The sequence below is a fragment of the Ranitomeya variabilis genome, chromosome 2 (assembly GCF_051348905.1).
Source record: "Ranitomeya variabilis isolate aRanVar5 chromosome 2, aRanVar5.hap1, whole genome shotgun sequence".
In the NCBI taxonomy this organism is placed as follows: Eukaryota; Metazoa; Chordata; class Amphibia; order Anura; family Dendrobatidae; genus Ranitomeya; species Ranitomeya variabilis.
In genome coordinates, this window is record NC_135233.1 from 740,719,581 (window position 1) to 740,791,669 (window position 72,089).

The following is a 72,089-nucleotide window of genomic DNA, read 5'->3' on the forward strand; positions in this document are numbered from 1 at the left end:
TGTGACAAAGACCGCAAGGTCGAAACGCGTAGCTCTCTTCACATGTGCTATGGCATTGTCCCAGGAGTGTGTCCTTTTCTATTTTAATATGTTGGATTAAAGTATCAAATTTTATAAAGAAGCTGGAACAATTTTTCTTTGTTGTAGGGAAACTGAAACTGGGACCATGGAATTACCAGAGCGTCGTGGCCGACGGCAAGAGGATCCCGGGACCTAGCGACAAACTGAGGGACCTTGTGGTTCATCCGGGACGCCATAAGATCGACGTCTGGCGTACCCCAGCGGAGGCAAATTTGATTGAAGACTGCGGGGTGGAGAGACCATTCGCCCGCTGCCAGGCCCTGGCGACTGAGAAAGTTGGCTGCCCAGTTTCCGACCCCGGGGATATGAACGGCTGATATGGCCGGAACGTGGCGTTCCGCCCACCGAAGAATCTTTGCCACTTCTGCCATTACTTGGCCGCTGCGAGTCCCACCCTGATGATTTAAGTACGCCACGGCCGTGGACGGGAAGATTCGGCAGAAGAGACTGCCAGCGGATTAACGCAAGGAAGATTGATCTCCAGAAGGTTGATGGGAAGGAGAGCTTCCTGGGTGGTCCAACAGCCCTGAGCCATGTGTTGTCGGAAGACTGCTCCCCACCCGAGAAGGCTGGCATCGGTGGTGATGACCTGCCACTGAAGGGGAAGAAATGATCTTCCTCTCAGGAGAGAGGACAGCGTCCACCAGGTTAGGGGCTGACGGACCTGGAGAGGAAGGTGGTCGGGACGTCCAGGGATTCCAAGGACCTGTTCCAGGTGGATGGGAGGAATAGTTGGAGGGGGCGGGTGTGGAACTGGGCGAAAGGAACAGCCTCCATGGAGGCCACCATCTTTCCCAGGACTCCCATGCAGAAACGAAGTGACTGAGGATCTGGGCGTTTAAGAAGGCGGAACGCTTTGAGGAGTACTGAGAACTTGTCCTCTGGGAGGAAGACCCGAGCTAAGTTCGTGTCGAACAACATGCCCAGGAAGGACAGTCGTTGGGACGGAATCAGAGAGGACTTGGTCCGGTTGATAATCCAGCCGAGATGGGTCAGTGTGTCCAGGGAGACCTGGAGACTGTGGGCACAGTCTAGACGAGAGGCCCCTTTGATCAACAGATCGTCCAGGTAGGGGATAACGAGGATCCTCCTGGAACGAAGGAGGGCCATGACCGCAGCCATGATTTTGGTGAAGACCCTGGGGGCAGACGCTAAACCAAAGGGGAGAGCCGTGAATTGGTAGTGATTGTCCCTGATAGCAAACCAAAGGAATCTCTGATGCCGTACGCAGATGGGGACATGAAGGTACGCATCTTGGATGTCGACCGAGCAGAGGAACTCCCCGGGTTCAATGGCAGCGATCACTGACCACAGGGATTCCATTCTGAAGTGGCGAGGTCGGACGTGGCGGTTGAGAAGCTTCAAATCTAGGATAGGGCGAAGAGGCCCGTCCTTCTTTGAGACTACAAAAAGGTTCGAGTAGAACCCGGAAAAACATTCTTCGGAAGGAACGGGAACTTCGACTCCGGCGGCGACCAGAGACGTTACGGCTTGAAGCAAGCCGGGTAAATGGGACGGTTGCTTTGGGGGACGAGAGAGAAAGAAGCGATTTTCCGGGAGGGTAGAAAATTCGATCTTGTACCCGGAGGTAATAAGCTCTCTGACCCAGGCATCGCTGATCATTGACAGCCAGGTGTCTTTGAAGAGAAGAAGCCTGCCTCCCACCCTGGAAAGTCTCCCAGGTGGGGGCGACCCGTCACTTGGAACGGTATCTGTTGGAACGAGGTCCGGAAGACCGGGAAGGCTGCAAACGGACGAAAGGGGCGAAATGTTCGAGGACCTTTTTGGGTTAAATAAGCGCTTTGGCTTGGACTGGGAAGAGAGGTACTCTAGCCCCCAGTCGCGTCTGAGATCATTTGATCCAGACGAGCACCAAAAAGCCTGGAACCTTGAAATGCCAAGTTAGTGAGAGACTTTTTGGAAATAGCATCTGCATTCTATGCTTTGAGCCAAAGAAAGCGGCGAATAGCGACAATGTTGCTGCTTGCTCTGGCTGAACAGGCTGCTGCATCTAGAGAGGCAGTGAGAAGGTATTTCCCTGCGTGGTTAATCTGGTCTGAGAGGTCAGCCAGCTCGGTAGGGGAGGCTGAAGCCAAAATGCCCCGATGGAGGATCTTGGCACAGGCAGAGATGGCCTTAGCTACCCAGGTGGAAGCAAAACTGGGGCAGAGGGAAGCACCCGTTGCTTCGAAAGCTGACTTGGCCAGAGCCTCAATTTGTCTGTCCGATGCGTCCTTAAGCGACGCGCCGTCCGGTAAGGAGAGAACCGTCTTGGAGGAAAGACGGGAGATCGGAGGATCGACATTGGGAGACTCAGCCCACTTGGAGAGAAGATCGGCGCTAAAGGGATAGAGCACGTCCAGTTGTTTTCTACCCGAAAAACGTTTTTCAGGATGTTCCCAGTGTTTAGACAGGGTAGACTCAAACTCATCATGGGTAGGAAAGGAGCGAGAGGAACGTTTCACCCGCTTAAAGGAGACAGAGGAATCCTGGGAGGAAACCTCATCTTGTTTTAGTTTGAGGGTTTGCGAGATAGCCGAAATAAGACTATCTACGACAGCCTGCATGCTAGAAGTCTGGTCTGAATCGGAGTCAGGACCGGACTGGGAATCCACATCAGACCCAATGTCCTCCTCCTAGGAGGGGAATTGGGAGGAGGAGAGCAGCTTGAGCGCTGCGGAGGGACCTGGAGAACCAGACGAAGAGCCAGACAGAGTCCTCTTTCTAGAGCGACTGGTAGATTTGTCTCCCTGTGGTTCAGGGTCAGGTGCGGCCGACTCGCCATGGAAGACGGTCGGAGCGCTGGTGGCTGAAGGCTGTGGAAGACGTTCAAGTGCCTGGACCAGGGACTGAGACACCTTAGTCAAATCAGAGACTGACTGCGAGATAGCAACGGCCCACTCAGGGGGAGGGGGAGCACCCCCATCCCGAGAGTCAGAAGCTTCCTGCGGGGCAGACATTCTGTGAAGCACTTGTTTGGTCAAAGTGCTCACCACACATCTAGATAAGATCCTTAGGGGGTCTACTTTCCAAAATGGTGTCACTTGTGGGGGGTTTCAATGTTTAGGCACATCTGGGGCTCTCCAAATGCAACATGGCGTCCCATCTCAATTCCAGTCAATTTTGCATTGAAAAGTCAAATGGCGCTCCTTTCCTTCCGAGCTCTGCCATGCGCCCAAACAGTGGTTTACCCCCACATATGGGGTATCAGCGTACTCAGGACAAATTGTACAACAAATTTTGGGGTCCATTTTTTCCTGTTACCCTTGGTAAAATAAAACAAATTGGAGCTGAAATAAATTTTGTGTGAAAAAAAAGTTAAATGTTTATTTTTATTTAAACATTCCAAAAATTCCTGTGAAACACCTGAAGGGTTAATAAACTTCTTGAAAGTGGTTTTGAGTACCTTGAGGGGTGCAGTTTTTAGAATGGTGTCACACTTGGGTATTTTCTATCATATAGACCCCCCAAAATGACTTCAAATGAGATGTGGTCCCTAAAAAAAAATGATGTTGTAAAAATGAGAAATTGCTGGTCAACTTTTAACCCTTATAACTCCGTCACAAAAAAAAATTTTGGTTCCAAAATTGTGCTGATGTAAAGTAGACATGTGGGAAATGTTACTTATTAAGTATTTTGCGTGACATATGTCTGTGATTTAAGGGCATAAAAATTCAAAGTTGGAAAATTGCGAAATTTTCAAAATTTTCGCCAAATATTCATTTTTTTCACAAATAAACGCAAGTTATATCGAAGAAATTTTACCACTATCATGAAGTACAATATGTCGCGAGAAAACAGTGTCAGAATCGCCAAGATCTGTTGAAGCGTTCCAGAGTTATAACCTCATAAAGGGACAGTGGTCAGAATTGTAAAAATTGGCCCGGTCATTAACGTGCAAACCACCCTTGGGGGTGAAGGGGTTAAACAATTCCACGATTGTGATGGTAGTTTATTAAAGGTAATGGGAATTGATAAAGTACATATAGATCAGAGAGGTGGAAATTGGAGGAGGAATCTAGCTCAGTTAGAGGCTCAGTGGATGTCCAAGATTAGTTCTGTCCAACCTAGAGGATTGAATGAGGTTCTAAGTTTTGCCCCCTTTCTTTAAAGGGAAGGTGCCACCAGTTTTCTTGTAGTTTGTTTTTTTTGTGAAATTAAGCTTAAAATAGTAAATAAAATGTATTAATGCAATGTTTGCACTGTTTGCAAACATTTCTATATGAATAATATTATATATTTTCTTACAAATATATATATTGAACACTAGGGGGAGCATTTTCCGTTTTAGACCCCAAGCAGCTATAGTGAGACTTACCAGCTTTACTGTTAGCTGGAAAATCTGGGCAGTAACTGCTGACATCAGCATTTCCCTCCCCTTTTGGGTGGTCTAATATCCCTGGGGCAGAATGAAGAGCAGCATCACAGGGCAGAGCCATTTTGTGTGTGACTGCCCTGTGATCTGCTATCACCAGCAGTTAGTGCATCAGAAGCACAGTTGCATAGTTTATGTGGTGTGTATGGAGCAGCATTGTCTGTGCAGAGCTGTCTGTGACTCATCCCTCAGTAAGATAAGAAGGAGCTCCAGGTCTGCAGTGAATGGCCAGGCATTGTGGAGGGAGGGGAGAGATACATTGTATGGCTGAGAGAGGTGTCAGGTGTCACCTCTCTCTGCAGGCTGGGAATGGAGCTCCTGTGATAGAGAGTAAGTGGAGCTGGGCAGAGAGCACTGGGCTATAATAAAATGGCTGCTAGTCACACCTACAGCAGTGAGTTGTGCAGCCCACAGAGGCGTGCCCAGCTCACTGCTAACGGCTCTCCAATGTTAGAGATAGGGTCCGCGCCGGTCTATTAGCTCCTATGTCCATGGGGTGCTGTAAAATGACACTGTTAGTGCCCTGCTACTGCTGCAAAACCAAGATGTCAGCCCCCAGTTCCTTCTTTAAACACATATAACACACGAAATCTGTTTCACATGCATTTAAAACTTGGTTATAGCAGCATGTTATGCTACATTACAGTGATTTATTAATAATCTACAAACGCGGTACCTTACCTTTAATATGGTTCTAGTGATCATTGTTTTTTTGGTTTTATTGTGTTTTAATATTGTATGTTTTATTTATTCTTCATTATTCATTTTTTCAGTCTACACTTTTTTAATTGTGCCTTATCCTTCCTTCTGGTGGTTCAAGTGGTCTCAACACTACGGATGAGAGAACCAAGAATGAAAACCCAGTGGCCCAGCTGTGGAATTACATCATATTTTTGGACTGTATTCTCCTGGGATGCCACCATCTTAAGAATTAGTGACACCTTTTAACTCAATCTATTATGTATTTGATATGTCAGTTGTTGGTGAATTATTATTGAAAGTATATAATAGGGCCAGATATAGTCTTGGCCCTGGCTTATTGTGATGTTTTTGGAATTCTGAAAGGGTTATAACTAGATCTCTATGTTCCAACATATGGGTATAATGTTTATCTTTTCCGTATTATGCCTTATTACTGATGTTTAGTTATTGGATTGCACTATGGCACTTTAAGTATTTATTTATATGATGGCACTTTAATAGCACTCAATAAATTCACCTTTTTAGGGCATTAGGGCATTATGTATGATTGATTTTCTTAGTTAAAATGAATTAGTCATTTAAAGATGCGCATTTGTAGAGCCACACACTTTCATCACTTTTTGCACCAGCACTTTATATGTATTTTTCTGGGGACTTTTTTAGATAATAATAATGGATTAAGTAATTTTAGCTTAAATCATACTCTTTTGGAGTACATTATGTACCCCGAGTCATGCACGCACAATACATCCACACACATAGGAACCCTCCCAGGAAGATGCTGCATTCGAAATGCGCATCAGGGATCTACACTGAGTGACTAGGTCGTACACCCTTCATTTATTTAAGTTATCTTTATTGATCTCCTGTTTGTACCCATGGTTATTGAATTTACTGCTGTATTAGAGGCGTTAGCCCTATTTTGTGAAATATGCCTGAAACACTCTTATTATTGTATGTAGAAAAGCCGCGGAGACACCATCACGTGTTTCTCAACGCAAGCAATAATTAGTCAGGTCTTTCACTGGGAAGGAACAACCACGGGAAGGGCAGCATCCAATAAAGGAAAACCACCTATGCCAAAACATGGTATCCATCCACAGACAGCTGTTTCGGGTTATTTGCCCCTCATCAGTGTGGAGTAGGAAACTGGCTATTAGGAGCAGTGCCTAATGAAAAGTCTATAAACATAAGGATGAATGACCTCGGGGAGATCAAAACATCCAACACCGCAGAGACACCATCACGTGTTTCTCAACGCAGTGATCCAGAACACTGCCCCCATCCCTAAAGGGAAATATGCAAATGCATGTAGAAGAGCCGCGGAGACACCATCACGTGTTTCTCAACGCAAGCAATGAATAGCCAGGTCTTTCACCGGGAAGGAACAACCACGGGAAGGGCAGCATCCAATAAAGGAAAACCACCTATGCCAAAACATGGTATCTATCCACAGACAGCTGTTTCGGGGTATTTGCCCCTCATCAGTGTGGAGTAGGAAACTGGCTATTAGGAGCAGTGCCTGGTGAAAAGGCTTATTATTGTGGCAGTCCTTAGACTAGCACTATGCATTTTATTTGACTGACACATTTTTTGACCACATTTATTTGCATATTTAACAAACAGATTTCCTACAAAGCCATGACCAGTGGTATAGAGAAATTCTTTGCATTAAGAAAACATATATAGCCACCTATGTGCATTATGATGACCTCATATTGCTGCAGCCCTTACTGACATTTGAGATATCAGCACAGCATATTTTAGTGACCTTATGGATGTATGTACACTTATACCATTATATTGTTTATGGGGATGTTGTAGGCTATAATTTGGCTGCTTTGAGTAAAAGGTTTACATTATTTATCTCCAAGTACTAGGGTTACCTTAGGCATTAGTGGCATTTTTCTATCTGTTATTCAGAGTCACGGGATTGGTTATGTATAGAGACGCTGATTTAATATACAGGGGTATGCTACCCAGTTAGGCGGTTGAATTCGGAAACTGTATCTCCATTTATTATCATTTTTTATTTTTAAACTTGTTGATAATAAAGTGATTGAATTTTACTCTTGGCATTTGCTTCCTTGTTCAGTTTGGATTTTATAATAAAGTTACAGTTTAGATTGTTGCACATAGTGAGATCAATTATCTATATGTTTATTACTTTTGCACAATAAAATCTTATATATATATATATATATATATATATATATATATATATATATATATATATATTTAGTGTTACATTGAGTCATATATCTTTTATTTTTTGGTGGATATATGAAGACTAGTTTTATGAAGAACAAGCTGTAGTTTTTATTGGTACCATTCTGAGATACCTGTGTCTCTTTGATCACTTTTTAAACCATTTTTATTGGGGACATTTGTCTTTTTTTATCTTTACAAAGTTTACCAGGCAGGTTATCTGTGACATGATAATTTCATACTCTTTGTTATAAAGATCTTTAGAAATCCCAACTATAATGTTTCATTCGATTCTGACTGCAGATAACTAAAAGTACTAGAGACAAAATCCGTGTGTCTAACTACATGAAATGTCATTACACAAGACATTCTTACAGGAAACCACAAGAGGGCGCTGTTACAGTGGGTTGGAATGGTGATAATAGGAGCTGGTGCAGATTCCTGCAGGCTCCATTCACATATTCAGGTTTAATTTTTTTTGTTACAGTAGTACATCCTAGTTATTCACTTTCTTTCCCCTTGTAGATCAATATGGATAATTTTACAGAAAGAGGTAAGATATGCAGATGCTTGAAGCCAGGATGCTGTAACATTTTTGTCATCTGATGCACTGCTTAAATTGGGGGCCACTCTGTTTCCTGTATTTTTAACTGCAAGCTAAGTGTTACATCATGGGCTGTGAGCACTAGTTAGGGATACAAAATCCATTTTTTATTTTAAAGGTGTATGAGTCGCCATATTGTAAGGGTGACACTTTGGTTTTTTTTAAGGCCATCCCTTTTGCAGAAGTGTTTTTTGTCTTTCTTCAGTATGTTAGGTATTTATTATGTAAACTAGGGGGCAGGTCAGTGAGGGATCAGTGACCTATCAGCAGTCTGCATTATGAATATATAGTCAGAGCACCACATACACCGACCCTGCCTTAGGGCACGAGCATATCATTAACACAAAACTAAAAATAAAGATTAAAGAACAACCACAAGACGGATTTCATCAACCAAGGTATCATTGTAATCAGTATAACGGTGCCGACCTGACACTGTGTGTAGGTTACTGTGCACAGTCCTGCTGACAGGTTCCCTTTAAACTGTCTGATTACTGGTATGATACACTGCAATACTTTTGAATTACAGATGTGCATCACAACTGTCATGTTCCTCCTTGTGGAGAGAAACACGTCAACACTGACATGCTGAGGTGAGGAGACTTTTAAACTGCAATATGCCTCTTAGAAATATTCAAATTGTCTCTTCAGAGAGGAATAGGACTAGAACTCTAGTGTCAATATCAACTCTCTAACGAGCCTTGTCACATGACTTAGGATAAAAGCAAAAAACAAAATCTCAATATGCAGACACTGTGTTTCGGAGTACTGCCCCTCGTCATTGCAAAGTGGGAGGTCTGGTTTGGCTGTGTGAAAGTCGATATTGACTGTTAGGATTGCTACTTCCTACAGGTGGCACTAGAGTTCTAGTCTTCTTCCTCTCTGAAGAGACAATTTGCATATTTCCCACAGGAGCATTGCAGCTTAACCCCTTCATGACCCAGCCTATTTTGGCCTTAATGAGCTGGCCGTTTTTTGCAATTCTGACCAGTGTCCCTTTATGAGGTAATAACTCAGGAACGCTTCAACGGATCCTAGCGATTCTGAGACTGTTTTTTCGTGACATATTGGGCTTCATGTTAGTGGTAAATTTAGGTCGATAATTTCTGAGTTTATATGTGAAAAAAACGGAAATTTGGCGAAAATTTTGAAAATTTCGCAATTTTCACATTTTGAATTTTTATTCTATTAAACCAGAGAGTTATGTGACACAAAATAGTTAATAAATAACATTTCCCACATGTCTACTTTACATCAGCACAATTTTGGAAACAATTTTTTTTTTTGCTAGGAAGTTATAAGGGTTAAAATTTGACCAGTGATTTCTCATTTTTACAACAAAATTTACAAAACCATTTTTTTTAGGGACCACCTCACATTTGATGTAATTTTGAGGGTTCTATATAGCTGAAAATATCCAAAAGTGACACCATTCTAAAAACTGCACCCCTCAAGGTGCTCAAAACCACATTCAAGAAGTTTATTAACCCTTCAGGTGTTTCACAGCAGCAGAAGCAACATGGAAGTAAAAAATGAACATTTAACTTTTTAGTCACAAAAATGATATTTTAGCAACAATTTTTTTATTTTCCCAAGGGTAAAAGGAGAAACTGGACCACGAACATTGTTGTCCAATTTGTCCTGAGTACGCTGATACCTCATACGTGGAGGTAAACCACTGTTTGGGCGCACGTCAGGGCTCGGAAGGGAAGGAGCGCCATTTGACTTTTTGAATGAAAAATTGGCTCCAATCTTTAGCGGACACCATGTCGCATTTGGAGAGCCCCCGTGTGCCTAAACATTGGAGCTCCCCCACAAATGACCCCATTTTGGAAACTAGACCCCCCAAGGAACTTATCTAGATGCATAGTGAGCACTTAAAACCCCAAGGTGCTTCACAGAAGTTTATAACGCAGAGCCGTGAAAATAAAAAATAATTTTTCGTTCCTCAAAAATGATTTTTAGCCCGGAATTTTTTATTTTCCCAAGGGTAATAGGAGAAATTGGACCCCAAATATTGTTGTCCAGTTTGTCCTGAGTACGATGATACCCCAAATGTGGGGGTAAACCACTGTTTGGGTGCACGGCAGGGCTCGGAAGGGAAGGCACGCCATTTGACCTTTTTTAATGGAAAATTGGCTCCAATCTTTAGCGGACACCATGTCGCATTTGGAGAGCCCCTGTGTGCCTAAAAAGTGGAAACCCCCACAATTGACCCCATTTTGGAAACTAGACCTCCCAAGGAACTAATCTAGATGTGTGGTGAGCACTTTGAACTCCCAAGTGCTTCACATAAGTTTATAACGCAGAGCCATGAAAATAAAAAATAATTTTTCTTTTCTCAAAAATGATATTTAGCCCACAATTTTTTATTTTCCCAAGGGTAACAGGAGAAATTGGACCCCAAAAGTTGTTGACCAGTTGCTCCTGAGTACGCTGATACCCCATATGTGGGGGTAAACCACTGTTTTGGCACACGTCGGGGTTCGGAAGGGAAGTAGTGACGTTTTGAAATGCAGACTTTGATGGAATGCTCTGCGGGTGTCAGGTTGCATTTGCAGAGCCCCTGATGTGCCTAAACAGTAGGAACTCCCCACAAGTGACCCCATTTTGGAAACTAGACCCCCAAGGGAACTTATATAGATGTGTGGTGAGCACTTTGAACCCCCAAGTGCTTCACAGAAGTTTATAACGCAGAGCCGTGAAAATAATAAATGTGTTTCCTTTCCTCAAAAATATTTTTTTAGCCCAGAATTTTTTAATTTTCCCAAGGGGAACAGGAGAAATTTGACCCCAAAAGTTGTTGTCCAGTTTCTCCTGAGTACGCTGATACCCCATATGTGGGGGTCAACCACTGTTTGGGCACATGCCGTGGCTCGGGAGTGAAGTAGTGACGTTTTGGAATGCAGACTTTGATGGAATGGTCTGCGGGCATCATGTTACGTTTGCAGGGCCCCTGATATGCCTAAACAGTAGAAACCCCCAACAAGTGACCCCATTTTGGAAACTAGACCCCCCAAGGAACTTATCTAGATGTGTGGTGAGCATGTTCAACCCCCAAGTGCTTCACAGAAGTTTACAACGCAGAGCCGTGAAAATAAAAAATCATTTTTCTTTCCTCAAAAAAGATGTTTTAGCAAGCAATTTTTTATTTTCACAAGGGTAACAGGAGAAATTGGACCCCAATATTTGTTGCCCAGTTTGTTGTGAGTATGCTGGTACCCCATATGTGGGGGTAAACCACTGTTTGGGCGCACGTCAGGGCTCAGAAGGGAAGTAGTGACATTTGAAATGCAGACTTTGATGGAATGGTCTGCGGGCATCACGTTGCATTTGCAGAGCTCCTGATGTGCCTAAACAGTAGAAACACCCCACAAGTGACCCCATTTTGGAAACTAGACCCCCCAAGGAACTTATCTAGATGTGTGGTGAGCACTTTCAACCCCCAAGTGCTTCACAGAAGTTTATAACGCAGAGCCGTGAAAATAAAAAATAATTGTTCTTTCCTCAAAAATTATGTTTTAGCAAGTAATTTTTTATTTTTGCAAGGGTAACAGGAGAAATTGGACCCCAACAGTTGTTGCCCAGTTTGTCCTGAGTACGCTGGTACCCCATATGTGGGGGTAAACCACTGTTTGGGCGCACGTCGGGGCTTGGAAGGGAGGGAGCACCATTTGACTTTTTGAACGCAAGATTGGCTGGAATCAATGGTGACGCCATGTTGCGTTTGGAGACCCCTGATGTGCCTAAACAGTGGAAACCCCTCAATTCTAACTTCAACACTAACCCCAACACACCCCTAACCCTAATCCCAACTGTAGCCATAACCCTAATAACAACCCTAACCCCAACACACCCCTAACCAGAACCCTAACCCCAACACACCCGTAACCCTAATCCCAACCCTAACCCTAATCCTAACCCTAATCCCAACCCTAACCCTAATCCCAACCCTAACCACAACTGTAACCCCAACACACCCCTAACCCTATCCGTAACCCTAACCACAAGCCTAATCTCTACCCTATTTCCAACCCTAGCCCTAATTCCAACCCTAACTCTAAGGCTATGTGCCCACGTTGCGGATTCGTGTGAGATTTTTCCGCACGATTTTTGAAAAATCTGCAGGTAAAAGGCACTGCGTTTTACCTGCGGATTTACAGCGGATTTCCAGTGTTTTTTTGTGCGGATTTCACCTGCGGATTCCTATTGAGGAACAGGTGTAAAACGCTGCGGAATCTGCACAAAGAATTGACATGCTGCGGAAAAAACAATGCAGCGTTTCTGCACGGAATTTTCCGCACCATGGGCACAGCGGATTTGGTTTTCCATAGGTGTACATGGTACTGTAAACCTGATGGAAAACTGCTACGAATTCGCAGCGGCCAATCTGCTGCGGATCCGCGGCCAATCTGCTGCGGATCCGCGGCCAATCCGCTGCGGATCCGCAGCCAAATCCGCACTGTGTGCACATGCCCTAACCCTAGCCCTACCCCTAACCCTACCCCTAACCCTACCCCTACCCCTAGTTCTAACCCTAGTTCTAACCCTAGTTCTAACCCTAATTCTAGTGGAAAAAGAAAAAAATATATTTTCTTTTTTTTATTATTGTCCCTATCTATGGGGGTGAAAAAGGAGGGGGGGTCATTTACTATTTTTTTTATTTTGATCACTGTGATAGGTTATATCACAGTGATCAAACTATACTGCGCATGCGCCCGCCATTTTGGAAGATGGCGGCGCCCAGGGAGAGGACGGACGGACGGACACCGGGAGGCCCGGTAAGTATGAGGGGGGGGATTTGAGCATGGGGGGTGGATCGGAGGATGGGGGGTGGCATCGAAGCACGGGGGAGCGGGCAGGAGGATGGGGGAGCAGACAGGACGACGGAGGGGAGCGGAGCACCGGACGGAGGACCGGGGAGGAGATCGGCGGTGGTGGTGGGGGGTACATAAGTGTTTCCAGCCATGGCCGATGATATTGCAGCATCGGCCATGGCTGGATTGTAATATTTCACCAGTTTTTTAGGTGAAATATTACAAATCGCTCTGATTGGCAGTTTCACTTTCAACAGCCAATCAGAGCGATCGTAGCCATGGGGGGGGTGAAGCCACCCCCCCTGGGCTGAAGTACCACTCCCCCTGTCCCTGCAGATCGGGTGAAATTGGAGTTAACCCTTTCACCCGATCTGCAGGGACGCGATCATTCCATGACGCCACATAGGCGTCACAGGTCGGATTGGCACCGACTTTCATGACGCCTACGAGGCGTCAAAGGTCGGGAAGGGGTTAAAAGTCTCCTCACCTCAGCATGTCAGTCTTGACGTGCCGCTCTCCGCAACATTAACCCCTTTCCGACGTTGGGTGTAAATTTACGCCAACGTCAGACTGCCTCCCTTTGATGTGGGCTCCGGCGGTGAGCCCACATCTTTCCCAGGACATGTCAGCTGTTTTGAACAGCTGACATGTGCCCGGAATAGCCAAGGGGGGAATCACGATCCACACGTTAAATGCTGTCAAATGAGGACAGTGGCATTTAACTTGAGCTTCTTGCCATTGGGCGGAAATCTGCCCACCGTTGATCGTGGGTCACCGGTTCGTTTGCATGACAACCTGAGGTCTCCTGGAGACCTCTATGGTTGTCACTGCCGGATTGCTGTGGACTTGCTAATTTAAATGGAAAATGTAATAATCTCTGATGATTGGCTATGTTCTGGGCCATATGAATATATGAGGGCCTGGCTGACTTTCAGAAGTTCTCCTGACTTAGAGACTTGGTTAAACTCACCTTATTGATTTAGATATGCCACAAACTTATTAATGTCATGACTGTTCATCTATCTTTTCCCATTGTGATTTCTCTTATGTTCTTCCTTTGATGTGATAAGTTTCCCTTCCTTCCTACTCATTCCCTTTTGTGTGGTACTGTTTAAGGTATGTTCCTTTTATACATCTCATATTCATTAAGACTGTAATCTGAATTGATTTATTAAGCATTTTCTTATTAACATGTACCAGTATCCAGATTAATTTGCCGCTAACTTCCTATATCTATATGTCTATTAAAGCTTGCTTTCTGAAAACAATAAAAAATGTTATTGAACCATAATAATGGCTAACCTAAAAATCAATTTTGATGGTTACTAAGAGGATTAGTAATGGCCAACTTAACAAGTGGCAATTGAATTTATTCAAGTCTATGGTGTCATGGTTTACTGAGTTCTCGGATCAGGTAGTTGCACGGTTAACTCGGATGGCCTCTTTCTGGGTCCTGGGAGGCTTTTTATAGCCTCACTGTGAGGGCAATCCTTATCATTTATACCCTGACCCTTGGCTCAGTGTGTCTGACCCTGGTGTGCCTCTGCTTTGTGCATGTACGTTTGTCTGTTTGGTTTCTGATCTAGTTCCGTCCCTGTTGTGCTTCTTGCCTGCCGTTTCTGTACCGTCTATTGCCCGTTCTGGTTTACTGATCTCTTGCTACGTCCTGACTATTCTTCTGAATGCCCCTGTGTACTGCGCTGACCACTCCGTGTTTGACTTTAGCTTTCGTAACTACATTTTTCCTTGTCACCCCTTTTTACATCCCTTGGGTCTCCTCTCCCTTTTGCACTTCCCCTTGGAGCCGCTGCAGCCCCGCGCTGTAGGCTCATACATCGGCGCTGGGCTCTCCCACCCCCTCTGACTCATTGTCACGTGACCGCAGGTCCTGTTTGCCTTCTCTGGAGAGTGGCCAGCTCCTACAAGCGCCACTGGTACCGCTCTCACAGCTCCCCGCTGTCCCCAGCACCAGACATCCAGGCTAACCACCCGCACAGCCGCCGGTGAGTGCCCATCGGGGAGCTGGTCCTGACATATGGGTGCTTGTTTACTCGACTGTACCCAAGCAGGAGAGCAATTTTGGGGACAAAAGGATCACTAAAATGATCATTCAATACCCAGATGTAGTAATATCGGTTTCACATCCCTCATTTATATGGGAAGATGTGCTGCCCATACTGATTATTTTTATAAACCACACAAAAGTCCCACATCAAAAACTGGGCACGTCAATTTATAATATAAACCAATATTCCATATTATTCCATGAATAATGGAAATAAGAAGAGATCCCACAATAGAAATAAAAATTAACTTTTATTGCCAATTACATAAAAACAGAAGAATAAAAAAGCAATTGTACTGTTAATGGACTCCGAACACCTGAACACATAGATGGTGTGAAAACACAGGAATATATTAAAAAAAATGCATCCAGATTAATCAGAATACCAGTCTATACGGCCTCCAGTAGTGCCATCTGAGGCTAATAATGTAGTCAATATCCTTATTTCACAATGAGAAAAAAGCCGTACTAAGTATAATACCACTCGATAAACTAGTCAAATCTGAATCCCCATATCTTAAGGAATAATCCCAGAGACATTAAAGAAGGTATGCATATGAATTATCCATGCCAGAAAATGCTATGTGCTCACCAAATTCCGCACACGTGTACCCGTTTGGCGTCCACTCACCCCGACGTACGTTTCACCGCCAGCTTCTTCAGGGGGCGTTATTATGGAATAATATGGAATATTGCTTTATATTATGAATTGAAGTGCCCAGTTTTGATGTGAGACATTTGTGTGGTTTATAAGTACAGTTATATGAAAAAGTTTCGGCACCCCTATTAATCTTAATGTTTTATAAAAATTGTTTTTTTTGCAACAACTATTTCAGTTTCATATATCTAATAACTGTTGGACAAAGTAATGTTTCTGCCTTGAAATGAGGTTTACTGTACTAACAGAAAATGTGCAATCTGCATTCAAACAAAATTTGACAGGTGCATAAGTATGGGCACCCTTATCATTTTCTTGTTTTAAATTCTCCTACCTACTTTTTACTGACTTACTAAAGCACTTTTTTTGGTTTTGTAACCTCATTGAGCTTTGAACTTCATAGCCAGATGTATGCAATCATGAGAAAAGCTACTTAAAGTGGCCACTTGCAAGTTGTTCTCCTGTTTGAATCTCCTCTGAAAAGTGGCATCATGCGCTCCTCAAAACAACTGTCAAATGATCTGAAAACAAAGATTATTCAACATAGTTGTTCAGGGGAAGTATACAAAAAGCTGTGCTTTAGTAAGTCAGTAAAAAGTAGGTAGGAGAATTTAAAACAAGAAAATGATAAGGGTGCCCATACTTATGCACCTGTCAAATTTTGTTTGAATGCAGATTGCACATTTTCTGTTAGTACAATAAACCTCATTTCAAGGCAGAAACATTACTGTGTCCAACAGTTATTAGGCTAGTTTCACATTTGCGTTTAAAAACGCAGAGTTTAAAACGCAAACGCAGGTGGTGAAAAAAACGCATGTAAACGCGTGCAAACGCTGCGTTTTTTATACGCATGCGTTTTCGCATGCGGTAAAAAACCGTGGTGTTTTGCCGCGTTTACATGCGTTTTTTCCTGCGTTTGCGTTTTTGAAACGCATGCTGAGAAGTGTGTGACAGCTGCCAATCATCAAAATCAACAAGAAAACCCACTATAAATAGAAATAGCTAGGGTTGGGGTTAGGGTTAGGGTTAGGATCCCTAGGGTTAGGGGTAGGGTTAGGATCCCTACGGTTAGGGTTAGGGTTAGTATCCCTAGGGTTAGGGGTAGGGTTAGGGGTAGGGTTAGGATCCCTAGGGTTAGGGGTAGGGGTAGGGTTAGGGGTAGTGTTAGGGTTTGGATCCCTTTATCACCTTGATGGTGGGGGGGTGGCTTATTAGTGTGTATTCTTGTTTTTTCTATGGAAACGCATGCGTTTAAAAACGCAACCAAACGCATGTGCTTAAAAACGCATGCGTTTACATAGACAGCAATACGTTTTTTTGCCGCAAAAAAACGCATGCCGTTTTTTGCGGCAAAAAAAGCCTCTAGAAATTACTACATGTTGCATTTCCGCAACAAAACGCAAGCATAGAAAAGACGCATGCGTCGTCAAACGCGGCAAAACGCGTACAAAAAAAACACATGCGTTTTTAATGTTAAATATAGGAAAAAAAACGCATGCTTTTTTTGCGCTAAAACGCAGCGGCAAAAAACGCAAATGTGAAACCAGCCTTAGATATATGAAACTGAAATAGCTGTTGCAAAAAAAAACAATTTTTATAAAACATTGAGCTTAAGATTAATAGGGGTGCCCAAACTTTTTCATATAACTGTATTTTTTCTGTTTATGACAAATTGTCCGTCCTACCATGGATTTAAAAGCTGAAGAATTAACGTGGCAAAAAAAAGTGGCTAATATTCTCTAGCAAAATACTGTTAGTGTTTCGCAAGATGCATCAGTGTCCAATAGAGAATTAATGTTTAAGTATAAGAATGCCCTCCACAAAAAAAACAAAAATTTGGTGGAATCGGGCTTCCCTGGATAACTATTTGGGCAAAAAGATTGTCCCTCGTGGTTTAAGGATACAAACATATCCGACATTTGACCTGAATGATGAGGTGTTGACTAATCGCTGGATGGATACGGCTTCTATATGTTCCATGGACTTTATTAAAATCATAATTGAGCATAATACAGCGGCCTTGAAGGCTATTGATTTGGAGTTGGAATCCATATATAAAACGCTTCACTCTAGCCTCACTGCTGAACAGATGGAGGCATGGGTAAAGTAGCTGAACAAAGAGGAGAATAAGTGGGAGGAAGAAGTAAGTCAGGGGAAATTAAAAAAATTCTTACGGGACTCCAAAGATTGAAATTGGAGTTAACCCTTTCACCCGATCTGCAGGGACGCGATCATTCCATGACGCCACATAGGCGTCACAGGTCGGATTGGCACCGACTTTCATGACGCCTACGAGGCGTCAAAGGTCGGGAAGGGGTTAAAAGTCTCCTCACCTCAGCATGTCAGTCTTGACGTGCCGCTCTCCGCAACATTAACCCCTTTCCGACGTTGGGTGTAAATTTACGCCAACGTCAGACTGCCTCCCTTTGATGTGGGCTCCGGCGGTGAGCCCACATCTTTCCCAGGACATGTCAGCTGTTTTGAACAGCTGACATGTGCCCGGAATAGCCAAGGGGGGAATCACGATCCACACGTTAAATGCTGTCAAATGAGGACAGTGGCATTTAACTTGAGCTTCTTGCCATTGGGCGGAAATCTGCCCACCGTTGATCGTGGGTCACCGGTTCGTTTGCATGACAACCTGAGGTCTCCTGGAGACCTCTATGGTTGTCACTGCCGGATTGCTGTGGACTTGCTAATTTAAATGGAAAATGTAATAATCTCTGATGATTGGCTATGTTCTGGGCCATATGAATATATGAGGGCCTGGCTGACTTTCAGAAGTTCTCCTGACTTAGAGACTTGGTTAAACTCACCTTATTGATTTAGATATGCCACAAACTTATTAATGTCATGACTGTTCATCTATCTTTTCCCATTGTGATTTCTCTTATGTTCTTCCTTTGATGTGATAAGTTTCCCTTCCTTCCTACTCATTCCCTTTTGTGTGGTACTGTTTAAGGTATGTTCCTTTTATACATCTCATATTCATTAAGACTGTAATCTGAATTGATTTATTAAGCATTTTCTTATTAACATGTACCAGTATCCAGATTAATTTGCCGCTAACTTCCTATATCTATATGTCTATTAAAGCTTGCTTTCTGAAAACAATAAAAAATGTTATTGAACCATAATAATGGCTAACCTAAAAATCAATTTTGATGGTTACTAAGAGGATTAGTAATGGCCAACTTAACAAGTGGCAATTGAATTTATTCAAGTCTATGGTGTCATGGTTTACTGAGTTCTCGGATCAGGTAGTTGCACGGTTAACTCGGATGGCCTCTTTCTGGGTCCTGGGAGGCTTTTTATAGCCTCACTGTGAGGGCAATCCTTATCATTTATACCCTGACCCTTGGCTCAGTGTGTCTGACCCTGGTGTGCCTCTGCTTTGTGCATGTACGTTTGTCTGTTTGGTTTCTGATCTAGTTCCGTCCCTGTTGTGCTTCTTGCCTGCCGTTTCTGTACCGTCTATTGCCCGTTCTGGTTTACTGATCTCTTGCTACGTCCTGACTATTCTTCTGAATGCCCCTGTGTACTGCGCTGACCACTCCGTGTTTGACTTTAGCTTTCGTAACTACATTTTTCCTTGTCACCCCTTTTTACATCCCTTGGGTCTCCTCTCCCTTTTGCACTTCCCCTTGGAGCCGCTGCAGCCCCGCGCTGTAGGCTCATACATCGGCGCTGGGCTCTCCCACCCCCTCTGACTCATTGTCACGTGACCGCAGGTCCTGTTTGCCTTCTCTGGAGAGTGGCCAGCTCCTACAAGCGCCACTGGTACCGCTCTCACAGCTCCCCGCTGTCCCCAGCACCAGACATCCAGGCTAACCACCCGCACAGCCGCCGGTGAGTGCCCATCGGGGAGCTGGTCCTGACATATGGGTGCTTGTTTACTCGACTGTACCCAAGCAGGAGAGCAATTTTGGGGACAAAAGGATCACTAAAATGATCATTCAATACCCAGATGTAGTAATATCGGTTTCACATCCCTCATTTATATGGGAAGATGTGCTGCCCATACTGATTATTTTTATAAACCACACAAAAGTCCCACATCAAAAACTGGGCACGTCAATTTATAATATAAACCAATATTCCATATTATTCCATGAATAATGGAAATAAGAAGAGATCCCACAATAGAAATAAAAATTAACTTTTATTGCCAATTACATAAAAACAGAAGAATAAAAAAGCAATTGTACTGTTAATGGACTCCGAACACCTGAACACATAGATGGTGTGAAAACACAGGAATATATTAAAAAAAATGCATCCAGATTAATCAGAATACCAGTCTATACGGCCTCCAGTAGTGCCATCTGAGGCTAATAATGTAGTCAATATCCTTATTTCACAATGAGAAAAAAGCCGTACTAAGTATAATACCACTCGATAAACTAGTCAAATCTGAATCCCCATATCTTAAGGAATAATCCCAGAGACATTAAAGAAGGTATGCATATGAATTATCCATGCCAGAAAATGCTATGTGCTCACCAAATTCCGCACACGTGTACCCGTTTGGCGTCCACTCACCCCGACGTACGTTTCACCGCCAGCTTCTTCAGGGGGCGTTATTATGGAATAATATGGAATATTGCTTTATATTATGAATTGAAGTGCCCAGTTTTGATGTGAGACATTTGTGTGGTTTATAAGTACAGTTATATGAAAAAGTTTCGGCACCCCTATTAATCTTAATGTTTTATAAAAATTGTTTTTTTTGCAACAACTATTTCAGTTTCATATATCTAATAACTGTTGGACAAAGTAATGTTTCTGCCTTGAAATGAGGTTTACTGTACTAACAGAAAATGTGCAATCTGCATTCAAACAAAATTTGACAGGTGCATAAGTATGGGCACCCTTATCATTTTCTTGTTTTAAATTCTCCTACCTACTTTTTACTGACTTACTAAAGCACTTTTTTTGGTTTTGTAACCTCATTGAGCTTTGAACTTCATAGCCAGATGTATGCAATCATGAGAAAAGCTACTTAAAGTGGCCACTTGCAAGTTGTTCTCCTGTTTGAATCTCCTCTGAAAAGTGGCATCATGCGCTCCTCAAAACAACTGTCAAATGATCTGAAAACAAAGATTATTCAACATAGTTGTTCAGGGGAAGTATACAAAAAGCTGTGCTTTAGTAAGTCAGTAAAAAGTAGGTAGGAGAATTTAAAACAAGAAAATGATAAGGGTGCCCATACTTATGCACCTGTCAAATTTTGTTTGAATGCAGATTGCACATTTTCTGTTAGTACAATAAACCTCATTTCAAGGCAGAAACATTACTGTGTCCAACAGTTATTAGGCTAGTTTCACATTTGCGTTTAAAAACGCAGAGTTTAAAACGCAAACGCAGGTGGTGAAAAAAACGCATGTAAACGCGTGCAAACGCTGCGTTTTTTATACGCATGCGTTTTCGCATGCGGTAAAAAACCGTGGTGTTTTGCCGCGTTTACATGCGTTTTTTCCTGCGTTTGCGTTTTTGAAACGCATGCTGAGAAGTGTGTGACAGCTGCCAATCATCAAAATCAACAAGAAAACCCACTATAAATAGAAATAGCTAGGGTTGGGGTTAGGGTTAGGGTTAGGATCCCTAGGGTTAGGGGTAGGGTTAGGATCCCTACGGTTAGGGTTAGGGTTAGTATCCCTAGGGTTAGGGGTAGGGTTAGGGGTAGGGTTAGGATCCCTAGGGTTAGGGGTAGGGGTAGGGTTAGGGGTAGTGTTAGGGTTTGGATCCCTTTATCACCTTGATGGTGGGGGGGTGGCTTATTAGTGTGTATTCTTGTTTTTTCTATGGAAACGCATGCGTTTAAAAACGCAACCAAACGCATGTGCTTAAAAACGCATGCGTTTACATAGACAGCAATACGTTTTTTTGCCGCAAAAAAACGCATGCCGTTTTTTGCGGCAAAAAAAGCCTCTAGAAATTACTACATGTTGCATTTCCGCAACAAAACGCAAGCATAGAAAAGACGCATGCGTCGTCAAACGCGGCAAAACGCGTACAAAAAAAACACATGCGTTTTTAATGTTAAATATAGGAAAAAAAACGCATGCTTTTTTTGCGCTAAAACGCAGCGGCAAAAAACGCAAATGTGAAACCAGCCTTAGATATATGAAACTGAAATAGCTGTTGCAAAAAAAAACAATTTTTATAAAACATTGAGCTTAAGATTAATAGGGGTGCCCAAACTTTTTCATATAACTGTATTTTTTCTGTTTATGACAAATTGTCCGTCCTACCATGGATTTAAAAGCTGAAGAATTAACGTGGCAAAAAAAAGTGGCTAATATTCTCTAGCAAAATACTGTTAGTGTTTCGCAAGATGCATCAGTGTCCAATAGAGAATTAATGTTTAAGTATAAGAATGCCCTCCACAAAAAAAACAAAAATTTGGTGGAATCGGGCTTCCCTGGATAACTATTTGGGCAAAAAGATTGTCCCTCGTGGTTTAAGGATACAAACATATCCGACATTTGACCTGAATGATGAGGTGTTGACTAATCGCTGGATGGATACGGCTTCTATATGTTCCATGGACTTTATTAAAATCATAATTGAGCATAATACAGCGGCCTTGAAGGCTATTGATTTGGAGTTGGAATCCATATATAAAACGCTTCACTCTAGCCTCACTGCTGAACAGATGGAGGCATGGGTAAAGTAGCTGAACAAAGAGGAGAATAAGTGGGAGGAAGAAGTAAGTCAGGGGAAATTAAAAAAATTCTTACGGGACTCCAAAGATTATGAAACCAATAAAATATTTCGCTGGCAACAAAGTAGGAAGAGAAAAACTAATTATAATACATCAGGAGAAAGGTATGAAACTTCTAGTGTGTCAGGAAGTGAAAGTGGCATGTCCAACGGAGAGACCCCACACACTCGGGATTTCCACTTACGAAGTGAGGGACGTAAGAAATTTCCGGATATGTTTAATAAACCATCAAAACAAAGGAAACAAGGAGATCAAATAAAGGTAATAAACCTCTCAGAACATTGTCTATCCCCAGTACAGGAAGACCTTTTATGTAGGGGACTTACGTTTTCACCTTCCTCTCATTTATATGCTTTAATACAGTAAAAGACTTCAACCTTTTTTCCAGGAAAATTTTACTTCGCAAGCTCCATTTTAAACCTGAATTGGATAATATTCTTGAAACTGAGGAAGAGAGGGAAATCTGTCAAGTGCTGGAATCTTTGCTACTGGAAAATGAATCAACTGAGGTTAGCATGGTCCCAGATAACCTGGTGTCTAAATCCAAAAATTTCCCTTCATTGGGACTATGTTCTGCAGTAGACATAATTGGTGACCCAGGATGTAGAGGAATTAGCATCCAAACATATGGGACGTATTAATAATTTATCCAGGGCAGAGCAGAGGGAGTTGACAGAATTGAGAGGTTGGGACGACGTAGTCTCCAAACCGGCAGATAAAGGGGCAACCTTGTTATCTGGCCGGTACAAAAGTATGAAAGACAAGCCTATAAACTATTGGATGATGGTCAATATTACAAAAGATTAACATACAATCCGCTGTCTTCTTTTCAGCAGACTGGTGGATATTTTGGGGAAGACCATTGAGGAGGTTTTTATAGCTAAGACCTTTTTTGAAAGAATTCGAGATCTACAACCGAGGCTATGTACCTTTTATCTCATCCCAAAGGTACACAAAAATCCTATTGATACCCCCGGGAGACCGATTGTGGCTGGAAATGGGGGACTATGTGAGGTGGTCTCGGATGTTATTATTTTTTGAAACCTCTTGTCTCCTCCCTTCCTTCTTTCATTAGGGATACTAATCAGGCTTTACAACGGATTGACCAACTTGAATTGGATAAGAATATGCTGTTGGTAACGGCGGATATAGAATCCTTATACACTTCCATTAAGCACATAGACGGTCTGGAAGCAACATCATGGTTCCTGAGATCGAGTTGTATTGATACTTGTCTGGTGGATTTGATCCTGACATTATTGGACTTTGTGCTGAGGCACAATACATTCATTTTCAATGGGAAAATCTATCTTCAACAGCAAGGTACTGCCATGGGGGATCATGTGCCCCTTCATACGCCAATTTGTTTTTAGGCGCATGGGAGAGGGAGATTTTCATGGAAGATGACATCATTGAGATGAAAAGAGTCCATAATTGGATGCGATATATAGATGATGTCCTTTTTGTATGGGAGGGCTCGGAGAAAGAACTAGGATGTTTGATGCAGAAATTAAACAATAATAATTGTAATATAAGTCTTACTTTTAAATCTGGTAGGAGTCTGCAGTTCCTGGACATATAGATTGAGGTTTCAGCAAATGGAATTTTAAACACAGACGTCTACAGTAAGCCCACTGCTACAAACTCTTAGGGCAGATTCTTCACATCCTAAAAGTGCTATCCGGGGAATTCCACTTGGTCAATTCCTTTGAATGAAGAAAATCTGTTCTAATCAGGAATCCTTTGAGAGACAATGTGAGGATTTGACCGCAAGATTCGAAGAAAGAGGATACAGCTAGAAGATGATTATAATAGAGCCAAACGAGTATCAAGAAATGAATTGTTGTATGGTAGTCAGGAGAACAAGCCAAAGAAAGAAGACAATAAACAGGTACGATTCATATCCACATTCAATTCTCAGTGGCAACCCTTGGTGGACATCGTAAGGAAACATTGGAAGGTTTTGCTCTCGGATCCTATTTTAAAACAGGTCCTACCTCAAACTCCCCAATGTGTGGCGAAACGTTCCACCAACCTTAAAGATCTCTTGGTCCACAGTCATTATGAGCCTTCTAAAAAAAAGTGGAGCAACTCTTCCCTTTGCACAGGGTTTCTTTCCATGTGGCCTTTGTAAGGCATGTGCTAACTTGGTTAAGGGGAAAACCTTTAAAAATTTTGATGGGACATGGATCTATGAGATTCGTAAACATCTCACATGCACTTCTAAGGCTGTCATAAATCATGCTGAATGTCCCTGTGGGAAGGTTTATGTGGGGTTCACCACACGTGAACTCAAAATCCGTGTTAGAGAACACGTTAGATATTGAAAAAGCTCGGGCCATAGAGGATGACACCCAATTGAAGACGTTACCGTGTCACTTTAAGAAACGTCATGGCTGCAATTCTCATGGCCTGAAGGTCAAAGCGATTGACCAGTTGGATCTGGGGTCACGTGGTGGCGATATTGGAAAGAGTTTGGCTAGGCTCGAATGCCGTTGGATATATCGCTTGGGGACGATTAGTCCCTCAGGTCTTAATGAAACAATGGGCTTTTCTGCGTTTGTATAATGATGCATCTTTTTTATGGGTGGGTGGTATTCGGTTATCTGATGTTTTTAATTATTTGTTTTTAACATTTGTTTTTTCTTCTTTTTAATTTTAGTCTTTATCTCTTTATAAGTTCTGTGGGAAGGAGGTCTAATAGACATCGGCATCCTCTATGACTGGATGAATTTGGACGCATCCAAGTATAGATGTGGAATGGATGAAACTAGTCGTTTATTCATTTAGCGATATTGGTAGTTTATGCACTGTCACTTTATATATTATTTACACTAGGTATATGGATATATATGTAATTACTAGATTGTGGCCCGATTCTAACGCATCGGGTATTCTAGAATATGCATGTCCCCGTAGTGTATGGACAATGATGATTCCAGAATTCGCGGCAGACTGTGCCCGTCGCTGATTGGTCGAGGCAACCTTTATGACATCATCGTCGCCATGGCAACCATTATGACATCTACGTCGATACTGTGCCCGTCGCTGATTGGTCGAGGCGAATTCGCGGCAGACTGTGGCCGTCGCTGATTGGTCGAGGCAACCTTTATGACATCATCATCGCCATGCTGTGCCCGTCGCTGATTGGTCAAGGCCTGGCGGCCTCGACCAATCAGAGACGCGGGATTTCCAGGACAGACAGACAGAAAAACCCTTAGACAATTATATATATAGACTAGACTGTGGCCCGATTCTAATGCATCGGGTATTCTAGAATATGCATGTCCCCGTAGTATATGGACAATGATGATTCCAGAATTCGCGGCAGACTGTGCCCGTCGCTGATTGGTCGAGGCAACCTTTATGACATCATCGTCGCCATGCTGTGCCCGTCGCTGATTGGTCGAGGCGAATTCGAGGCAGACTGTGCCCGTCGCTGATTGGTCGAGGCAACCTTTATGACATCATCGTCACCATGCTGTGCCCGTCGCTGATTGGTCGAGGCCTGGCGGCCTCGACCAATCAGAGACGCGGGATTTCCAGGACAGACAGACAGAAAAACCCTTAGACAATTATATATATAGATGTGGTTTTTTGGGTAGTATGTACTGCCATTTTAGTATTGTATCACGTCAGCTTTTTAATCACTCTAAAAATACATTTTAATAATATATTATGTTTAATGATGGAACTATTGATATATGTAATTTTGGTCACTTTGTATGTGGGTTTTTATCTGGGGTTAATTTGATTATATGGTTGTATGTTTTATGAATGTAGTGGAGGTACATCATTTTATTTAGTATTTTTCATATTGGATGCACTGTCACTTTATATGTTTTATACTATTTGTATTATTTATAGGCCTTATAGTAGGATGCACTGTCACTTTAGGATTTTAGAAGATAATTGGGTTTAACTATTTTGGGTATTTACTGGGGTATATTTTAATATACTTGGGTAATCTATGATATAATCATTTATGTTCACTAAATATGTGGGTATTTATTTATTTTATGCACTGGTCATCATTATTATTTTTTACAATTTTTATTTATATTTGGGATTTTATCGAGCACTTATTTGATATATAATTTTTTTCCACATATTGTACATTTAAGTATTATGATTAGGTATTTATGCACTAATTGTCACTGCACATAGGATTCGTTAGTAGTTCTTTCACATTGGTTTGGGTCCATGTATGTGAATGTTCTCTATAATCAAGTATCCGACGTGTTCTTTTCATCCATACGGAGTTCACATGCCTCTGCACATGCGCGTATTCTCCGGCCTCCTGGAGTTCTCCTGGACGCTCTCACACTGACACGCAGGCGTCATGGCTTGCGTGCCATTGAGCGTTGTCAGGGAAACATCCTAATGGGGAGGCGGTGATATGCGCGATGCGCTAACAAGGGCTGACGTAGATCTCCCCCGCTAGATGCCGATTGGTGGTGCGTTGTACTTTAACCTGGCTGCCCCTCACCTTGACACGCCCCCGGAAGAAGCTGGCGGCGAAACGTACGTCGGGGTGTGTGGACGCCGAACGGGTACACGTGTGTGGAATTTGGTGAGCACATAGCATTTTCTGGCATGGATAATTCATATGCATACCTTCTTTAATGTCTCTGGGATTATTCCTTAAGATATGGGGATTCAGATTTGACTAGTTTATCGAGTGGTATTATACTTAGTACGGCTTTTTTCTTATTGTGAAATAAGGGCATTTTTTTAAATATATCCCCATGTTTTCACACCATAGATGTGCGTATCTCATGTCAGCCGTATAACTGATATATTAAATTATGGTCATTTATCTATTTACTAGATTGTGGCCCGATTCTAACGCATCGGGTATTCTAGAATATGCATGTCCCCGTAGTATATGGACAATGATTATTCCGACTGTGCCCGTCGCTGATTGGTCGAGGCAACCTTTTTGACATCGTCGCCATGGCAACCATTATGACATCTACGTCGATACTGTGCCTGTCGCTGATTGGTCGAGGCCTGGCAGCCTCGACCAATCAGAGACGCGGGATTTCCATTATGACATCATCGTCGCCATGCTGTGCCCGTCGCTGATTGGTCGAGGCCTGGCGGCCTCGACCAATCAGAGACGCGGGATTTCTATGTCGATACTGTGCCCGTCGCTGATTGGTCGAGGCCCAGGCGGCCTTGACCAATCAGCGAATGAATAAACGGGACAGACAGACAGACAAATGGAAAAATTCTAACGCATCGGGTATTCTAGAATATGCATGTCCCCGTAGTATATGGACAATGATGATTCCAGAATTCGCAGCAGACTGTGCCCGTCGCTGATTGCTCGAGGCAACCTTTATGACATCATCGTCGCCATGGCAACCATTATGACATCTACGTCGATACTGTGCCCGTCGCTGATTGGTCGAGGCCTGGCGGCCTCGACCAATCAGAGACGCTGGATTTCCAGGACAGACAGACAGACAGACAGACAGACAGACAGACGGAAAAACCCTTAGACAATTATATATATAGATATTATACAGCTATATTTAATACATCTACGTGCTCAGCTGTTCGGTGTCCATTAACAGTACAATAGCTTTTTTATTCTTCTGTTTTTATGTAATTGGCAATAAAAGTTAATTTTTATTTCTATTGTGGGATCTCTTCTTATTTCCATTATTTATGGAGTAATATGGCATATTGGTTTATATGATTATTTTTATGCCCGGCATGCAAATCAAATCACTTGATTAACGAGGGTTTTTCTAGTTTGTTGGGTGACCTGTGGCATCTTTACACGTGCCACTAAATGGTAACGAAAGTTCCCAGGAACACTTGTTCACGGATTATCATCTTCTCTAACAGGGTATTTGGAAAACCCCACTATAATGTGTAACTATATTCTGATGGCAGATAACTAAAAGCAATAGACACAAAATCCGTAATTGTGCCTAGCTACATAAAATGTCATTGACACAAGATATTCTTCCAGGAAATCACAAGAGGGCGATGTAACTGTGGGTTTCTACTACAAATGGTGATATTAAGACTACCTGGCACAGATCCCTGCATGTTGGGTTCACATTTTCAGGTTTACGTAAATGATCTCTCATGTTTTTGCTTTTTTTAATTTTTATATTATTTTTTTTATTACAGCACTATGTCCTATTCAGTCACATTTTTACTTTCCCGCTTGTAGATCAATGTGAATTATTTTAAAGAAACAAGTTTGTGCAGATTAGTGATGATCATGGTGGCTCGGTGGTTAGCAGTGCAGTCTTGCAGCACTGGGGTGCTGGGTTCAAATCCCACCAAGGACAACATCTGCGAGGAGCTTGTATGTTCTCCCCGTGTTTGCGTGGGTTTCCCCCGGGTCCTCCGGTTGCTTCCACACTCCATAAACATACAGATAGAGAATATAGATTGTGAGCTCCATTGGGGATAGTGCTGGTAATATCTGCAAAGCGCTGTGGAATAAGATATCACTAAATAAACAAAGCATAATAAATGATCAAGTACTAAAATGGTCGGAACTTGAATCGAGCAGCTCAGCTGGGCTCAACTCGAGCACCGACTAATCTAAGTAAATGGGAAACTTAAGCATTTTTCCGGAAAACCCTAGCAGTATGGAAAGGGGGCAGGAAAACTGCTGAATGGATGGAAACAGAACTCAAATGGAATGGGAACAGCATGGAGAAGACACCTGGACACATCACTCACTCCCATGTCGATGTTGGGAACAATGTTGTCAGATTATTAAGCCATTTTTATGGACTGACAATAAAACATACAAAACAAAACATAAAATGGATTTTATACGAAGAAATTTTAGGAAACTTGTGTATAAGGCCTCTTCCACTCCTTAATAGCGGGGCCATCTCTCACCATATTTTACCATCATCTATGACTACAGTAGATGACATAGTAGAGGGGGAACAAAAGTTCAACCACCGGTAAATGTGATTTATTTTTTTAAATATATTTTTTATTAAAGAGGGATTTTTGGTACTTACCGTAAAATCTCTTTCTTGGAGCCTTCATTGGGGGACAGGACAACCATGGGTGTATGCTGCTGCTGCTAGGAGGCTGACACTATGCAAAAAAGGAAAAAAGGCGTGGCTCCTCCCTGGCAGTATACACCCACCGCCAGGCACCAAGTACCTCAGTTAGTGCAAAAAGCAGTAGGAGAAGCGGCAGAACTCATAATAGTAAAAGTACAAACTCAACTAGGGCCTCCAGGCCCCAAACACGGTACCAGAACAAACAAGTAGGGAGGGTGCTGTGTCCCCCAATGAAGGCTCCAAGAAAGAGATTTTACGGTAAGTACCAAAATCCCTCTTTCTTTATCGCTTCATTGGGGGACACAGGACAACCATGGGACGTCCAAAAGCAGTCCCGGAAAAGGGTGGGTAGAAAGGAAATGAGAAAAGGTCTCAGGTCGGCCGGTGTGCGACCGCCGCCTGCAGTACCTTCCTACCAAGACCTGCATCGGACGAGGCTTGGGTATGAACCCGATAGAACCTCGTAAACGTGTGCAAAGACGACCAGGTTGCGGCCTTGCAAACTTGTAAGGTGGAGGCCTGGTGGCGAACAGCCCAAGAAGCTCCGACAGCTCTGGTGGAGTGAGCTCGCACCCCCGGAGGAGGACGTGCCTCATGAACACGGTACGATTCTGAAATTGCTGAACGAATCCAGTGCTAAATGGTGGATTTAGACGCTTGAAAGCCCTTCCGACGACCCTCGGAAACGACAAGGAGAGAATTGGATTGACGGAAAGGAGCGGTTCTAGAAAGATAGACCCTAATGGCCCTGACCACGTCAAGCCCTAAGGGGCTTCTCCAAAGGATGAGCCGGAGAAGGGAAAAATGATGGAAGGACAATGTCTTCGTTGATGTGGAAAGCCGAGAACACCTTGGGAAGGAATTTGGGAACCGGTCAAAGAACGACCTTATCCTGATGAAGAATCAGAAAGGGGGAACGACATGACAGGGCTGCCAACTCGGAGACCCTCCTGATAGATGTAATGGCAATGAGGAAGGCGACCTTCCAAGAGAGAAGGGAAAAGGGCACGTCATGAAGAGGCTCAAAGGGAGCAGCCTGAAGAGCACCAAGGACCAGGTTAAGGTCCCAAGGTTCCAAGGGAGGACGGAAAGGAGGGGCGATATGCGCAACTCCCTGTAGAAAAGTCCAAACCCAGTGAATGGAGGAAAGGTCACTCTGGAAGAGGATCGACAGAGCAGACACTTGTCCCTTGAGTGTGCTGAGGGATAAACCCGAATCGAGACCAGACTGAAGGAAACCGAGAAGATCCGGAAGAGAAAAGGACATTGGAAAAAATTAGTTTCACACCACCGGAAGAACGCTTTCCAGTATCTGTGGTAGATACGGGAAGAAGCCAGTTTTCTGGCTCTGATCATGGTCTGTATGACCTAGGGAGAGACACCAGAGTTTTTTAAGACTGCAGCCTCAACGGCCATGCCATTAAACTCAGCGAGTGAGAACTCTGGTGGAAGAGAGGTCCCTGCGAGAAGAGGTATGGCCGATCCGGAAGTCTCCAAGGAGTGTCCGCGAGCATGTTTACGAGCTCGGCGTACCACGGCCGCCTTGGCCAGTCCGGCGCTATCAGTATGACTGGAATCCCTTCCAACTTGATCTTCTTTACCACCCTTGGAATCAAGGGGAGGGGCGGGAACAGGTAGGGAAACTGAATATCAAACAAAAAAGAGAAAAAAAGCCAGCTCACCGATAGATGCAAGAGGCACGGAACTTCGTCCTGACACGACGTAGTAGAATCCCAACAACAAAGAAAAATTGTTCCAGCTTCTTCATAAAATTTTATACTTTAATCCAACATATTAAAATAGAAAAGGACACACTCTTGGGACAATGCCATAGCACATGTGAAGAGAGCTACGCGTTTCGACCTTGCGGTCTTTGTCACAGCTGTGACAAAGACCGCAAGGTCGAAACGCGTAGCTCTCTTCACATGTGCTATGGCATTGTCCCAGGAGTGTGTCCTTTTCTATTTTAATATGTTGGATTAAAGTATCAAATTTTATAAAGAAGCTGGAACAATTTTTCTTTGTTGTAGGGAAACTGAAACTGGGACCATGGAATTACCAGAGCGTCGTGGCCGACGGCAAGAGGATCCCGGGACCTAGCGACAAACTGAGGGACCTTGTGGTTCATCCGGGACGCCATAAGATCGACGTCTGGCGTACCCCAGCGGAGGCAAATTTGATTGAAGACTGCGGGGTGGAGAGACCATTCGCCCGCTGCCAGGCCCTGGCGACTGAGAAAGTTGGCTGCCCAGTTTCCGACCCCGGGGATATGAACGGCTGATATGGCCGGAACGTGGCGTTCCGCCCACCGAAGAATCTTTGCCACTTCTGCCATTACTTGGCCGCTGCGAGTCCCACCCTGATGATTTAAGTACGCCACGGCCGTGGACGGGAAGATTCGGCAGAAGAGACTGCCAGCGGATTAACGCAAGGAAGATTGATCTCCAGAAGGTTGATGGGAAGGAGAGCTTCCTGGGTGGTCCAACAGCCCTGAGCCATGTGTTGTCGGAAGACTGCTCCCCACCCGAGAAGGCTGGCATCGGTGGTGATGACCTGCCACTGAAGGGGAAGAAATGATCTTCCTCTCAGGAGAGAGGACAGCGTCCACCAGGTTAGGGGCTGACGGACCTGGAGAGGAAGGTGGTCGGGACGTCCAGGGATTCCAAGGACCTGTTCCAGGTGGATGGGAGGAATAGTTGGAGGGGGCGGGTGTGGAACTGGGCGAAAGGAACAGCCTCCATGGAGGCCACCATCTTTCCCAGGACTCCCATGCAGAAACGAAGTGACTGAGGATCTGGGCGTTTAAGAAGGCGGAACGCTTTGAGGAGTACTGAGAACTTGTCCTCTGGGAGGAAGACCCGAGCTAAGTTCGTGTCGAACAACATGCCCAGGAAGGACAGTCGTTGGGACGGAATCAGAGAGGACTTGGTCCGGTTGATAATCCAGCCGAGATGGGTCAGTGTGTCCAGGGAGACCTGGAGACTGTGGGCACAGTCTAGACGAGAGGCCCCTTTGATCAACAGATCGTCCAGGTAGGGGATAACGAGGATCCTCCTGGAACGAAGGAGGGCCATGACCGCAGCCATGATTTTGGTGAAGACCCTGGGGGCAGACGCTAAACCAAAGGGGAGAGCCGTGAATTGGTAGTGATTGTCCCTGATAGCAAACCAAAGGAATCTCTGATGCCGTACGCAGATGGGGACATGAAGGTACGCATCTTGGATGTCGACCGAGCAGAGGAACTCCCCGGGTTCAATGGCAGCGATCACTGACCACAGGGATTCCATTCTGAAGTGGCGAGGTCGGACGTGGCGGTTGAGAAGCTTCAAATCTAGGATAGGGCGAAGAGGCCCGTCCTTCTTTGAGACTACAAAAAGGTTCGAGTAGAACCCGGAAAAACATTCTTCGGAAGGAACGGGAACTTCGACTCCGGCGGCGACCAGAGACGTTACGGCTTGAAGCAAGCCGGGTAAATGGGACGGTTGCTTTGGGGGACGAGAGAGAAAGAAGCGATTTTCCGGGAGGGTAGAAAATTCGATCTTGTACCCGGAGGTAATAAGCTCTCTGACCCAGGCATCGCTGATCATTGACAGCCAGGTGTCTTTGAAGAGAAGAAGCCTGCCTCCCACCCTGGAAAGTCTCCCAGGTGGGGGCGACCCGTCACTTGGAACGGTATCTGTTGGAACGAGGTCCGGAAGACCGGGAAGGCTGCAAACGGACGAAAGGGGCGAAATGTTCGAGGACCTTTTTGGGTTAAATAAGCGCTTTGGCTTGGACTGGGAAGAGAGGTACTCTAGCCCCCAGTCGCGTCTGAGATCATTTGATCCAGACGAGCACCAAAAAGCCTGGAACCTTGAAATGCCAAGTTAGTGAGAGACTTTTTGGAAATAGCATCTGCATTCTATGCTTTGAGCCAAAGAAAGCGGCGAATAGCGACAATGTTGCTGCTTGCTCTGGCTGAACAGGCTGCTGCATCTAGAGAGGCAGTGAGAAGGTATTTCCCTGCGTGGTTAATCTGGTCTGCGAGGTCAGCCAGCTCGGTAGGGGAGGCTGAAGCCAAAATGCCCCGATGGAGGATCTTGGCACAGGCAGAGATGGCCTTAGCTACCCAGGTGGAAGCAAAACTGGGGCAGAGGGAAGCACCCGTTGCTTCGAAAGCTGACTTGGCCAGAGCCTCAATTTGTCTGTCCGATGCGTCCTTAAGCGACGCGCCGTCCGGTAAGGAGAGAACCGTCTTGGAGGAAAGACGGGAGATCGGAGGATCGACATTGGGAGACTCAGCCCACTTGGAGAGAAGATCGGCGCTAAAGGGATAGAGCACGTCCAGTTGTTTTCTACCCGAAAAACGTTTTTCAGGATGTTCCCAGTGTTTAGACAGATTAGACTCAAACTCATCATGGGTAGGAAAGGAGCGAGAGGAACGTTTCACCCGCTTAAAGGAGACAGAGGAATCCTGGGAGGAAACCTCATCTTGTTTTAGTTTGAGGGTTTGCGAGATAGCCGAAATAAGACTATCTACGACAGCCTGCATGCTAGAAGTCTGGTCTGAATCGGAGTCAGGACCGGACTGGGAATCCACATCAGACCCAATGTCCTCCTCCTAGGAGGGGAATTGGGAGGAGGAGAGCAGCTTGAGCGCTGCGGAGGGACCTGGAGAACCAGACGAAGAGCCAGACAGAGTCCTCTTTCTAGAGCGACTGGTAGATTTGTCTCCCTGTGGTTCAGGGTCAGGTGCGGCCGACTCGCCATGGAAGACGGTCGGAGCGCTGGTGGCTGAAGGCTGTGGAAGACGTTCAAGTGCCTGGACCAGGGACTGAGACACCTTAGTCAAATCAGAGACTGACTGCGAGATAGCAACGGCCCACTCAGGGGGAGGGGGAGCACCCCCATCCCGAGAGTCAGAAGCTTCCTGCGGGGCAGACATGGCAGGAGGACTGCAGGACTGGCAGAGAGGCGACGACTGGCCTACTGACCACTTTATTTTCCAACGAGCACAGGCATAGTGAGTTATGGTAGGTTTGGTGAGGAAAGCTCCAGAAGAGTTGGACATAAGGATATTCTGCAGCACTATACTACAGAAAAGACTAAGGGGCCTACAGTGGTATGGATAATACCGAGGGAGGGGCCAAAAAAAGCGTTGCAATCCTACCGCACCGCAGAGCAGAGATCTGTGTCCCCCAACGCACGATGTCTCTTGTGCACGGAGCTGCTGAGGCAGGAAGTGCCAGCGGTGAAGAAGGGTCGGAGCTGTGCTGTGAGGAATAAGCCAAGGCTCCTGATAGGACCGCACCGAAAGGGAAGGGCGTGCCCGAGATGTAAGCGCTCTACTGAGTGGAGGAGGAAAAGAGCGCCGAAAAAGCGCGCCCGAGGAGGGGGCGTGGCCGGCTGCAGCGGTGAAAGTGAAAGTAAAAACGGCCGGGATTCTGTGTGAGAGCGCTGTACATTGCTGCGGGGGAGCGGCTGCTGAAGCGCTGGTACCTGCATGTTCCGGTTCCACAAGTAGAGGGAGAGAGGATCTTCCAGGGGCCCGATGAGAGAGGGGTCGCTGGAAACGGAATCCTTCGTCCAGAAGACGGCCTCGACCCCAAAGACAATGGGGAGGGTCACCGCTGGTGACCACCGTCTTCCTCTCAGCCCTCTCTCCGAGGAGAGGGGTGAGGGGGACTGTTTGGCAAGGACCGCCACCATAAAAACCCTGGAGCACCTGGGAGGGTGACAGGGGATGTCCTGCCGGCGGTCTGAGAGTTGCGATGCGGGCGACACCACACTGCTCCACTGCTCGCTCAGCCGCCCTCCTGGGGAGGCAGGGTGGAAGATTGCACCCTGAATCCCTGAATGCTGTGATCTGAAAAAGAAAGCCAAAACATTAATAAAAACAACAAAAACCTGTAAAGGAATCAAGGTTAGCAGCGGATCTGAAGATCTAGGTCCGCCTCCTACAGACACTAAGCACAAACTGAGGTACTTGGTGCCTGTCGGTGGGTGTATACTGCCAGGGAGGAGCCACGCCTTTTTTCCTTTTTTGCATAGTGTCAGCCTCCTAGCAGCAGCAGCATATACCCATGGTTGTCCTGTGTCCCCCAATGAAGCGATAAAGAAAATATATTTTTCAATTTTTACAGGAACAGAAAAAAAGCCATTTTACATGTTTCACTATTATAATATAGGTTGTCAACCAATCTTATTCTATAATAATACTTTGACATTTGATTAAACATTTTCAAGTATATAAAGAACAAAAGCTGACGAACAAATAGACAAAAGGAAACGGGGGATATGATATGGAATATTATGACCTATAATATCCATCACATAGAGGTTATATACAAGAGCTTCTCACAAAATTAGAATATCATCAAAAAGTTAATTTATTTCAGTTTAATATACTTCAATGCAAAAAGTGAAACTCATATATTATATGGAGTCATTACAGAGTGATCTATTTCAAGTGTTTATTTCTGTTAATGTTGATGATTATGGCCTGCAGCCAATGAAATCCCAAAAGTAATTTTCTCAGTAAATTAGAATAATTAACAAAAACACCTGCAAAGGCTTCCTAAGCATTTAAAAAGGTCCCTAAGTCTGTTTCAGTAGGATCCACAATCATGGGGAAGACTGCTGACTTGACAGATGTCCAGAAGGCAGTCATTATTATTATTTTTTATTATAGCGCCATTTATTCCATGGCGCTTTACATGTGAGGAGGGGTATACATAGTAAAAACACGTACAATAATCTTAAACAATACAAGTCACGACTGGTACAGTAGGAGAGAGGACCCTACCCGCGAGGGTTCACAATCTACAAGGGATGGGTGAGGATACAGTAAGTGAGGGTAGAGCTGGTCGTGCAGCAGATTGGTCGATTGGTGATTACTGCAAGTTGTAGGCTTGTCGGAAGAGGTAGGTCTTCAAGTTCTTTTTGAAGGTTTCGTTGGTAGGCGAGAGTCTGATATGTTGTGGTAGAGAGTTCCAGAGTAGGGGTGATGCCTGAGAGAAATCTTGTATGCAATTGTGGAAAGAGGAGATAAGAGGGGAGAAGGAGATCTTGTGAGGATCGGAGGTTGTGTGCAGGTAAGTACCGGGAGACAAGGTCACAGATGTATGGAGGAGACAGGTTGTGGATGGCTTTGTATGTCATGGTAAGGGTTTTGAACTGGAGTGCCTGGGCAATAGGGAGCCAGTGAAGGGATTGACAGAGGGGAGAGGTCGGGAAATAGCAGGGGGACAGTTGGATTAGTCAGGCAGCAGAGTTCTGAATAGATTGGAGGGGTGCAAGAGTGTTCGAGAGGAGGCCACAGAGCAGGAGGTTGCAGTAGTCAAGATGGGAGATGATGAGGGCCGCTTGATGACCACCCAAAAATTATTAGTGAAGGCCACCTGATGACCTTCTGAAAATTATGAGTGAGAACCGCCTAATGACCCTCCAAAAATTTGGAGCAAGAGCCATATGATGACCCAGTTGACATGGTGTAGGAGGAGGGCAAGAAAAAGAAAAAAACATGAATCACCTACCCTTTTTTTGGGTGGGAAGGGGTGCATAGGAATACACAAGAAAAAAAGGAACATTTTAATTGGCTTTATGTTCCACTGCTGTCATCCGGTGGGGTTGAGAAGTCTTGGCTAATCCAAGCCTTGTTCATTTTGATGAATCAGCCTGTCAGTATTTTCAATTGACAAGCGGATGGGCCTTTCAATTATACCCCCAGTGGCACTTGAAACTCGCTCTGACAGAATGCTAGAGGGAAGGGCAAGTCAGCATCTCAAGACATAGAGGAACACTTCATGCTACATATCCAGCTTGGATATCCAATAATTGTACAGCACAGAGAAGTCACAGAGGACGCTGGTATAGTTGGCTAAGTACGCCATCTTCCAAAACGTTTCCCTCCTTGTCAGACTACGCTGCACATCAGGGCCTGGGCGCTGGGAGAGTCTAATGAAACTGTCCCAGACCTTTGATAGTGTTCCCCTGCCTGTGTTGGATCTGGTGTGTGTCTCCCTCGTCTCCCTTGCTCAAATAACTGTAACCTATGCCGCCAGCATTGTCAGATGGGAATTTTTGTACTAATTGTTCGACTAGGGCCTTCTGGTATTGCACCAATTTACTAGTTCTCGCCACCGCATGTAGCATGGTTTAAGAGGGGTGAGCAGTCAATAATCACTGTTGAATAATATGCATATAACAGGAGGGTAACGGGACAGGCAATAAGCCAAAGTCAGCCATGTGTGAGAGACTCCCAAAAGCCAAGACTTCATTGTCCCCACCGGGAGGACAACTTTTCATCTACTCCTCCTCTGCAGCCCATCCACTCAGAACAGACGGGATGAAATTGGTTTGGGTAATACCTTCTGTAGCACAAGCAACCATTTCCTGTTGCTCCTCTTCCTCTCCTCCTCATTTTCATCTAATCTGTGCTTGGATGATGAGAGGAGGCTGGGTAGTATCATCTTGTGTACTTTCTTCCTCCATCTCCACCTGGTTCACATGCAAAAATTCCTTTTTAATTGTGAGCAGCGAGCGTTTGAGTAGACACAAAAGCTGGATGGTTACGCTCACCATCTTGATTGATTCCTCAAAGTTCATCATCGCTCACCATCTTGATTGATTCCTCAAAGTTTTGTAGAACCTCACAAATGTCAGACATCCATGCTCATAAATCAGTTGTTCTGTGTGGAGGCTGACCGGAATACCGACAATCATGTTGTAGCTGATAATTACTAGCCTTTGCTGCTCATAAGGTGTGCCAACATGTGCAATGTGGCGTTCCAGTGCGTGGTCACGCCACCCACCAGTCGGTGAGCTAACATTTGCAATTGCTGCCGTAGCACTGCCAGACTGGCGGCAGCTGTGGATGACTTGCAGAAATCGGCGCACATGTGGCGTACCTTCACAAGTAGCTCAGGCAAATCTGGGAAGTATTAAAAAAATGCTGAAATATTAAGTTGAACAAATATACCAGGCATGATACATGTGCAAACTTGCCAAGCTTTGCCAGATTGCAGGTTCAGCAGCCAGAGCCACAGATCTGTTATACCTTTCCACAACTCAGCGGCAGTGTGCTGTTTGTCACCTCAACAAATTAGTTTCAGCAGAGCATATTGCTGCTTCACAAAGGCAGTGCTTCCAGCTTAAGGCTACTTTCACACTAGCGACGTACGACGCACGACGCAATGCGTCGTGCCAACGTACCGACGCATGCTGTGAAAAAAAGCACAGCGGGGGCACCGGATGCAGTTTTACAACACATCCGCTGCCCAATTGTAATGTCCGAGGAGGAGGGGGCGGAGTTCCGGCCGCGCATGCGCGGTCGGAAATGGCGGACACGACGCACAAAAAAAGTTACATGTAACTTTTTTTGTGCCGATGGTCTGCCAAAACACGACGCATCCATCACACGACGGATGTGACATGTGGCAATGCGTCGCTAATGTAAGCCTATGTGTTATGGTCTGGTGATTAAGGAGCGACATGCGACTAGCTCTGAGCAGGTGGTAACTATACCGACCGCAGTTCCTAATCTTAACACAGACACTAGCAGTAGCCGTGGGATGTTCCTGTCACTCCCTGGACACCTCGTAACAGCCGGAGAACTAGCTACCCCTAAAGGTAGAAACAGGAAAGCTATCTTGCCTCAGAGAAAATCCCCAAAGGATAGGACAGCCCCCCACAAATAATGACTGTGAGAGGAGAAGGAAATGACATACGTAGCATGAAACAAGATTTAGCAAAGGAGGCCACTACTAGCTAGACAGAATTAGTACAGAACAGAAAACTGTGCGGTCAGTAAATAAAACTAGAAAAAGTCCACCGCAGAGAAATCCAAAAATCTCCACACCTGACTAAAGGTGTGGAGGGCAAACTCTGCTGCCCAGAGCTTCCAGCTTAGCTAAATAGATACATACTGATAAGCTGGACAAATGAGCAAAACATAGAAAATGCCAAACAACAAAGTCCACAACAAGTGAACTGCAAAAAGACAAGCAAGGACTTAGCTTTGCTGAAATGGTCAGAGTGGCAGGGAAATCCTCAGAGAGCCATGACTCCAAGCTCAACAATTGACAACTGGCATTGAATTAGGGATAAGGCCAGACTAATATAGCCGAGCCAGAAAGACGATCAGTGAGAACAGCTGCTGATGCTAAATCCAAGAAGCAGCCATACCACTCAAAATCACAGGAGGGAGCCCAAGAGCAGAATTCACAAAAATGCTACTTATAACCACCCGAGGGAGCCCAAGAGCGGAATTCACAACACCTATGGAGAAAAAACGCATCCTGCAGGTAACTTTGCAGGATGCGTTTTTTCTCAAAAACGAAAAACGTGCGTCATACGACGCTAGTGTGAAAGCACCCTAAGACTGATATGGATGACGTGCTCCAAGATGACAGTTCAGAGATGGAGAATAAGGAGGCGGTGCAGGAACTGGTGTAGGAATCCCTGATGGAACTAGGGCCTGCAATTCTCAGTGTCAGTAGCACGTCTGCCTTCTTAGGCTGGAGTCACACTAGCGAGTTTTACGGACGTAAGAGCGCAGAAAATACGTCCGTAAAACTCGCCAAACAAACGGCACAATTATTCTCAATGGGGCTGATCCTATCAGCCGTATATTACGCATCCGTAATATACGGTCTTGTACGGCCGTAGGAAATCGCAGCGTGCTGCGTTTGTCAGCGTATTGCGCAAAAAATACGCCAATGAAAGTCTATGGGGGCGAGAAAAATACGGATTCCACACGGACCAGCAGTGTGACTTGCGAGAAATACGCAGCGGTGTTAGTGAAAAGCCAGTAATTCAATTGCCGGCTTTTCATTTCTCCTTCCCCAACCCGACAGGATATGAGACAAGGTTTACATACAGTAAACCATCTCATATCCCCTTTTTTTTTGCATATTCGACACTACTAATTTTAGTAGTGTGTATGTGCAAAATTTGGGCGCTGTAGCTGCTAAAATAAAGGGTTAAATGGCGGAAAAAATTGGCGTGGGCTCCCGCGCAATTTTCTCCGCCAGAGTGGTAAAGCCAGTGACTGAGGGCAGATATTAATAGCCAGGAGAGGGTCCATGGTTATTGGCCCCCCTGGCTACAAACATCTGCCCCCAGCCACCCCAGAAAAGGCACATCTGGAAGATGCGCCTATTCTGGCACTTGGCCACTCTCTTCCCACTCCCGTGTAGCGGTGGGATATGGGGTAATGAAGGGTTAATGCCACCTTGCTATTGTAAGGTGACATTAAGCCAGATTAATATTGGAGAGGCGTCAATTATGACACCTATCCATTATTAATCCAATTGTTTGAAAGGGTTAAAAAACACACACACACATGATTAAAAAGTATTTTAATGAAATAAACACACCGGTTGTTTTAATATTTTATTGCTCTCTCAATCCATTTGAAGCCCCTCGCTTGGCAAAATAATAAACGCACAATATACATACCCTCTGAAGAACTGTCAGGTCCCACGAGGTAATCCATCTGAAGGGGTTAAAATATTTTACAGGCAGGAGCCCTGCTAATGCAGCTGTGCTCGTGTCTGTAAGCCCCGGCGAATGAAGGAAATGTAGGTCAATGACCTATAGTTACCTTCAGTCGCGGTGATGCGCCCCCTGCTGGATGTCCTCATATGACCTGGAGCGTGGGAAAAAGTTCCCAGGCTGCAGTTCATGAGGACATCCACCAGGTTTTTTTTTTTTTCCTCTGCAGTGTGTTTAGCCTCTCTCCTCCCCTTAATCTCTGGGTGGTTCAGGACTCAGCTGCAGATATGGACATGCAAGGTCTGTCCTCTTGTGTGGATCAGCTCGCTACAAGGATACAAAGCATTCAGGATTATGTAATTCACAGTCCTATGTTAGAACCTAAGATACCAATTCCTGAGCTGTTCTCTGGAGATAGGTCTAGGTTTTTGAATTTCAAAAATAATTGCAAATTGTTTCTTTCTCTGAGACCTCGTTCCTCTGGTGACCCTGCTCAGCAAGTTAAAATTATTATTTCTTTGTTACGTGGTGGCCCTCAAGATTGGGCATTCTCCCTGGTGCCAGGAGATCCTGCATTGCTAAATGTGGATGCGTTTTTTCTGGCGCTTGGATTGCTTTATGAGGAACCTAATCTAGTGGACCAGGCAGAAAAGATTTTGCTGGCTCTCTCTCAGGGTCAGGATGAAGCAGAGGTTTACTGTCAGAAGTTTAGGACGTGGTCTGTGCTCACTCAATGGAATGAGTGTGCCCTAGCAGCGATTTTCAGAAAGGGTCTTTCTGAAGGCCTTAAGGATGTTATGGTGGGGTTCCCCACGCCTGTGGGTCTGAATGAGTCAATGTCTTTGGCCATTCAGATTGATCGGCGTTTGCGGGAGCGCTAACCTGTGCACCATCTGGCGGTGTTATCTGAACAGAAGCCTGAGTCTATGCAATGTGACAGGATTCTGACCAGAATTGAACGGCAAAATCACAGACGTCAGAATGGGTTGTGCTTTTACTGTGGTGACTCCACTCATGTTATCTCTGACTGTTCTAAGCGCACAAAAAGGTTCGCTAAGTCTGTCACCATTGGTACTGTACAGCCTAAATTCATTTTGTCTGTTACTTTGATTTGCTCTCTGTCATCCTACTCTGTTATGGCTTTTGTGGATTCAGGCGCTGCCCTGAAATTGATGGATTTGTCATTTGCCAGGCGCTGTGGTTTTATCTTGGAGCCATTGCAATTCCCTATTCCACTAAGGGGAATTGATGCTACGCCATTGGCCAAGAATAAGCCTCAGTACTGGACTCAAGTGACTATGTGCATGACTCCTGCACATCAGGAGGTTATTCGCTTTCTAGTGTTACATAATTTGCATGATGTTGTCATGTTGGGTCTGCCATGGCTGTAGGTTCATAATCCAGTCCTGGATTGGAAAGCAATGTCTGTGTCAAGTTGGGGTTGTCAAGGGGTACATGGCGATGTTCCTTTGGTGTCAATTGCTTCTTCTACTCCTTCTGAAGTCCCTGAATTTTTGTCAGATTACCAGGATGTATTCGATGAGCCCAAATCCAGTGACCTACCTCCTCATAGGGATTGTGATTGTGCTATAAATTTGATTCCTGGTAGTAAGTTCCCTAAGGGTCGACTTTTTAATTTATCTGTACCAGAACATACCGCTATGCGGACTTATATAAAGGAGTCTTTGGAGAAAGGGCATATTCGTCCATCTTTGTCACCTTTGGGTGCAGGGTTCTTTTTTGTGGCCAAGAAGGATGGTTCTCTGAGACCCTGTATAGATTATCGCCTTCTAAATAAAATCACGGTCAAATTTCAGTACCCTTTGCCTCTGCTGTCCGATCTTTTTGCTCGGATTAGGGGGGCTAGTTGGTTCACCAAGATAGATCTTCGAGGAGCTTATAATCTTGTGCGTATAAAGCAGGGCGATGAATGGAAAACAGCATTTAATACGCCCGAAGGTCATTTTGAGTACTTGGTGATGCCTTTTGGGCTTTCTAATGCCTCTTCCGTGTTTCAGTCCTTCATGCACGACATCTTCCGAGAGTATCTGGATAGATTTATGATTGTGTACCTGGATGATATTTTGGTCTTTTCTGATGATTGGGAGTCTCATGTGAAGCAGGTCAGGATGGTGTTTCAGGTCCTGCGTGCCAATGCCTTGTTTGTGAAGGGCTCTAAATGTCTCTTTGGAGTCCAGAAGGTTTCCTTTTTGGGCTTTATTTTTTCCCCTTCTACTATCGAGATGGATCCAGTTAAAGTCCAGGCCATCTATGACTGGACTCAACCTACATCGGTGAAGAGTCTTCAGAAGTTCTTAGGCTTTGCTAATTTTTACCGTCGTTTCATCACTAATTTTTCTAGTGTGGTTAAACCTTTGACGGATTTGACTAGAAAGGGTGCTGATGTGACGAATTGGTCTTCTGCGGCCGTTGAGGCCTTTCAGGAGCTGAAATGTCGGTTTTCTGCGGCTCCTGTCTTGCGTCAGCCTGATGTCTCTCTTCCCTTTCAGGTCAAGGTTGATGCTTCTGAGATTGGAGCAGGGGCTGTCTTGTCTCAGAGAAGCTCTGATGGCACGGTGATGAGACCATGCGCTTTCTTTTCTAGAAAGTTTTCGCCTGCCGAGCGGAATTATGATGTTGGTAATCGGGAGTTGTTGGCAATGAAGTGGGCATTCGAGGAGTGGCGACATTGGCTTGAGGGAGCCAAGCATCGCGTGGTGGTCTTGACGGATCACAAGAATTTGATTTATCTCGAGTCTGCCAAGCGGTTAAATCCTAGACAAGCTCGTTGGTCGCTGTTTTTCTCCCGTTTTGGTTTCGTGGTTTCGTACCTTCCGGGCTCAAAGAATATGAAGGCTGATGCCCTTTCTAGGAGTTTTGTGCCTGACTCTCTGGGAGTTTCTGAGCCGGCTGGTATCCTCAGAGAGGGGGTGATTTTGTCTGCCATCTCCCCTGATTTGCGGCGGGTGCTGCAGGAATTTCAGGCCAATAGACCTGACCGTTGTCCACCGTAGAGACTGTTTGTCCCGGATAGATGGACCAGTAGAGTTATTTCCGAGGTTCATTCTTCTGTGTTGGCGGGTCATCCTGGGATTTTTGGTACCAGGGATCTGGTGGCCAGGTCCCTTTGGTGGCCTTCCTTGTCGCGGGATGTGCGTTCCTTTGTGCAGTCCTGTGGGATTTGTGCTCGGGCCAAGCCTTGCTGTTCTCGTGCCAGTGGATTGCTTTTGCCTTTGCCTGTCCCGAAGAGGCCTTGGACGCATATTTCCATGGATTTTATTTCGGATCTTCCAGTCTCTCAGAGGATGTCTGTCATCTGGGTGGTTTGTGATCGTTTTTCTAAAATGATCCATTTGGTGCCCTTGCCTAAGTTGCCCTCCTCCTCTGATTTGGTTCCGCTGTTTTTTCAGAATGTGGTTCGTTTGCATGGTATTCCGGAGAACATTGTGTCTGACAGAGGATCCCAGTTTGTGTCCAGATTTTGGCGGTCCTTTTGTGCTAAGATGGGCATTGATTTGTCTTTTTCTTCGGCCTTCCATCCTCAGACAAATGGCCAAACCGAACGAACTAATCAGACCTTGGAAGCTTATCTGAGATGTTTTGTTTCTGCTGATCAGGATGATTGGGTGACTTTTTTGCCATTGGCTGAGTTCGCCCTCAATAATCGGGCTAGTTCTGCTACTTTGGTTTCGCCTTTTTTTTGTAATTCTGGTTTTCATCCCCGTTTTTCCTCGGGTCAGGTTGAGCCTTCTGACTGTCCTGGGGCGGATTCTGTGGTGGATAGGTTGCAGCAGATTTGGAACCACGTAGTGGACAATTTGACGTTGTCACAGGAGAAGGCTCAGCGCTTTGCTAATCGCCGTCGCTGTGTGGGTCCCCGACTTCGTGTGGGGGATTTGGTATGGTTGTCATCTCCTTACGTTCCTATGAAGGTTTCCTCTCCTAAGTTTAAACCTCGTTTCATCGGTCCTTATAAGATTTCAGAAATCCTCAATCCTGTGTCATTCCGTTTGGACCTCCCAGCATCTTTTGCCATTCATAATGTGTTCCATAGGTCTTTGTTGCGGAGGTATGTGGTGACTGTGGTTCCTTCTGTTGATCCTCCTGCTCCGGTGTTGGTCGAGGGAGAATTGGAGTATGTGGTGGAGAAGATCTTGGATTCTCGTATTTCGAGACGGAAGCTTCAGTACTTGGTTAACTGGAAGGGCTATGGTCAGGAGGATAATTCCTGGGTTGTTGCCTCTGATGTCCATGCTGCCGATTTGGTTCGTGCCTTTCATTTGGCTCGTCCTGATCGGCCTGGGGGCTCTGGTGAGGGTTCGGTGACCCCTCCTCAAGGGGGGGGTACTGTTGTGAATTCCGTTCTCGGGCTCCCTCCTGTGGTCATGAGTGGTACTTTGTGAGTTCTGTTCTTGGGCTCCCTCTGGTGGCTTTGAGTGTTTCGGCTGGTCTGTAGCTGGACTCCAGCTGCCTCGTTTCCTGCTAGGTTTGCTGCCTATTTAACTCCACTTGGACCTTTACTTGTTGCCTGCTGTCATTGTATTCAGTACTGGTTCAGATCTCTCTGGGACTTCCCTTGTGACCTGTCTCCTCGTGGAGAAGCTAAGTTCATGCTAGTCTATTTTTTCTCATTGCTATTTGAAAATGTTTCTCAGTATATGATGAGTTTAGTCCAGCTTGCTTATATGCTATTTGATTGCTAGCTGGAAGCTCTGGGGTGCGGAGTTGCGCCCCTCACATCGTGAGTCGGTGTGGGGGTCTTTTTGTATTCTCTGCGTGGATAATTTTTGTAGTATTTTATACTGACCGCACAGATTCCTTGCTATCTTCTGACTATTTAGTTTTTAGCGGGCCTCATTTGCTAAAACTTGTTTTCATTTCTGTTTGTGTTTTCCTCTTAACTCACCGTTATTATTTGTGGGGGCTGCTCTCACTTTGGGGAAAATTTCTCTGAGGCAAGTGAGGCTTTGTTTCTCTCTAGGGGTAGCTAGTTTCTCAGGCTGTGCAGAGGCGTCTAGGCGTAGTTAGGAACGCTCCACGGCTGCCTATAGTGTTTGTTGATAGGATCAGAATTGCAGTCAGTAAAGTTCCCACATCCCCAGAGCTTGTCCTATGTTTTGGTTTACCTATCAGGTCAGTTCATGTGTTCCTACCACCAGGACCATAACAGGGGCCCCTATTGTCAGCCGGGGGCGCGACCTCGGGCGGGGGAAGCCAGTCCTCACGTTGGTGCCGGGCAGATCACATGGAGTTCCTGCTGACCCCCATCCGGGCGCGGTACCATTGGGGGCATATTTAAGGAAGGATATGGAAGCTGCTGAGTGTCTCAGACCCATTTTTTCAAATGGAGTCGACAGAGCAAGAAGCACCGCAGCTTGAGAAGCGGTAGCAGCCTCAGCCCATGGAAGAGACCCATGCTATCTCCCAGCGGCGATCTAGTGGCAGTAGTAGCGCTGGTGGAGCCAAGAGTGTTCAGAAGTCAAGCAAGTCCTCAGGCCGTAAAACATTACCGGCCAGGAAGGACCCCCCACTGACCAAGGTACCGTGAACCACTCATCTGGGTAAGTGATCTATGTGAAAGTTCACTTATTGATCCTCTGCCCCTCTTTATGTTCCCTCTCTCCTTACTAGGGGAGAAAATGTTCCACCAAGGCCAAACACAGGGAGTGTGGCGAGTGTGGGGAACCACTCCCGGATAATTATGAGAAAAGGTTGTGCAGGCCTTGCATACAATGCTTAATAGAAGAAGAGGCCCCTGACCTTATGTCTACCTTAAGAGATATGGTTAGACGAGAAATCAGAAGTTCTATTAAATCCCAAAAGTCAGATTTTAAAAAAGGGAAAAAAATTAGATCCCCAATGTCAGAGTTAGTTCAAATTAGGGCGAGCTAAGCTCAGATTCCTCTCCATCTTCCTCTCCATCTTCCTCTTCATCTTCCTCTTCATCCATGGACGCTGAGTCGGGACACTCCTGCTTACTACTAGATAGAATTAATTGGCTGGTTAAAGCAGTGAATAGTACAATGGGGATTGAAGAGCCCCAGTCGGAGTGCTCCATGCAGGACATAATGTTTAAGGGGTTAGATAAAAAATCCTGTAGATCTTTTCCGGTGATTGATAAAATAAACGCTTTAATTACAAGGAAGTGGAAGAAACCGGAAAGGAAAGGATCACTTCCACCAGCATTTAAGAGGAGATATCCATTCGAGGAAGAAGCTTCATCCTCATGGGATAAAGCCCCAAAACTAGACGCGGCAGTAGCCAAAGAGTGTAAAAAGACCTCGCTACCATTTGAGGATCTGGGCAATCTAAAAGACCCGTTAGATAGAAGGCTGACGTTTTTCTTAAGGGTACTTGGGAAACGGCGGCGAGATCTCTGAGACCAGCAATAGCGGCTTCTTGTACAGCACGGTCGCTAATGGTGTGGCTTGACCGCCTGGAAGATCAACTTAAAAACAAAGTTCCTAGAAATTAGATCTTAGCCTCCCTTCCTATAATTCAAGAAGCAGCAGCTTTTCTTTCAGACGCTTCGGCAGAGTCGGTGAAATTAGCAGCCAGATCTTCAGGCCTGTCTAATGCGGCCCACAGGGCTCTTTGGATAAAATGTTGGCCAGGAGATTTACAAGCCAGGTCAAAATTATGTGGCATTCCCTGTGAGGGGGTGCACTTGTTTGGACCAGTACTGGATGAGCTGTTAGAAAAAGCAGGCGATAATAAAAACCGATTTCCCTTCCTAGGAAGACCCTCATACAGACGGGAATACAATAAAAGATGGTTCAACCGCAAAAGATCAAGCAGAGAAAGATCTAGATATGACAGTAACAGAAAGAGGTAGAGGGTATATGTTTAACACCTCTCGGGACTATAAAAAGCCTCAAAGACTGCTGGACCAGGTGTGGGGAAGACTTTCAGACTTCTACCTGGCCTGGTTGAAGATTTCCAATAGCCCGTGGGTCCTCAGTATTATTGCAACTAGTCTAAAGTTCGAGTTCCAAAGGTTTCCTCAAGATAAATTTTGCCTAACATTTATCTGTTCTTCCTCTACAGAAAAATTAGCACTGGAATCGGAAGTCCAGGAACTTCAGCAAAAAGGAGTGCTGATTAATGTTCCCACAATACAGAGAGGTAGGGGGTTTTATTCCCCCCTCTTCCTGATTAAAAAACCTGATGGGTCCTTCCGTACCATCATTAATTTAACCCCTTCATGACCCAGCCTATTTTGACCTTAATGACCTGGCCATTTTTTGCAATTCTGACCAGTGTCCCTTTATGAGGTAATAACTCAAGAACGCTTCAACGGATCCTAGCGATTTTGAGAATGTTTTTTCGAGACATATTAAGCTTCATGTTAGTGATAAATTTAGGTCGATAATTTTTGCTTTTATTCATGAAAAAAATGGAAATTTGGCGAAAATTTGGAGAATTTTGCCATTTTCAAATTTTGAATTTTTATTCTGTTAAACCAGTGAGTTATGTGACACAAAATAGTTAATAAATAACATTTCCCACATGTCTACTTTACATCAGCATAATTTTGGAAACAAAATTTTTTTCTTGCTAGGAAGTTATAAGGGTTAAAATTTGACCAGCGATTTCTCATTTTTACAACAATTTGAAGTCACTTTGAGGGATCTATATGGCTGAAAATACCCAAAAGTGACACCATTCTAAAAACAGTACCCCTCAAGGTGCTCAAAACCACATTCAAGAAGTTTATTAACCCTTCAGGTACTTCACATCAGCAGAAGCAACATGGAAGGAAAAAATTAACATTTAACTTTTTAGTCACAAAAATGAACTTTTAGCAACAATTTTTTTATTTTCCCAAGGGTAAAAGGATAAACTGGACCCCGAAAGTTGTTGTACAATTTGTCCTGAGTACGCCGATACCCCATATGTGGGGGGGAATCACTGTTTGGGTGCATGACAGGGCTCGGAAGGGAAGGAGCGCCATTTTTCTTTTTGAATGAAAAATTGGCTCCAATCTTTAGCGGACACCATGTCGCCTTTGGAGAGCTCCTGTGTGCCTAAACATTGGAGCTCCCCCACAAATGACCCCATTTTGGTAACTAGACCCCCCCAAGGAACTTATCTAGATGCTTAGTGAGCACTTTCAACCCCCAGGTGCTTCACAAATTGATCCGTAAAAATTAAAAAGTACTTTTTTTTCACAAAAACTTCTTTTAGCCTCAATTTTTTTGTTTTCACATGGGTAGCAGGATAAAATGGATCCTAAAATTTGTTGGGCAATTTCTCCTGAGTGCATCGATACCTCACATGTGGGGGTAAACCACTGTTTAGGCACACGGCAAGGCTCGGAAGGGAAGGAGCGCCATTTGACTTTTTGAATGAAAAATTAGCTCCAATCGTTAGCGGTCACCATGTCGCGTTTGGAGAGCCCCTGTGTGCCTAAATATTTGAACTCCCCCACAAGTGACAACATTTTGGAAACTAGACCCCCCAAGGAACTCATCTAGATGTGTGATGAGCACTTTGAACCCCCAAGTGATTCACAGAAGTTTATAACGCAGAGCTATGAAAATAAAAAATCATTTTTCTTTCCTCAAAAATTATTTTTTAGCCCACAATTTTTTATTTTCACAAGGGTAACAGGAGAAATTGGACACCAAAAGTTGTTGTCCAGTTTGTCCTGAGTATGCTCATACCCCACATGTGAGGGTAAACCACTGTTTGAGTGCATGGCAGTGCTTGGAAGGTGAAGTAGTGACGTTTTGAAATGCAGACTTTGATGGAATGGTCTGCGGGTGTCATGTTACGTTTGCAGAGCCCTTGATGTGCCTAAACAGTAGAAACCCCCACAAGTGACCCCATTTTGGAAACTAGACCCCCCAAGGAACTTATCTAGATGTGTGGTGAGCACTTTGAACCCCAAAGTGCTTCACAAAAGTTTATAACGCAGAGCCGTGAAAATAAAAAATCATTTTTTTTCCTCAAAAATCATTTTTTTAGCCCACAATTTTTTATTTTCACAAGGATAACACGAGAAACTGAAGCCCAATAGTTATTGTCCAGTTCGTCCTGAGTACGCTGATGCCCAATATGTGGGGGTAAACCACTGTTTGGGCACACGTCGGGGCGCGGAAAGGAAGTAGTGACGTTTTGAAATGCAGACTTTGATGGAATGGTCTGAGGGCGTCACGTTGCGTTTGCAGAGCCCCTGATGTACCTAAACAGTAGAAATCCCCCACAAGTGACCGCATTTTAGAAACTAGACCCCCCAAGGAACTTATCTAGATGTGTGGTGAGCATTTTGAATCCCCAAGTGCTTTATAAAAGTTTATAATGCAGAGCCATGAAAATAAAAAATCATTTTTTTTCCTCAAAAATGATTTTTTAGCCCGCAATTTTTTATTTTCAAAAGGGTAACACAAGAATCTGAACCCCAATAGTTGTTGTCCAGTTTGTCCTGAGTACGCTGATACCCCATATGTGGGGGTAAACCACTGTTTGGGCACGAGTCGGGGCTCGAAAAGGAAGTAGTGACGTTTTGAAATGCTGACTTTGATGGAATGATCTGCGGGCGTCAGGTTGCGTTTGCAGAGCCCCTGATTTACATAAACAGTAGAAACCCACCACAAGTGACCCCATTTTGGAAACTAGACCCCCCAAGGAGCTTATTTAGATTTGTGGTGAGCACTTTGAACCCTCAAGTGCTTCGCAGAATTTTATAACGCAGAGCCGTGAAAATAAAAAATCCTTTTTTTCCCCACAAAAATAATTTTTTAGTCCCATTTTTTATTTTTCCAAGGGTAACAGGAGAAATTAGACCCCCAAAATTGTTGTACAATTTTTCCTGAGTACGCTGATACTCCATATGTGGCGTGTTTGGGCACACGTCGGGGCTCGGAAGGGAGGGAGCACCATTTGACTTTTTGAATGCAAGATTGACTGGAATCAATGGTGGCCCCATGTCATGATTGGAGACCCCCTGATGTGCCTAAACAGTGGAAACCCCTTGCGGATTTACTGCGGATTTCCAGTGGTTTTTGTATAGATTTCACCTGCAGATTCCTATTGAGGAACAGGTGTAAAGCGTTGCGGAATCCGCACAAAGAATTGACATGTTGCGGAAAATACAACGCAGCGTTTCCGCACAGTATTTTCCGCACCATGGGCACAGCGGATTTGGTTTTCCATAGGTTTACATGGTACTGTAAACGTGATGGAAAACTGCCACGAATCCACAGCAGCCAATCCACTGCGGATCCGCAGCCAAATCCACACCGTGTGCACGTAGCGTAATTCTAACCCTAATTGCAATCCTAACCCTAGCCCTAACCCTAGTTCTAACCCTAACGTTAACCCTAGTTCTAACCCTAACCCTAGTGGAAAAATAAAAATAAATATATTTTATTTATTTCATTATTTTCCCTACCTATGGGGGTGATGAGGGGGGGCTTTATTTACTTTTTTTTTATTTTGATCACTGTGATATAACCTATCACAGTGATCAAAATGCACCTGTAACAAATCTGCATGCGCAGTGCGCCCGCCATTTTGGAAGATGGCGGCACCCATTGAAGATGCCGGACGGACACCTGGAGGGTCCCCGGGACTCCAGCGGTATGGGGGGTGGGATCGGATAGTGGGGGGGCACCGGAGGGGAGAGCAAAGCAGCGGAGGGCAGCGGAGCACAGAACGGAGGGGAGGAAAGATTGACAGCGGCGGCAGATCGCCGCTGTCAGTCTGTAGGGGGGTCAGATCGTGGTCTCCAGCCATGGCCGATGATATTGCAGCATCGGCCATGTCTGGATTGTAATATTTCACCAAATTTCATAGGTGAAATATTACAAATTGCTCTGATTGGCTGATGCACTTTCAACAGCCAATCAGAGCGATCGTAGCCACGTGGGGGCAAAGCCACCCCCCCTGGGTGTCACAGGTCGGGAAGGGGTTAAAAGGCCTAAATAAATTTCTCCTGGTTCCTTCCTTCAAGATGGACGCCTATTATCACGTCCCGATACACGCAGACCACCAACAATTTCTTAGAGTGGCAGTTTCAATTAAAGGTACAATAGAACACTTCCAATACCAAGCACTTCCCTTTGGTGTTGCGGTTGCACCCTGTGTATTCACTAAAATAATGGTAGAAGTCATGGCACACCTTCACGAACAAGACATCTTAATAGTTCCCTATTTAGATGACTTATTAATAGTGGGACATTCGGAATTAAACAGCACTGACCAGTTAGGAAAGGTGACTTCAATGTTGCAGGAATTGGGTTGGATCATTAATTTAAAAAAATCCTGTTTACAACCCTCTAAAGTACAGGAGTTTTTGGGTCTTCTCATAGATTCTAATAGGCGGGAATGTCGCCTTCCAGATGCAAAAGTGGATAGGATCCAAGAACTAGTAACTAAAGTGATTAAAAAACCTTCAGTCTCTATAAGAAGAGCAATGTCATTATTAGGGTCACTCACATCGTGCATTCCGGCGGTCCTCTGGGCCCAATATCACACCAGAACACTACAGTGGGACATTAATACCCATCACTTGTCGGATCACCTTGATGATATTTTTTCACTATCCACTGAATCTGTACAATCCTTACTTTGGTGGACACATATACCAAATTTACGTAGAGGTGTTCCCTGGACAAACAATGTGTCCCGAATAGTAACTACAGATGCTAGTCCCAGGGGATAGGGAGCGCACATGGAAAATAGTTGGGTCCAGGGACTGTGGTCTCAATCTCTACAGAATTCATCATCCAACTTAAAAGAATTATTAAGCGCGTTTTTAGCGGTAGAACGCACTTTAAGTAAATTCCTTATACCCCTACAGGGTAGACATGTCAGATTTTTTTCAGACAACCAGGTGACCATAGCCTATATGAACCATCAAGGAGGTACTCGGTCAGGTTCGTTAATGGATGTTGCGGATCGTATTTTTCAAATGGCCGAAAAGCATCTACTATCTTTTACGGCTCTTCACATAAGAGGGAAGCTCAATGTCATGGCCGACTATCTAACAAACTCAGACAGGGAGATTGGACATTGAATCAGACCATCTTTAACCAGATTGTACAATTATGGGGGTGCCCAGACATAGACCTTTTCGCAAGCAAGGAAAACAGAAAGCTACATCAGTTCTGCTCCTTAAACCCCAGGGAAAACCCATATGCAGTGGACGCTCTCCTAATTTCATGGCACTTCAATCTCGCTTACGCCTTTCCTCCTCTAAACTTAATTCCGATAGTTCTGAGGAAGAAACGGGAGGACAAGGCCCGGGTAATCATGGTAGGCACTTTCTGGCCCAGAAGGTCATGGTTTCCGTGGCTGAGGAAGATGTCGGTTTCCCAGCCTTGGATTCTCCCAGAATTACCAGATCTCCTCTCCCAGGGCCCAATTCTCCATCCATGAGTCGCCAATTTACATCTAGCGGCGTGGAATTTGAGAGGTCATTACTAAAGGCGAAGGGGTTTTTCTCGAGACCTAGTAAATACATTACCAAAGAGTAGAAAGGTGTCTACGACATTTATGTCAGAATTTGGAAAAAATTCTTGGAGGTCTCAGGGGCACATATTGGTCAAAAATTCTGTATTAATAAAATTTTGGAATTTTTACAGAGGGGTTTAGAGATGGTTTTAGCCACAAGCACTCTCAGAGTTCAAGTGTCAGCTCTGGGGGCGCTGTACAATAATAGGTTAGCCAGCAATCACTGGATATCTAGGTTCTTCAAGGCTGTAACTAGGTGTAATAATTATAGGGGATAACTCAGGAGACTCTTTGCGTGGAACAAGACAACTACAGGACACAGTTTTATAAGTGGTAAAGTCTATATTATCACACGGTGATTCAAACAGGTGCAGAGAGAAACTCAAGTCCACAACACTTGGTGTAAATATAAAATGCAGCTTAGCAGTCTACAGGAAACTTCAGAGGAAAATGCAATCAAGCAGAAAGTCTATGAAGCACAGTTATTCTTGAGGATACTTGGCACAAATAAATCCTTGTCCTAGTCCAAACACAGATAGATAAACTTATAAGGCAGTTCAAATCATATCTTAGCTCAACCAGGGAGGCCTGGTTAATAGTCTCAGGTTCTTGCAGAGCAGAAACAGCTTACATATCCAGCAAATGCAGATGGAAGTAAACACGAGCAGCAGATGAAGGAGGATTACTGGAACTGGTGTATGCAGCAGGAACTCAGAGCAGAGTAGCAGGATCACCACACAGGTTCACAGGAGCAAGTATATAGCCAGGGAGTAATCAGAGGTCAGGAGCTGGATGCAAGGCAGAATACTCTAGCACAGACTGAAGGGTGGGGTGGAGTTTTATAGCAGGAAGACACAATGCACATGAGACCAAACACGCCATCTTGGAAAAGGGCAGTAATGAACAAAAGGTAAAAAATGTTCAGAGTCCTGACATTACTCCCTCCTTAGAAGCGGCCTCAGGATCATCCTGGACCTGGTTTCTCAGGGAATCTCTGATGAAAACGAGAAATCTTCTGTTGGGCATTGATGTTTCCCACAGGTTCCCAAGAGTCTTCCTCAGGGGGATATCCCTGCCATCTTATCAGATATTGGAGCCGATTCCTGCGAATCCTGGAATCAATAATTTCCTCCACCACAAATTGTTCTTGCCCATCAATCACCACAGGCTGCGGAGGTGGCACAACACATCCCTGGAATGTATTAGGAGATACAGGCTTTAGTAAAGATATATGAAAAACTGGGTGTACCTTCATAGTCCTAGGCAGCTTCAGCCGGCAGGACACAGAGCTCACAATACCGTTGATCTTGAAAGGGCCAATGAATTTCTGTCCAAGTTTTTGTGAAGGAACGTTTAACTTCAGATTCTTAGTTGCTAACCACACGGAATCTCCTACCTTGAACATGGGTGCAGGTTTACGGAATCTATCAGCCGATCTCTTATAACGTTCTTGAGCTGTGGTCAGGGATTCCTTCAGAACCTCCAAATTTAGTCTCATCGCAGTCAGCCATTCCTCCACTGCCGGAACCGGAGAATTAATTGGAGACCTAGGTAAAATACATGGATGATAACCCAGATTGGCAAAAAAAGGTGTAAATTTAGTGGAGGCGCTCTGAGAATTATTATATGAAAATTTGGCTAACGGCAACAACTCCAAACAATCATCCTGGAGATGGCTGACATAGCATCTTAAATATTGTTCCAGCGTCTGGTTGGTATGTTCAGTCTGACCATTTGTCTGGGGATGGTAAGCAGAAGAGAGACAGACATTAATATTGAGTGCAGAGCAAAACCCCTTCCAGAATCTTGAAGTGAACTGTACTCCAGGGTCAGAGATGATCTCATCCGGCACCCCATGCAACCGAAAGACATTCTGTATAACCAAGTTCACTGTATCTTTAGCTGAGGGGAGGCCGGTGCACGGAACAAAATGAGCAGCTTTAGTCAGGCGATCAACTACCACCATGATTGTATTCATGCCCCCCGATGTAGGCAGCTCCACAATAAAGTCCATTGATATAGACCCCCAAGGGCGAGACGGAACAGGTAATGGTTGTAGAAGACCCGTAGGTGCCACATGAGGAGTCTTGTAACGGGCACATACCTCGCAAGAGAGAACATAGTCCTTGGTATCTGTCAGGACTCTGAACATTTTTTACCTTTTGTGCATTACTGCCCTTTTCCAACATGGCGTCTTTGGTCTCGTGCACTTGTCTTCCTGCTATAAAACTCCACCCCAGCCTTCAGTCTGTGCTAGATTATTCTGCTTCGCATCCAGCTCCTGATTACTCCCTGGGCTTGCACCTGCACCTGTGAACCTGTGTTGGAGATCCTGCCTCTCTGCTCTGAGTTCCTGCTGCGTACACCAGTGTTCAGTAATCCTCCTTCATCTGCTGCTCGTGTTACTTCCATCTGCATTTGCTGGACATGTAAGCTGTTTGCTGCTCTGCATAACCTGAGACTATTAACCAGGCCTCCCTGGTGGAGCTAAGATATGATTTGAACTGCCTTATAGCATATCTATCTGTGTCTGGACTAAGTCAAGGATCTATTTGTGTCGTTTCCTCAAGAATAACTGTGCTTCATAGACTTTCTGTTTGTTTACATCTACCTCTGAAGTTTCCTATTGACTGCTAAGCTGCGTTCATTATTTGCACCAAGTGTTGTGGACTTGAGTTTCTCCATGCACCTGTTTGAATCACCATGTGATAATATAAACTTTACCACTTATAAAACTGTGTCCTGTTGTCTTGTTCCACGCAAAGAGTCTCCTGAATTATCCCCTATAATTGTTACAGTATCCTTCAGGCAAGTTGGCCACCAGAAGAATCGGCTGTGGAACTCTTGTGTCTTCTGTACCCCCCTGTGACCAGCCAACTTGGAGTCATGTACCAACTTGAGGATCTGCAGACGGACGACCTCAGGGACATAGAAACGTCGATCTCTGAACCACATGCCACCCTTAAAGACAAGATTATTATCCACAGGTGGGTTGGCCAGAAATACATCACTATGTATAGTATAGTAGAACACGGCACTCTGGGTATCTGAGAGGTGCTCAAGTTAGGTATCCAACCCGTAGTAAATCAACAATAATATACTTGGCACTCAGGAGAACTTTGTAGTGAAGTCAAAACATCATTTATTCAGTGCATCCAGTTCAACATGAACGTTTTCGGTCCAAACATAGGACCTTCATCAGACAGGATTTTTGAATACTGTAATGTACATACACAAAAAAAATACAAAAAGATATTTTTTAGAGACAAAATTCATGATGCACTTTGAGCATACAATGTATTGTATTCAACGATATGTAATACAAAAAACCAAATGTCATTAGTAAGGTGATCAGACAACAACAGTGACGGACTTTGGTGAATCCTGACTTGGAGCGTGAGATGTGAGCTTCTTATCGAAGAAACAGAGAGCTGTGACTGTGTTGGTGAGAGGATTACGATAAGGTGACCATGCTGGGTCTGGACAAGGGCCTGCCAGAATAGGGAGATAATGGTGAAATTGCCCCTGAATCATGCAGGGTAAAAGCTGCCTAAAAATACAAGCATAAAGATACGTAAAACATGTGACAATATATGAAGATACAAAAGGGTATACTAAAACATCGGGTGGCCGTATATGAGAGCAAGTAATGGAGTATATAGCGTGTGTGACCACCGGAGCTGTGTATAAACCCCTATGGATCAAAATGGCTACCAGACTACATCATGACATGCTGAGGGTAGGTGTAAGCAGTCCCCCCACTAGGAGTAATACTACTATATACCTGGAATACACAGTGTGTCTGTATGGGCCCACGGATGGTGCCAGAGTAAGACAAAATCCAGGAGGTGTTGTACCGCCTATGAAGAAGGACATATTATGGCAAGTGTGAGTACATGCCCATAGGTACTATAGAGGACCTCATGGTAAGTGTAAGGCAGAGGGACACATTACCTTGTACAGTATGTGAGAATGCGCTGCCAAAGGGCGAGATGCTCGCTGATGCAGAGAGCGCTGCAAGAAATGAAGGTAGTGCCAAATAAATAAATAAATAGTCTGGGCACGAGAGGTAAAGGCAGAAAAAATTGCCAATAGGGACTATAGAGGAACCATCGTACATCCTGGGCAGAGGGACACAATACCTTGTGTAATAGACGAACGCGAACGTAGCGCCCCCGTATGCCGTGGCTTATATGGCAGCCTTTGAAAGCGACTACGTGTACGACCATCCCCTCTTTAAAGACCATTGCAAGGTATGGCGGAGATATATCGACGATATATTCTGCGTCTGGGACGGCCCTATTGAGTCGCTCCTTTCCTTTGATCAACATATCAATAACATCTGGCCCGAGCTTAAATTCTCCATTCAACAGGACACACATAGGATCAGCTTTCTGGATACCCTGGTATACAAGGAGAGGGATGGCACCCTAGCAATTGATCTATTCACCAAGCCCACTGACCGTAATAGCCTCCTACATTTCACCAGCTGTCACCCACCCTCGGTTAAAAACTCCATTCCAAAATCGCAATTCCACAGGGTAGAGAGGATTGTCTCTGATATGGAAATTAAAAAAATCAGACTTACCGAAATGGAGCACAAGTTCATAGAGAGGGGTTATCCCCGGGGGGTCCTGACAGAGGCCAGAAGAAACCTATCCAACACTAGACCCAAAGACAATCAAAGGAGAATTCCTTTTGTTTCCACTTTCCATCCGTTCTCGGGTTTGGTGCAATCTGCCATCAAAAAACACTGGAGTATCCTAACAAGGAGTTATCCCAATATCCCAGAATTCACTAGGCCCTTCCTCCCTTGTTTTAAACGAGCAAAAAACCTTAAAGATAGACTTGTTAAGGCTGACGTTGGTTCAAGCACAGTGGTCCCCAGGCAGACTTTCCTTCAAACTCAAAGACAGGGGACATTCCCCTGCTTGAATTGTCTTCAGTGTAGCAACATACAGAGGGGCGCCTCTGTTTATCACCCACAAACGGGCAAGGCAATTCCCATAAAAGGATTTTATACCTGCGAATCCACGTTTGTGGTATATCTTATAAAGTGCCCATGTGGTTTAGCCTATGTGGGGGAGACTACTCAGATGGTGAGGGATAGAGTGGCCCAACATAAGTCCACGATCCGATGTAAAAAGACACACCTCCCCCTCCCACATCATTTTTCTGAACAAAACCACAGTATCGCCCAGCTCCGGTTCCAGGTTCTGGAGCAAGTTGATACCCCTAGGAGAGGTCAGAACCGTACCAAAATGCTCCAGAGAAGGGAAGCTTTTTGGATTTACACGTTACAGACTTTAGAACCAAAGGGATTGATTAGGGACTACGACGTCTCAGCTTTTTTGTAAAATTGCTGTGAATATTGCATTGTGATTTCTGTTATGCTTTATAAGTTATATTAACTTTCTCTTCTCCTTTTATATCCTCACAGAATCGCTAGCTGCACCACTATGCACTGAGCACCGACTATCCTTCACATGGTATAGTATTTCCACACCATGCCGTTCTAATATAGAGTATTAGCTTTGTCTCTATATTACAGTTGTGTGACCACCATTAGGAATCTCCCGGGGTTTTACTCATTTACCCCTTATATGTACATGTAACTCCCACATATAGCCACCCTGCTGTTTTTTATTCCTCATTTTTTCCTCATTTCTTTCCTCATTTATATGCTGCAGTGCCCACTAAATCTCCCCTATTGCGGCTTTGACACTTTAGCCGTGCGGCGCAACTAGTATATGTCACACACAGGCGTCATTTGGCCTGTAGATCTGCCCAGCGCTCCCCCCTATTCTGCGCATGCGCGGCCGGCACCGTCAGGTGACGCCGATGACGCAGCGGGTCAGCTGACCCCCTGTCGGCGCACACATAAACCCGGAAGTAACGCTGGAGTGCCAGCGTCTCCGGGAGGTCCCTCTGCACGGCGCCTTTTCTCCTCTGCAGCATCAGGTACAGTGGCGCTTTGTCACACTCCTGTCCTCATTCCCCATGCCCGGATTATTCATCTTATTGGCACCTCCTTTATTCTCTGCAGCACCCTCCTCTACAGCGAGTACCTCGCCTATCTGCAGCCCGGATCCGTCTATTACACAAGGTATTGTGTCCCTCTGCCCAGGATGTACGATGGTTCCTCTATAGTCCCTATTGGCAATTTTTTCTGCCTTTACCTCTCGTGCCCAGACTATTTATTTATTTATTTGGCACTACCTTCATTTCTTGCAGCGCTCTCTGCATCAGCGAGCATCTCGCCCTTTGGCAGCGCATTCTCACATACTGTACAAGGTAATGTGTCCCTCTGCCTTACACTTACCATGAGGTCCTCTATAGTACCTATGGGCATGTACTCACACTTGCCATAATATGTCCTTCTTCATAGGCGGTACAACACCTCCTGGATTTTGTCTTACTCTGGCACCATCCGTGGGCCCATACAGACACACTGTGTATTCCAGGTATATAGTAGTATTACTCCTAGTGGGGGGACTGCTTACACCTACCCTCAGCATGTCATGATGTAGTCTGGTAGCCATTTTGATCCATAGGGGTTTATACACAGCTCCGGTGGTCACACACGCTATATACTCCATTACTTGCTCTCATATACGGCCACCCGATGTTTTAGTATACCCTTTTGTATCTTCATATATTGTCACATGTTTTACGTATCTTTATGCTTGTATTTTTAGGCAGCTTACCCTGCATGATTCAGGGGCAATTTCACCATTATCTCCCTATTCTGGCAGGCCCTTGTCCAGACCCAGCATGGTCACCTTATCGTAATCCTCTCACCAACACAGTCACAGCTCTCTGTTTCTTCGATAAGAAGCTCACATCTCACGCTCCAAGTCAGGATTCACCAAAGTCCGTCACTGTTGTTGTCTGATCACCTTACTAATGACATTTGGTTTTTTGTATTACATATCGTTGAATACAATACATTGTATGCTCAAAGTGCATCATGAATTTTGTCTCTAAAAAATATCTTTTTGTATTTTTTTTGTGTATGTACATTACAGTATTCAAAAATCCTGTCTGATGAAGGTCCTATGTTTGGACCGAAAACGTTCATGTTGAACTGGATGCACTGAATAAATGATGTTTTGACTTCACTACAAAGTTCTCCTGAGTGCCAAGTATATTATTGCAGAAATACATCACTGTCATAGGCCTCCCTGCACTCCTTCCACAAGTCCTGATCGTGGATAACTCCGATGAAATTGGCATCAGATAGAATGGTCTTGGACGGGGCTCCAGGTACGGAATCCGCAGCATGGATTCGGGATAAAGCATCAGCCTTCCCATTATGAGAACCTGGACGGTACGAGATAACAAAGTTAAATTGATTTAGAAATAAGTTCCAATGAGCCTGACGAGGAGAAAGACATCTAGCGGAACTAAGGAACTCTAAATTGCGATGGTCAGATAGCACTATGATCTGTTGTGCAGCTCCTTGCAGATGATGCCTCCATTCTTTGAAAGCCGCAATAATAGCCAGCAATTCCTTGTCTCCCACGTCGTAATTCTTCTCTGCTGAGGTTAGTCTATGGCAAAAGAAAGCACAAGGATATAGCAGACCCTTCTCTCCAGTTCTTTGGGAGAGAATAGCCCCCAAAGCATTATCAGAAGCGTCCACCTCCACAATGAATGAAAATGTTGGATTTGGGTGTATCAACAGCGGTGCTGATGTGAAACAGATCTTAAGCCAATCAAAAGCTTCTTGAGCCTATGATGACCACTTAAAGGGCTTTCCTTCTTTGTCAAGGAAGTAATGGGTCGGACAATATCAGAAAAATTTCGAATGAAGTGTCTGTAGAAATTTGCAAAACCAATGAAACGTTGGACCTCCTTAACGTTCTTGGGTACCGGCCAGTCAAGGATAGCCTGAATCTTACCAGATTCCATGTTCAGCCCCTGAGGATAGATCATACAACCTAAGAACTGTATCTCAGAACGATGGAACTCGCATTTCTCCGGCTTAATATACAGATGGTTCTTCATGTTCCTGTAAAGAGTCAGAAAAGATTAGTATATCGTCCAAATAGATCACCACAAACTGGTCCAACAAATCTCTGAAAATGTCATTAGCAAGGTGTTGAAACGTTGCAGGGGCGTTGCAAAGCCGGAAGGGCATCACAAGAGATTCAAAGTGTCCATACCGGCATCTGAATGCTGTCTTCCACTCATCCCCTGGACGAATACGCACCAAATTATAAGCCCCACGAAGATCCAGTTTAGAGAACAACTTAGCATGGCAGACTCTTTCCAGTAATTCGAGAATCAGAGGCAGAGGGTAACGGTTTCGTACGGTTACCTTATTGAGTTCCCGATAGTCAACACAGGGTCTCAGGGTCCCATCCTTCTTTTTTACAAAAAATATAGGTGCCCCTGCTGGTGAGGAAGAAGGACGTATGAAGCCTTTGGCCAGATTTTCATCAATATACTCCTTTAAGGCTTGAAGCTCAGGTGCCGCCAAAGGGTATACGTTACCAAAAGGAATAGCTGCCCCAGGAAGCAGCTCAATGGGACAGTCATAATGCCTGTGTGGAGGAAGCTGATCTGCATTCTCCTTGTCACAGATGTCAGAGAACTCTTTATATGCTGGAGGTAAAGAAAATACCTATACATGTGGTTCCATAGCCGTGGACTCAGGGACAGCTTCTGTTAACGCTGAGTTGCTCCTTGTTGGAAAGATAATCTCCTTGGTCTCCCAGTTGATAATTGGGTTCTGAGAATGCAACCAAGGAATGCCTAAAATCACAGGAAAATGAGGAGAAGAAATTAGCAAGAAAGAAAATTGCTCCTGATGAATAGGCTCCAACAAAATTTTAAGGGGTACGGTCTCCTGATCTACAGGCCCAGTGATTAAAGGTGACCCATCCACTGTTTCCATGGTAATTGGAGAGGCTCTTTGCTGAATTTCAATACCATGTTCCTTGGCAAATGCGATATCCATGAAATTGCCACCTGCACCAGAGTCAATCATAGCTGCACTGGAAATCCACTGTCCTGAACACAGGATCTTAATAGGGAGAGAACAGTGAGAGTTCTTTTCCTTAAGCTCCTTGGGGGGTGAAGTCATAGAAAGTGAATGGAATACAGCGTTTAAAGGCAGGCTACATTCAGAGATGTCAGATTCATCATCACAGTTGTCATACTCCCCTACTGCTGCTAGCACCTTGTTAGGCCGTCTAGGACACTTAGGACAATTGATCAAGAAGTGGTCAGACTGGCCGCAGTAGAAACATAGACTTTCATGAAGGCAATGCTCCCGGCGCTCATTGATCTCGCGCCTCTGAATGGAATCAATTTGTGTGGGCACCTCCTCCACCTCCCGAGAGGTTTTACCTGCAGGCTCTTTGAAAGGAAGGGAAAAGTTAGAAATACGGTTATATGCAGCAAATTTCTCCTGCCTGCGCTCAGTAAGGCGAATGTCAATGCGCACACAATGCTGTATAAATGTCTCTAGCTCTTGTGGTGACTCAGAGCAAGCTAGTTCATCTTTTATAATACTAGACAGACCCCTTTTAAAAATAGACAATTGTGCATAACTGTCCCAATTGGTATCTACCGCTAATCTCCTGAATTCAGTGGCATACTCAATAACAGAACGTTTAGCCTGGCGTAAAGACAACAAAGCAGATTCAGCGGTTGCACGGCGATTAGGGTCATCAAACATTAATGCCATAGCGGCCAAGAAATCATCCAAGTTACTTAACTGTGGGTCACGAGACTCAATCATCGTATTCGCCCAGGCGAGCGCTCGTGAGGTCAATAGCATTATTACACACAATATTTTGGATCTATCAGTAGGAAAACGGTCAGCATGCACATCAAAATATAGCATACATTGATTCACAAAGCCACGAAATTTGTCGCGATCACCATTAAATCTGAATGGGGGCAACTTAGGTGGGCTAGCTGTTGGCGGTTGCACAGAGGGTAAAGTCACTTGTGCAGCTATTTGCGTGCTTATGTCCTGAAAAGCCCGTCCATACTGGGACTCTATGCCAGCAAGTTTGTTTTCCTGGGCTGCCATGCGGTTGCTTAAGTCCTGCAAAGTTTGTCCAAACACTTGTTGATTGGGTTCAAAGCTTCCAAACTTCTTTTGCAGACCTTCCACATCTTTCTGCAGTGATCTAATTATGGAAAACACCTGCTCTAATCTGCTCTCTGCAGTCATTGTTCCAGTAGTCTTTTTTTTTTTATGGCTAGAGTATCCTGTAATAATAGTAACATAGTTATTAAGGTTGAAGGAAGACTTTAAGTCCATCTAGTTCAACCCATAGCCTAACATGCCCTAACATGTTGATCCAGGGGAAGGCAAAAAAAACCCATGTGGTAAGAGTAAGCTCCACCATGGGGAAAAAAATTCCTTCCCGACCCCACATACGGCAATCAGACTAGTTCCCTGGATCAACGCCCTATCAAAGAATCTAATATATATACCCTGTAACATTATACTTTTCCAGGAAGGTATCCAGTCCCCTCTTAAATTTAAGTAATGACTCACTCATTACAACATCATACGGCAGAGAGTTCCATAGTCTCACTGCTCTTACAGTAAAGAATCCGCGTGTTATTATGCTTAAACCTTTTTTCCTCCAGAAGTAGAGAATGCCCCCTTGTCCCTGTCACCGGTCTATGATTAAAGGGAACCTATCACCCCGTTTTTTTCGGTATGAGATAAAAATACTGTTAAATAGGGCCTGAGCTGTGCATTACAATAGTGTAGTTTGTGGACCCCGATTCCCCACCTATGCTGCCGAAATACGTTACCAAAGTAGTCGTTTTCGCCTGTCAATCAGGCTGGTCAGGTCGGATGGGCGTGGTTTCTTCCCCCAGATATTGCGTAGTTTTCCGTTGGTGGCGTAGTGGTGTGCGCATGTCCAAGGTCCCGAATCCTGCACAGGGGTGTGAAAATATCAGAGATGTCCGTTATTCCATTGGTGATCGGTGGGCGCGGCCATCTTGCTTTGGCCGCGCGTGCGCAGAAGCGGCGCTCTGCTGGCCGCGGCTTCAGGAAAATGGCCGCCGCGATATCCATCTGCGCACGCGCGGCATCCCGCGGCCATTTTCCTGAAGCCGCGGCCAGCAGAGCGCCGCTTCTGCGCACGCGCGGCCAAAGCAAGATGGCCGCGCCCACCGATCACCAATGGAATAACGGACATCGCTGCTATTTTCACACCCCTGTGCAGGATTCGGGACCTTGGACATGCGCACACCACTACGCCACCAACGGAAAACTATGCAATATCTGGGGGAAGAAACCACGCCCATCCGACCTGACCAGCCTGATTGACAGGCGAAAACGACTACTTTGGTAACGTATTTCGGCAGCATAGGTGGGGAATCGGGGTCCACAAAATACACTATTGTAATGCACAGCTCAGGCCCTATTTAACAGTATTTTTATCTCATACCGAAAAAAACGGGGTGATAGGTTCCCTTTAAAAAGATCATCAGAAAGGTCTTTGTACTGTCCCCTCATATATTTATACATTAACATAAGATCACCCCTTAGCCTTCGTTTTTCCAAACTAAATAGCCCCAAGTGTAATAACCTATCTTGGTATTGCAGACCCCCCAGTCCTCTAATAACCTTGGTCACTCTTCTCTGCACCCGCTCCAGTTCAGCTACGTCTTTCTTATACACCGGAGACCAGAACTGTGCACAGTATTCTAAGTGTGGTCGAACTAGTGACTTGTATAGAGGTAAAATTATGTTCTCCTCATGAGCATCTATTCCTCTTATAATGCATCCCATTATTTTATTTGCCTTTGTGGCAGCTGCCTGACACTGGCCACTGAATATGAGTTTGTCATCCACCCATACACCCAGGTCTTTTTCATTGACGGTTTTGCCCAGAGTTTTAGAATTAAGCACATAGTTATACATCGTATTACTTCTACCCAAGTGCATGACCTTACATTTATCCCCATTAAAGCTCATTTGCCATTTATCAGCCCAAGCTTCTAGTTTACATAAATCATCCTGTAATATAAAATTGTCCTCCTCTGTATTGATTACCCTGCAGAGTTTAGTGTCATCTGCAAATATTGAAATTCTACTCTGAATGCCCCCTACAAGGTCATTAATAAATATGTTAAAAAGAAGAGGGCCTAATACTGACCCCTGTGGTACCCCACTGCTAACCGCGACCCAGTCCGAATGTGCTCCATTAATAACCACCCTTTGTTTCCTATCCCTGAGCCAGCTCTCAATCCACTTACACATATTTTCCCCTATCCCCATTATTCTCATTTCATGTAACAACCTTTTGTGTGGCACCGTATCAAAAGCTTTTGAAAAGTCCATATACACTACATCCACTGGGCTCCCTTGGTCCAGTCCGGAACTTACCTCTTCATAGAAGCTGATCAAATTAGTCTGACATGAACGGTCCCTAGTAAACCCGTGCTGATACTGGGTCATGAGGTTATTCCTCTTCAGATACTCCAGTATAGCATCCCTTAGAATGCCCTCCAGGATTTTACCCACAGTAGAGGTTAAGCTTACTGGCCTATAATTTCCGAGTTCAGTTTTTGTCCCCTTTTTGAATATTGGCACCACATTTGCTATACGCCAGTCCTGTGGTACAGACCCTGTTATTATGGACTCTTTAAAGATTAAAAATAATGGTCTATCAATGACTGTACTTAATTCCTGCAGTACTCGGGGGTGTATCCCATCCGGGCCCGGAGATTTGTCAATTTTAGTGATTTTTAGACGCCGCCGTACTTCCTGCTGGGTTAAGCAGGTAACCTTTAATTGGGAATTTTTATCACTAGTAGTGTTGAGCGATACCGTCCGATACTTGAAAGTATCGGTATCGGAAAGTATCGGCCGATACCGGCAAAGTATCGGATCTAATCCGATACCGATACCCGATACCAATACAAGTCAATGGGACTCAAGTATCGGACGGTATCCCTGATGGTTCCCAGGGTCTGAAGGAGAGGAAACTCTCCTTCAGGCCCTGGGAACCATATTAATGTGTAAAATAAAGAATTAAAATAAAAAATATTGCTATACTCACCTCACCGAGGGAACCGGCAGCGTTGTTTGCTTAAAATGCGCGCTTTTCCTTCCTTCCGTGACGTCACGGCTTCTGATTGGTCGCGTGCCGCCCATGTGGCCGCGACGCGACCAATCACAGCAAGCCGTGACGTAATTTTCAGGTCCTTCTAGGCATTCAGTATTTTAAAATTACGTTCCGGCTTTGTGATTGGTCGCGTCGCGGTCACATGGGCGACGCGACCAATCACAAGCCGTGACGTCACGGGAGGCAGGAGACGCGCGCATTTTAAAATGCGCGCGTGTCCAGCCTCCCGTGACGTCACGGCTTGTGATTGGTCCCGTCGCCCATGTGGCCGCGATGCAACCAATCACAGCAAGCCGTGACGTAATTTCAGGTCCTTCAGGATTTTAAAATTACGTTCTGGCTTGTGATTGGTCGCGTCGCGGTCACATGGGCGACGCGACCAATCACAAGCCGTGACGTCACGGGAGGCAGGAGACGCGCGCATTTTAAAATGCGCGCGTCTCCTGCCTCCCGTGACGTCACGGCTTGTGATTGGTCGCGTCGCCCATGTGACCGCGACGCGACCAATCACAAAGCCGGGACGTAATTTTAAAATACTGAATGCCTAGAAGGACCTGAAAATTACGTCACGGCTTGCTGTGATTGGTCGCGTCGCGGCCACATGGGCGGCACGCGACCAATCAGAAGCCGTGACGTCACGGAAGGAAGGAAAAGCGCGCATTTTAAGCAAACAACGCTGCCGGTTCCCTCGGTGAGGTCCAGGCTGCGTCGGAGAGGTGAGTATAGCAATATTTTTTATTTTAATTCTTTCTTTTACACATTAATGTTGTTTCGATACCGATACCCGATACCACAAAAGTATCGGATCTCGGTATCGGAATTCCGATACAGCAAATATCGGCCGATACCCGATACTTGCGGTATCGGAATGCTCAACACTAATCACTAGTCATATTGGCTGCCATGGGATTTTCTTTTGTAAATACTGATGAAAAAAAGTCATTTAGCATATTGGCTTTTTCCTCATCCTCCATTTCACCCAGACTATTTTTAAGGGGGCCAACACTATCATTTTTTAGTTTCTTACTATTTATGTAGTTAAAGAATATTTTGGGATTATTTTTGCTCTCTCTGGCAATGAGTCTCTCTGTCTCAATCTTTGCTGCCTTGATTTGCTTTTTACAGAATGTATTTAATTTTCTGTATTTATTTAATGCCTCCTCACTACCTACTTCCTTTAATTCTCTAAATGCTTTCTTTTTGTCCCTTATTGCGCCCCTTACAGCTCTATTTAGCCATATTGGTTTCCTCCTATTTCTAGTATGTTTATTCCCATACGGTATATACTGTGCACAGGTCCTATCCATGATGCTAATAAACGTCTCCCATTTTCTTTGTGTATTTTTATGCCTCAGGATATCGTCCCAGTTAATTGCACCAAGATCCTCTCTCATCCGTTGGAAATTTGCCTTCCTGAAGTTTAGTGTCCTTGTCACCCCTCTACTACACATCTTATTAAAGGAGACATGAAAACTTATTATTTTGTGATCACTATTCCCCAAGTGACCCCCAACCCTTATATTTGATATGCGGTCTGGCCTGTTGGTTAATATTAGGTCTAGCAGTGCCCCCCTCCTTGTTGGGTCCTGAACCAATTGTGAAAGGTAATTGTCTCTCATAGTTGTCAAAAACCGATTACCTTTACTGGAACTGCAGGTTTCTGTTCCCCAATCTATTACAGGGTAGTTGAAGTCCCCCATAATAATGACTTCTCCTTGAGTCGCAGCTTCATCTATTTGCTTTACGAGGATATTATCCATTGCTTCCATTATTTTTGGAGATTTATAACAAACCCCTATCAGTAATTTATTATTATTTCCCCCTCCCCTTATCTCCACCCACAGGGACTCTACATTTTCATTAGATTCACCTATATTATCACACAGGATGGGTTTTAAGGTCGATTTTACATACAGAGACACCCCACCCCCTCGCTTATCTGTACAGTCATTTCTGAAAAGGCTATAGTTAGAAAAAATATTTATTAACCTGGGAATCTGAATTAACTAGTGAACATATATCCCCTTAAAAATTAAATTTTATTATGAATATTTTAAAAATACACCACCCAGTGCTATTTAGGCACAATTAGGCCTAAAAATAATAAAAATAAGGACCAAGGTCTAGCGCATACCCTGCAATGGCCTACTCTGTCACCTGCCTGGCTGTGGAGGTTGGCACCCTAATTACGATGTTTTGGCGCCCCCAAACACGTCCACGTTCATATTCATAATAAAATTTAATTTTTAAGGGGATATATGTTCACTTGAAAAGGCTATAGCCCTGCAAGTTAACAGCCCAGTCATGGCTCTCATCCAGCCATGTTTCAGATATCCCCACCATGTCATAATTATGCTCCAACAACATTAATTCTAATTCGTCCATTTTGTTGGCGAGGCTTCTGGCATTAGTATACATGCACTTGATGTTCCTCTCTGTACCTCTATTCTTTCTTAAATTACTAACTGTTCTAACCCCACCCCCCATGCCACCGCCACCCCCAACTTCCTTCTTTGTGCCCAGGTCTCTATCTGCACTATCTTCCCCTCCTATAAAATGAATACCCTCCCCCCCAATCCCTAGTTTAAACACTCCTCCAACCTTCTAGCCATTTTCTCCCCCAGCACAGCTGCACCTTCCCCATTGATAATGATAGGGGATAACTCAGGAGACTCTTTGCGTGGAACAAGACAACTACAGGACAGTTTTATAAGTGGTAAAATCTATATTATCACACGGTGATTCAAACAGGTGCAGAGAGAAACTCAAGTCCACAACACTTGGTGATAATATAAAACGCAGCTTAGCAGTCTATAGGAAACTTCAGAGGAAAATGCAATCAAGCAGAAAGTCTATGAAGCACAATTATTTTTGAGGATACTTGACACGAATAAATCCTTGTCTTAGTCCAAACACAGATAGATAAACTTATAAGGCAGTTCAAATCATATCTTAGCTCAACCAGGGAGGCCTGGTTAATAGTCTCAGGTTCTTGCAGAGCAGAAACAGCATATCCAGCAAATGCAGATGGAAGTAAACACAAGCAGCAGATGAAGGAGGATTACTGGAACTTGTGTATGCAGCAGGAACTCAGAGCAGAGTAGCAGGATCACCACACAGGTTCACAGGAGCAAGTATATAGCCAGGGAGTAATCAGAGGTCAGGAGCTGGATGCAAGGCAGAATACTCTAGCACAGACTGAAGGCTGGGGTGGAGTTTTATAGCAGGAAGACACAATGCACGAGACCAAAGACGCCATCTTGGAAAAAGGCAGTAATGCACAAAAGGTAAAAAATGTTCAGAGTCCTGACACTAGGTCCAGGCCAGTTATTAAGCAGAAATTGGTTCCATGGGACCTAAATTTGGTACTGGCAGCTCTGATGGAAGTGCCAATTGAACCTATTGATACTGTCCCAATTAAGATCCTATCTTTTAAAACGGCCCTTTTAGTCACGCTCACATCCGCGAGAAGGGTTAGCGATCTACAAGCCCTATCTAGACAGCCTCCATACAAGCAGTTTAGAGAAGATAGAGTTATCTTGAAACCCGATCCTCATTATCTTCCGAAAGTAGCTTAAAAATTTCACAGATTACAGGAAGTGGTTCTACCTTCGTTCTGTACTAATCCTACTAATAATAAAGAACGAAAATTCCATTCGCTAGATGTAAGATGTCTTCTTAAATATGTTTCAGCTACTAACACTTGGAAGAAAGATAATTCCCTATTTGTATCCTTCCAGGGAGTTAGAAAGGGACTTAGAGTGTCCAAAAACACAATAGCTAGATGGATCAGGGAGGCAATTTCTTTGGCCTACTCAGCAGGTGGTGTGCAGATCCCGGAAGGTATAAAAGCTCACTCCACTTGAGCCATGGCTACTTCCTGGGCAGAAAGATCAGAGGTGTCGATTGAAGACATTTGTAAGGAGGCCACATGGTCTTCTCCATCTACTTTTCTTAAGCACTATAGGCTAGATTTGGGTAGCTCCTCCGATCTCACGTTTGGGAGAAGGGTGCTTGAAGCAGTTGTCCCTCCCTAGTCTCTTTTACTTCTCTGAAAGTCTCTCGTTGTGCTGTCATGGCGACTGAATAAATACGTAAGCTACTTACCGGTAGCAGTGTTTTTCAGGAGCCCATGATAGCACCCTTATATTCCCTACCCTCTCTTCTTGTGTGGGTCAACACCTTCTTTCCATTAACTCCTAAGTTTATTCACTGGGTGAATTGTACCATGTTTTAAAATTATTTATATGCTACTAACCTAGGAGTTCCTCTCATGCTCTGTAAACCAACTGACGAGGGAAAAACTCCGCTACCGGTAAGTAGCTTACGTATATTTTATATAGCAATACAGTCGGCTGTAAAGTGTAAACTTACCAATGTAAGAGGAGGGAGATGTGTACGGACCTTGGACGCAGTATCCACCGCTTGTCCAGTGTGTCCAGGTGTGAGGGCCGAATGTCTTTTATAAGCGTCCTGTGTGCTCCTGCAGTGAGTGCGTACGACCGGATGTGCTGTCCCGGAAGTGACGCGTGTGATCACGTGATGTTTGTCTGTGTTCCACTGGGCTTTGTGAGTAGGTGGGGTTAAGCCCTGATGTGAGTTCCACCCACCGGGCATGCGCACTACTGTAGGAGGATGTGAGGAGAATTTTGGCATATCCTCAGAGCGCAGGTGATGCTACAGGAAAAATAGAGCAGTGGGATCGTGATCCTATGGACAGGTCCTAAAAGCAGTGCACTTAGGGATCTTAGTAGAGTCGGTTCTGTGGAGAAAGTATGAATATGTTAAATGAAAAGTGCATCAGAAAAGCAACAATTTAGCGCAACATTCTAAAGCATACAATACCGTATTTGGAATAATACAAAATTGTGATGAGCCCTAAGTTAAAGTCCACCTACTAAGGTAAAAAAGATTGGATGTCATACTCCCTGTTCAGGCCACGTGGGGCTAGTGTTTGGAGCTCATGTATCCAGTAAGCTTCCCTCCTCCTGAGGAGGAGAACCCGATCACCACCCCTGCGGGGTGGTGCTGAGTCAATAACTTTTAAATTTAGTTGTGCAATGGTATGGCCGCAGGTTATGAAATGGTTAGGGACGGGCAATAAGAGATTTAATTGTCGACTTATGTTTCGATATGCGATCTCGTATGGGTTGTGTGGTTTCACCCACATATTCGAGACCGCATGGACATTTTATGATATAGATTACGAAGGATGAGTCGCATGTAAAGTATTCCTTAACTGTGTATTTTTTGCCAGTAAGGGGATGTTGGAAAGTGTTGCCTCGTTGTACATTGTTACATTGTGTGCACTGTAGGCAGGGGAAAGTGCCAAATTTAGGGTCCATCAGGAACTGTTGTTTTGGTGCCCGTGAGGAACCTACGTCAGCTTTGACCAGTCTGTCCCTGATGTTACGTGGTCTTCTAAAGCAAGGAAGGAGTGTTAAATTCTTTGACACGTGGATGAGCTGTCCCTAGGATGTGCCAGTGTCTCCGTATTGTCCTGTGTAGTAAATAAGCCATAGGATGGTAACTATGGACAAAGGGAATGCGGTCCTTCTGTTTAGATTTGGGGTGGGTGACAGTGTCAGTTTCTGAGGTATCAAGAACATGGGGGGATAACCCCTTTCTACAAATTTGGGTCGCATCTCATCTAGGCGTTGTGTTAGTAGTTCCTGTCTGGAGACAATCCTTTGCACCCTTTTAAATTGTGATTTCGGTATAGAATCCTTCATTCTGGTTGGGTGAAAA